This window comes from Lycium barbarum, chromosome 1, assembly GCF_019175385.1.
Source record: "Lycium barbarum isolate Lr01 chromosome 1, ASM1917538v2, whole genome shotgun sequence".
NCBI lineage: Eukaryota > Viridiplantae > Streptophyta > Magnoliopsida > Solanales > Solanaceae > Lycium > Lycium barbarum.
In genome coordinates this window covers 144,482,101-144,554,189 of record NC_083337.1, presented here as the reverse complement: position 1 = coordinate 144,554,189, position 72,089 = coordinate 144,482,101, and the positions used below count along the sequence as shown (strand labels likewise).

Sequence of the window (72,089 nt, the reverse complement as noted above, 5' to 3'; positions counted from 1 at the left end):
GGCACTAGTACTTGCCGAAATTTGGCCAAAGTTGCTTTGACACTCTTTACCTTTGCGGGGGTGGGGTGGGGGGTGGGGTGGGGGTTCCTATTACCCCCTTAAACTATTTAAAGTGTAATAATTACGTCCTTCGATGCTGAGGTAGCATAGAGAGTGTACTCACTCTCTTGGAGGCATATGAGAAATGAAAAATGAGCTAAATTTCTTAATAATATGAACACGTGTCCTTTTTTAATTGGAAAATTTTATAATTAATAATACACATTACTAATTAACATTACATAAAGATGATTTTCAAGAACTTTACAAAAAAAAAAGGCAATGTTCTTCATCTTCTTCATTTTTGGGTCTGAAAATTCAATAAAAACTCATTCAAATCTGCACCAATCAAGCTCAAATTTCAACTACAACTTCACAACAACATTATCACCAAAGTCCAATAATCAATTTGGACAAAAAGCAAGAATTTTGACAAATTCATTTTATTCTTCAAGCTTTTTTAAGGTTTAACAATGGTGGATTCGAAATTCTTTCTCCATTTTCAAATCTCAGCAGTAACTAAGGATCTTGAACAAGTTTAGCACTTTAATCTCAACTTTAAAACTTCAACAACATTTGAATCCGTTGAGCACCTTCAATTCTTGTTCAAGTTCATAAAAAAATAATAACAATAACAATTTTTTAACAATTTTCCTTTTCATTTTTCTAAATATAAAGTGATATTTCCATTATTGGAATTAACAAGTAAGCATAAAAGGAAGAAAATGATTTAAATTTAAGAAAAACAAAAATAAAATTGCGAAATTACACGCGGCAGTGCATGTAAATCACTGCAACCCAAGACTTTGGTTCTCTAGGCCACGTCAACAATTAGTGTTGCGTTCAGTACACTTTAAAATAGTTTTGGGGGGGGGGGGGGGGGGGGGAAGTAATAGGACAGACGCAAAGATAAGGTATGTGGCTGGAGCTTTAGCCAAAGTTCAGGGGGATACTAGTATCTTATCCCATTAAAATATATACGTATATCGACATTAAGATATTAAAACCTATAAAATAAAATGAGCAATGAAAACTTTGTTTGGACGATGTCCACCCATATAGTTTATATTATTATATGAAATTTAAGCATTTATAGAAGATTAATACCCTGCAATTGTTAAAATATTAGAGAAAAGGAACAAAACTAAATTACAATAATAAAATGCTTTAAAACATAAAATCCAATCCATTTGAATTTGAGCACTAAAAAAGATTTTAAAGGTTAAATTATTCAAATATTTAAAAACTATTTCATAAATTCAATAGGAGCCTTATAATTGCGCGAAGCTAGTTAGAAATAGATGAGAAACGGAGACTTTCAATAACAATTGCCTAACTCTCTTAGTTTTCCCTCAACTTCTTTATACTAATTATCTTTCTTTCTTTTTTTTTTTTTTTTGGTAGAATCTTTAAAGTAATTATCAACTGCTCCCTTCATGTTTTCTTCCCCCACTTCGACACAATGAAATCTGCTAATCTCCTCTGATATACTTGCCACATCCTCCGCCAACTCATATTCCACGTCAACTATCAAGTCATTTACCACATCAGTTGTATCATTCACAACATATATTTAATTTCTTGATAAGAAGACTTGTGCTAATTCTGTTTAGCACAGGTTTATATAATTTTAACAGGTTAAATTTTTTCCAAATAATTAATAATAAACATGATATTTAATTAGTAGATATCTTCAAGAAATTTACAAACCAAGATGCAAAATTCAAAGAAAACCTTCCTAATGATGTCCAAGGATCAGGGGCGGATTTATGTTGGTCCGAGGGGTGTCACGTGACACTGTCGTCAATTTTTTTACTAAATATACATATATGAAAAATAAATGGAACAAAAGTAAAAGGTAAAAACAATAATGTGACACTGCTCTAGCACAAACATGTGCGTTGGCTTGTTGATACAGAGCACCATTTTCAAGGTGAGGTCGCGGGTTCAAACCCGCCTAGCCTCATTTTTTTTGCCTATACTATAATTTAAATTCTAAATCAATAAAACAACTAAATATAAATGAAACAAAATGGCAGTGGGTCCTAAAGCCAATAAATATAGTCCTAAAACCAGTAAAATAACTTAGCCGTTTCTTACTCTAATTCTATACCAAATTGGTCACGTAACTTAAAAGCTAAAACCCAAAAAGGACTCATAAGTCATAACCTTAAAAATTCTTTTATCAATTAGAATATAATTGATGGCTGCCCACCTTTCAAATTAGTATATTTTTTCTTCTCATTCTTTATCCCGATTGCTATATCAGGTTAGCACTTTCTTCACCATAATACTTTATTAAGTCCTTGCAATTTTTTCATGAAAATAAATTATTTTCTTTCTAATTTCTACAATGAAATTATTTAGTGTTCATTATATTGATATTTAAATTTACCTATGTTTTATTCCTCTTAAGAGCTATCGACATGAACTTTTTATTTTACGTCTTGCTAATATCAAGATGGTTAAAATTTTAATTTGAGAACAGAGTTTGATTTTATTTTCTGAAGGCATCGATAACACAATATTTAATGCAATTATATATTTTAGTTACTGAACTAATCAATATTATATCCTATTTATGTATAGTACGCGAATCCCGACGAATTTTAGAATTAAAAATGAGAAAAAATCCAGATTGTCAAAGGGAAAATGCTTACAAAATGAAGTTGTTTAAGACTGACTTACGAAATCGAATGGATGATGAGCTTTTGAGTGGTTGTTTGGTGCCTTATATAGAAAAAGAAGTATTTCGTACTATTTCTAATGAGGCTATTATGGATATCTTTCAAAAGATGAAATCTCGTCGAGGAAAATTGTAATAATGTACTTAGAATGAGTTTTATTAATATGATTTGAGTTGTCTTTTTATAATATGTTATCATTATAGTGATTTATTCGGTTGTTCACTCTTTTACACAATGACACTGCTTATGAAAAATTCTGTGTACGCCACTGCCAAGGATTACCGAGTTTGTATGAAGTAGCACATCTAGGAGTGCATGGAGAGGAGATTCTAGAAGAAGCTTTTCACTTTACCACCACTCGTCTCGAGTTCATGGTCCCCAACTTGAGCAATAACTCGCTTGAAGCCTTCAGCCAGCCAATCCGTAAAGCCATGCCATGGTTAGGTGCTAGGAATTGCATATTTATTAAGGAAAACAATGATGCACACAATGATTTGCTTTTGAACACTAAATTGGATTTTAACACATTGCAAAAGCTTCACCAGAGATATCTTAGCGAGCATACAAGGTAAAATATTTTATCACTCTTCTTCATTCAAATTATGAATGCCTTTTAGGGTAATCAAAATGAAATGCAACAATCGGTGTTCTTGTTGAACTGGTGGAAAGATGCATCCGGAGTAAGGATTCATGACTAGGTAATCGGAAGAACTAGAGATGTCTTCCAGCTGGCTTCCACTCTCACCTGCTCGAGTCACATTAAACAATCTCATTCAGAGTGTTACTGTACATACGAACGTTGAGGCTACAGTATAGTTGCATCACTTGTATTGTAGGGTTTGAAAAGTTACGGATTGGCTTATAAAAACTTAGCTGAGGGTAGAAAGGAGGCACCATATTCATCTTCAAACCCTTGTAATCATCGTTTTTTTTTTCTCTCAACAAGGAATACACCCGAAATCCTTAATTTTTATTTTTTTTAGCTTCTAGAATTAGTTAATATTGTCTTTATTGCTTATCTTTGCATCAACCACGATCACCATTACTCCGGGCCGGGCTCATAAAAGAGTTCTCGAGGTTAGATATGTCCCGCTTGTCTTCAAACCCTATAAAAACAAATCTCTAATTGGTTTTCTGAATGAATCAGATTTCACCGAAAAATAGTTTGGCGCTATCTATAGGGATAGACAGCTCTAGTGTCATCTTGACCCAGAGCATAAGATCTTAAAAAACTCTCTTGGGACTGGAGTTGTTATGTTAAAAGAAAACACTTAATCATGTCAAGGGTAAGAAATAGCTCCTTAAGTCTCATAAACCTATAAACGGATGAGGTTTGACAAACCTGGTGGAATTACTGGTGTCTGAACATAACAATGAGTTTGTTTGAGAGCAGAGAAACAGCAGAGAAAGGACGCCATGAAGACAACCTAGTGAAGAACGAAGCGGAGGCATTTCAAGTGCAGATATAATCTCGGGTCCTCAAACAAAGGTACGACTCATATTAAAAGAGTAAAACATAAAATTTAGAAGGTTTCTCAGTTTTGCGAAGGTGGCTGAGGGGCCTATTTCGGGAAACCATAGCATCTCGATTAATGAGGAATTTGAAAAAGTGCCCTTAATGAAAGTTGTAGTACGTGGAGTACCTTTCCTTCCATATAAAGACCAGCCCAAACGGAGATTGGAGCAAGAATTTATGAGCGTCATAAAAATGCTCAGAGCAGCAGGTCTTTCGCTTTAGCCACACAGAGTGCGTGCACGTTGGCCATGCGTCGAGAACTGCTTTCTGACTAAAGTCTGAGTGAGACCCCGTGTTGGGCATGCGATGTAGACCCAGCGCGCATGGATCAGATTTTCGGGTCAAAAGTCAGATTTTGGCATTTTTCTTGTATTTAAGCTTGGGGTCCCTAAACCCCTAATCACGGAAAAAGTCATCCTAAGGCAAGAGAGAACAATTCCTAAGCCTCAAGAACCCTCCAAGGTAAGTTCTATAATGATTCTAGGTTGAATTCAAATCCCCAATACCCTTCTAACTTGATTAAACCCTTCAAATCATTAGATATTCGATTGAGACATCATTGTTGAGAAAAGAAACCCTAGAACTCGAGTCTAAGAGGATTGAACTTCAAAAAGATAATGCTTCTACTCTCTAATCATTTGTAGTTGTGAATTGATGATTAGACTCTAAGTTCTTAGGCCATAATTTGATGGGTTTGATAAAGAGCATTATATACACTATGGTATGGTTTTGGATTGTTGACCTAGGATTGTTGTAATCATATAGTTGATGAAGAATGATGTTAATTACATCTAATTGCAGAATCACCTAAAAGTAATTGAATGGGAATTGGGTAAAGCAAACACCATTAATGAAGGTTGTGGAGCTTTATGGCCACCAAATGTTTGATAAAATGCTTAGGTGACCAAAGCATGGATATTATTGCTAATATGGAATCTGTTTGACTTGTATTGCTATAGATTAAAGTTCAAAGGGTTGACAAACATTGTATTATGCTCAGAAGCAAGAAGTTAAGGTATGTGAGGCTACCTCTCTATGTTTGGGAATGTCAATGATTCTCCCTACGCCATGTTCTTTTACAACGTTACGGAATGTCTAAGAAATATAGTTAAGCTTAGTTCCTTGAATAGTTGCAGAACTTCTATTCTTTAGTTCTATAATTCGTTCATAACTTTCATTCTGTACGTTGTAAGCTCAATGTGTAATCAATATAGACTTGTATTTGATACCCATGAATCTCAATATTTAGCATATTTATAAATAGTTAAAGCTTCATGTCTCATAATAAGTTTATGAATACATGTCTCAATGAGTCATTGCTCAGTATGTCAGTGTTGTACTTTTCGACATGATTCTGGGTTCTTTTATATAAATTGTTTAATGTTGAACACCTATGTTTTAGGCCTAAGGACACAGTTATGTATACATATACTTAGGCCTGCTGCCATAGACTTATGCACTTATATTGGGCCTGATGCCATAGACTTATGCACTTATATTGGGCCTGAGGCCATAGATTATGATTTCAATAATTGGGTGATCTTCTATTCAGAACAGGAAGTATTCTTATCTTTACTTCTTTTGTTTACTTCAGTAATCAGTTACAGCTCAGTTTCAGTTTCAGTATTCCAATTCCTTCTTTTAGTTGTTTTACACAATATTGCAATTCAAATGTACTAACGTCCCTTTTGCACGGAGCCTCCATCTCGTGATACAGGTAGCGATTTACAGGACGATGCATCTAATCACTAGGATCTCCAGTATTCAGCTGATTGGTGAGCCCAGTTCTTTCGGGGCCTTATCATTTATTTATGATCTTTAGACCATTTATAGACAATCATGTATGCCAGGGGCCTTTTCCGGCAACAGTCAGTTTTCAGTACTTCATTAGAGATTTCATAGGCTATATTAGAAATTACACAGAGTCAAAGGCTTTTACGTTAACCTTGTGGGCTATAGTATTTATCTTTAAGACTTGGATAAGTATTCCGCACTATCAATTATTTATTCAGTCAGACTTTAGCAAATCAGCATATGTTAGTTTATTTTTCGCATTCAGTATGTTATAAACTTGCAGGTTGATTCAGTCAGCCAGTTAGTCCGCTCGATCACATATATTCAGGAACCGAGTGTCATGTTACGTCTAGGCCCAGGTTCGGGGTGTAACAACAGAAGAATCAAAGCGACCCCAGACGCATATATTAGAAGAAAAGGGTCGACCTAGACCTCGAACAAGAAAGAAAAAACCTGCACGGAGAAGAGGTCCTCAAAATAGGGCTCTCTGACAAATGACGTGGTCATGGCCATGCTCAAATCATAAAATCAGATGATGCAGCACATGGAGATGGACGTGGCTACCTGTTACACCTCGGAAAAATTTCCGTTCATGCACAGTGAATTGATTGACGAAGGGCATGATGCATACAATGTTTTGATAAGTAAGAAATAATATTTAATGATTCTAAATGAGATTTCAAAGACATTTGAGGTAGGATACGAAAGTTGTTAAGGAAAGCAAGGTATATGTTGTGTGTTGGGCAAGAATTACGAGTATCGAATTAATGATGGCTTAATGACATTTTGGAAGAGAGTTATAATGTCTCTTATATTGGTAATGAAGTGTTAAGTAAGTTTCGAGAAGTATTCATAAGCCAAATATGGGCATAAGCCATCCCAAAAGGGCGATTTAAGGAAACATTTTCGGATGATCTGATTTGGAGGGGCCAAAGCGCCATTATAAGTTTGGAATTTGAAAAAACACTAAGAATGAAAGTTGTAGATAATTGAAAGAGATTTCCAACCATAGGTCGTGGGCCCTCACAGCATATTGGGATCAAAATTTATGGCCATTCTACGACAGACGGTTTGGGCAAAATATCACATTCTGGCGCACTTTGCGGCACAACATGCGGCCAGCAAACACGACATGCGGCCACGCAGTTGCGTAGAAAAGTGTGCCAGTGAAATTTTAGTGGTCCTGCATGGTTTGCGACACAACATGCATTTAGCAAAGCACGCTTTGCGTCCAACAAAGTGTGCCGCATGTTGTGTCGGTCCAGAATTTTCTGGACCATTATATATAGACCCAATTTCGTTCCTAACTCATTATTTCACCATTTTTGGTCCTAGAAACCTCTAGAACACTCTCTACCATTCATCCACAAGAAAATAAAAGGAAATCCATGATCAATAACACCGAATTCATGAAACAAAGTGTATGAAACACAAGTGAAAGTCATCCAAACCAAGAAATCCCATAAGAGGTGAAATAGGGTTTTGGCGCTAGGAGTGCATTTTCATTCCAGGCTTGTTCAACCATCATCCAAGGTAATTTTCATGATCATAGTATGTTGTTTAGGTTAATGGAAGGCTAAGACACTTGAATTGTAGAAAGACATAGAAAATGGGTCATAAATAAGTGAATAGTGTCATAGTTGAATGGTAGTTAGATGGAATCACGAATATGAATTTGTTGTGATCATGAACGCGTTATAAATGACATTTAGACCATGGAATAAGTATTAGATATGCGAAAAACAACGATGAGTCATAATCATAAATGTGGAGAAATTAAGGAGAAGTGGTGGATTATGTGCAATGTATATGAATGATGATTGTTGATTTCAATATTGTGAGAGTTGTTGTGAATGTTTGGGAGCTGAAACAGAATATGGGAAAAGTAGTAAAAACAAAGGAGATGCTGCCCAATTTTCTCTAGAATTGATGACGCGTTTTTATAGTCGATTAACTAATGTTAATACGATCCCCTCGTGAAGGTAACGACGTGACATTGAAGGAGAACAAGTGAACGATAATGTAACTAAACGACAAAGGTATGTAAGGCTATCCCTTTTCTTCAAGGCATGATTCCTATGTTTGGTTCCATACTCGACATCCATGATATCCCTACTCCTAGAAATGCCGGAAGTTTATAGTTTCTGAAGAATCTTACAATTAATTCCAATCCTAGAGATTTTCAAGCCCAAGGTTTTGGATGATCTCATGATGTGACTGAGCGAGCTAGATAATATATCGTATGGCCTCAGCTTAGGTCGGAGTGCGCTATATAATGTATGGCCTTAGCTCAAGTCTGAGTGTGTTATGTGATATATATGGCCTCAGTTTATGTCATGGACCATTCAAAGTAAGACCTAATGATGATGATGACGCCATAGTGTACTCGGAGGCTTACGACCTTACGTCACTCCGATAAAGCGCAACTTTATTTGGGCTCTCATGCATGCTACGCATGTTATATATATATAAATTATATATGTGTACTATGTATATGTATATGTATAGAGGGGATATGGGAAAAGGTGAGGCGCTATAGATGCATAGCCACCTGATCAGCTGGTATCTTAGAACATCATTCCGGACGCGGGACATATATGGGTACATGGATCGGAGCTGACGCCTCGGCAATATGATATGTTCTATTTTCAATATATGACAAAGAAATGTTTTTCAAAGGAAAGCGAAGCATGCATGGCATCCGCCCTAAGAGGTACCCATATGTACAGGTTACTCTTTTACCTTACGATATGCCCGATATTTCCATTCTGTTATTATCCATAGTTGTATCTCCTATTGTATTATCGTTCATGCCTTACATACTCAGTACATTACTCGTACTAACGTCTGTTTTCCTTGGACGCTGTGTTCATGCCCACAGGTAGACAGGGAGGTGCTCCTGATCCAGACTCATAGGAGCTAGCAGCAGATGTGAGGGCACTCCATTGTTCGGAGGTGCCTATGATTGTCCTTTTGGTATGTATGTATATACATGTTTTGGGCATGACGAGATCCTGTCCCGTTCATATGTCTAGCATTCCAGTAGAGGCTCGTAGATACGTAGATATGGGTAGTATGGTCTCACGAAGTTGCTATTGCATATATATTATTATTATTTCGAAAGTCGAAAGGCTTATGTATATAAAGGTAATTATGTTTCAAAATGAAAAATAGTTCTTCTATGATTTGGGTATAGTATTAATGAATGTACGCTTCATGAGTATGACGAGTAATAGAATGAGTGGTGCTCGGTGGTTAGCCCCCGGATACCCGTCATGGCCCCTAGTTGGGTCGTGACACTACCATGGTCAATCATTATAGGGCTAGAAATCTGGCATCTAACCTAAATATAGAAAAGCCCTCGCGACGCCGCAGACTAAGAAAGAGAAAACTGACGGTGTGAAAGAACGACTAGACGCGTTCAACGAGGAGCTCGTCAGGGTTAAAAAGTAAATACATGAGCAGATGAACCAGATACCCGGAGCTCCGTCTATCATGAAGGGCACAAGGGCTAAAAAATATAGGATATCACCATACCCGGAGAGCGTGGCCTTGGCTCTTATTCCGAGAAGGTTCAAATGCCCGACGTACCAAAATATGATGGAACCACATACCCGAAAGAGCACATAACGACCTTTGAAACAGCCATCACTGGGCATGACCTCAAACAGGACGAAATTGAGTCAGTCATGCTAAAAAAATTCCAGCACATGCTCGTTAAAGGAGCACTTTCCTAGAACACTCATTTGCCTGAAAATTCTATTGCTTCCTTTACCTCTCTTGCAATGCTTTTGTCAAAGCTCGCGCAGGGCCCAGAGGGTCGAGAGCATAAAACGTGTTCTCCATAACACAAAGGGGAGACGAACTGGTAAGTGGATTCATAGATAGGTTCCAGAGGAAGAGAATATTGTTACCCGCTATCCCAGAGGATTGGACCGCGGCCGCCTTCGCGGATGCTCTAAACCTAAATAGTTCGGATGCATCCAAAATGTTAAAGAAAAGCTTAAGGGAGTTCCCTGCCAAAACGTGGAGTGAAATAAACCTCATATACACGGCCAAAATGTGAATAGACGAAAATCAGCGGACAATGGAGCTAATAGAGGAGGATAGTTTCCTCGCTAAGAGGCCAGATTCGGGATTTGGCGCAAAAACTATGAACCATAGAAGGCGATCAATCCATACAAAGCTTGCGGATTCCCCAGCCAAAGCATGAACCAGGGTGGTGATGGAAGCAATCTAAGCCTCATCGGGAGGGACCCCCCGCGTTCTGGAGGTACAATGTTAAGGGCCAGGAACCAGTCCCCTAAAGCTGGCAGATCAAAATTTCAACATCGACGCAGTGGAACTCATCGCGGTAATTAGAACAATGTAAGAAGCGAGATTCCTCGATAAGATTCAGACCAATCCGGACAAGAGAAATACGGGGTTATGGTGCCACTTTTATGGCACGCATGAGCATGCTACAGAAGACTGTGCGAACTAGAGGATTGAGGTAGCCCAGCTGTTGTGAGCGAAGGACTTAAAAGAATACATCAGTGACCGGGCGAAGATCACGCTGAACTGAGTTCCCGGACAAAAGCCAGATAAGCTGCCACAACCTATACAAGATGACGCAACCTACTCACACCATCAACATTATTTTCGGAGGCGAGATGGTGAACAAAATTACGTATACGTCACTAAGAAAGGCCAAAATTTCTATCACAATGATTAGCCGTGCCTGGGAGCCTCCTGAGAGGAGTAACATCTCTTTCTCCGATAGTAACTGCTCAGGACTTGCCCCTTCACACAATGACGCCCTAGTAATATCTATTCAAATTGTTAATTCTTTAATTAAACGCATGTTTATTGATTCAGGGAGTTCAGAGAATATAATGCTACTATGAGTCCTGAAGGAAATGGGAGTAGATGAATCGATTATCTCGACAACTAAAATGCTAGCAGGATTCAACATGTCAAGTGAACAGACCCGAGGATAAATTGAGCTACCGGTCACGCTAATAGCACAGAACAGGGCATGATCTTCGATGTCAGGTTCAATGACATGTCTTACAACATAATACTGAGAAGACTGTGGATCCATTCAATACGGGCAAAAACAACGACCCGGGGGATGAATCCGACAAATAGCAACCAAAGATACTGGGACCAGAAGTCAGGGCCAGAGGAAAGGAGGGGTGATACGCAAGCATGGAGACAATGGAAGAAAGTTACCAGGATTAAACCATCCTAAAAGGGTTCGTTATCCCATTAGGATAAAGACCCCGTGGACTCAATAGTAAAAGCATTGAAACGTGTGGAGCTTTTCAAAAAACATCCCAAAAAAGAAGGTACACCTAGGCTCGAGGCTCTCACCCGAGCTCAGGAATAGATTTTTATATTCTTTAAAAGCTAACTCAAATTGCTTTGCTTGGTCTCACATGGATATAACAGAAATTCCTCCAGAAATAGCCATACACCCGCTAAGCTCGGATCCTAATCACCCCCTATAAGACAGCGGAAGCGACCGATCTCCGCCATCCGGGACCAGTTCGTCAAGGAAGAGGTGACGTGGTTGCTCAACATTGGATCGGTCCAGAGAGTGGAGAATCCGGATTGGCTGACAAACGTGGTGTGGTCCCTAAGAATCGTTACTTTCTTATTTTTTTAGCTTCTAGAATCAATTAATATTGTCTTTATTGCTTATTTTGTCATCAACCACGATCACCATTACTCCGGACCGGACTCATAAAAGAGTTCTCGAGGCTGGATACGTCCCACTTGTCTTCAAATCTTGTAAAAATAAATCTCTAACTGGTTTTCTAACTGAATCAGATTTCACCATAAAACACTTGGGATGCAGGTGGTGGATAGATTTGGATTCTGCAAACAAATTTCCTTATGCAAGAGACAGACTAGTGGAGTGTTACTTTTGGATAATGTGTATTTTGAGCCTAAGTACAATCTCACGAGAAAAATGTTGACAAAAGTAATCAACATGACCTCTGTCATTGATGACACCTATGATGCTAGAGAAGAAATTCGAATGGATATCTTTCAATTTCCTTCTTTCAGGATGAAGTATCTCAAAAACAATTTCTTCTTGAAAAGAAAGATGGAGCTAGCATAGGTACCTTTTTTATGGTCCTTGACTGATCATAAGTATAGGAGAGGTGAATACAATTTTTTGTTAGTACTCTTCATCACCTTACCATCCGTAAAAGAATTGCCTTTTGGGTAATTCAACAAATCTGTGGGAGGTAAGGTGAAGTCCCCCTCCTATGTACAAATTATTGATGATACATGGAACTGTGCAGTTCAACTAGAAGAAGAAAAAAAAAACAACTATGACAACTCTGTAGCTTGAGGGATGTGCTCTACGATGAGTCCATGAGGAAAGCGCCCCCACTCCCACCCCCACCCCCACCCCCTTTTTTTTTTCCTCCATCCATGAGGCAAGCTACTTGAGTTACATCGATGCAACTAATATCGCTACATACTCTCAATATTTCAGTTTATGTGATATAGATTCAATCAACACAGAGTTTAAAAAAAATATATAATTTTTAAAATGTTATAGCAATTGTGTAGCTATAAAGCTTGTGAGACATGTGATCTTATAGGACAAAACAACTCAGATGGAACATTTTTGTACTCGATCATACTCATAGGGAAACACCCTTTATTGAGTTTGAGCATTTAATCTTCACTTCCATCGATATTTAGAAGTTAAGAGACGCAGGAGTTATATTAGTTTAAAACAAAAAGGCATATTGTTTAACTTGCTTTTCTTCGCTTATAATATTAGTAAAAATCTTTCTTTTCATCCAATAAAAGTTTAGCACGTTATTTTTATTTTTATTTATTTAGTAAATCACATCATTAGTGGCCAAAAGTGGGCCATAACTCACCATACTTCTATCAATATTCTCTCCATCTTCAATTAACAGTCATTTTAATTCAAATGAAATTGTCCCAAAATTGTTACTTTAAGAATTTAAGATTTAAAGTTTGACAACTATTTTCAATCATATTCTTAATATCAAATAGTATACATAATATTCAAGAGGAAAAATTTATTAGGTATAATTAGTAAACTTTATCTTGTATTTACATAGAAAATTTCATATATAGCGATAGTTTAGCCTCTAATTACAAAACATAGCGATAGTTTGTATATTTAATATATTTTACTAAACGTAGCAACAGTTTATTTCAAAATATAACGGAATACACAGTATTCGAATACGCGAGCATAATATATTGTATTTGTGTACTTAATAAGTGTGTTCGCAGGCATGCAATATTATCTCTGTCTAACTGTAATCGCGTGGATACAAGAACAACTTCTATACATTTACATACATCTGACAGTCATCACCCCAAAAACACCACACATGCAACTTACATGCATACAACATACATTTTACATACATACAAACATATACTTGTATGTCACGGTATGACGCTTGTAGCTTATGAAATAAATTGTATCATCACCACACTCAAAAGAAGCAACCCTCACGGTCTTTATTTTTCTTTCACATATTATTTTCTTACATTTTCCGTGGATTAAGCTTTCAACTCTCTATGCTTTTTCATATCTTTGACAAAAGTAAGTCATTATTTTAACCAATTCACCAAAATAATACGTTTTTAAAAAAAAATACAGAACTAGAATAAATGTATTCCGCAGTAGCGTATTAGACATTATTTTATTCAAAAAAATTAAAGGTTAACGGTGTTAAAGGGTAATTCATTACTGTGAGTAACGTTTTATGGTTTACGTTACTGTGAGTAATGACTCTAAATAATACAAAATCTGATATAGATTGATCTTAGCTCGTAACTCAGAGTTATAGCTTCGAGCTAAAACGTAACTGACAGCAACGTTTTTTACAGAATTCAGGCACGAACAGTCAAATCCTGTAAAGAATATTGATTACCCTTAAAAAACATATTGATTAGCCTTACAAAAAGATACTGATTAGCCTTAAAAAAATTGATTAGGATTAAAAAAGTATTGATTAGCCTTTAAAAAAAAAGTACTAATTAGCTAAAAAAAAGTAGCAATTTTTCAATTTCAAGACAACACCGGCGGGGGAAAACTATATGAGCAGAAGTTGGTTAATTCTCCCTTTCAACATTTTCTTATACATTTTAAAGTGCAAGATGGTTAAGACCCAAAAGAAATTAAAGATACAATGTCCTAAGTTTACAACAAAAACTACTACGAGTAGTAATTAATACTTATATATATCATAGTTTTTTCATATATGAAAATTAAGAAGCAACCATCTTTCATATCTACTGCTTAACGAAAAATACTCCATCTTTTAGAAGCAAAACAACAGCTAAATTTTGTTTTTCAATTCACTTCGCTGGAACTAAATTTGTATGAAGCAAAACAACAACTAAGAATGGTTTCCATCAAGCTGTAGACTAAGAGACCTTAGTGAATCATATATACTCCACAAAATAAAGCACTCAAATCAGCTATGCTAAAATAAAAAACTCAAATCAGTGGAACATTGAAACCAAATTAATTAACCATAAAATGTTACTCATAGTAACGTATTAACCATAAAATGTAACTCACATTAACGAATTATCATTTAACACCGTTAACCATTAAGTTTTTTGCCCATTGAATTTTCCCAGAGTTTAAATGAGAACCTGTTTCCCAACATGTGTCTTCTCAGTGAGCTAGTTCGGTGAGAATGAGGTGAAAAAATCATGTTTTATAACACAAATTTCCCACTGAATATCGGTGGGAAAAACCTCTATTTCTAATAGTGAGATAAGGCATCATATTGGTACTTTGTATAAAGGGTGTGAAAGTTAATACGTAACGCTCAATTTTGGCATGCAGGAAATTAGTACCCAAGAGAAACATGAACTTGAAGAGTTAAAAGAAAAAGTCAGGAAAATGTTAGTGGAAACCCCCGAGAATAGCACACAAAAACTTGTGTTGATAGACACAATCCAGCGATTGGGAGTAGCATATCATTTCGATAATGAAATTGAGACATCAATGCAAAACATCTTTGATGCGTCCCAATTACAGAGTGAAAATCAAGACAACCTTTACGTTGTTGCTCTTCGTTTTCGACTGCTGAGACAACATGGCCATGGTATATCCTCAGGTGAATGTGTTCTATCTTGTACAGCTTCAATCTTTTCCGTTTGTTTTGTTTATCTTTTGGTCGATTATTCCTGCTCTTTTGAACGGTCGTGTCTCTTCACTTATAGTGAGCTCATATTAATTAAATTTGTCACAAAAAAAAAAAAAAAAAAAAACCAACTCTGACCTTGGTATTCACCTCCAGCCAATATTAAAATGCTTAAAGAGTAAAAACTTTTGGCAGCATTTAAAATTGTGTTTCTATAGCTTTTAACAAGTTTTTTTTTATTATTATTATTTTATTTTTTTTGGGTCAAACAATGAACATGATATTTAATCAGACGTCTTCAAGCAATTCACCGACCAAGATGGAAAATTCAAGGAAATACTTACTAATGATGTCCAAGGATTATTGAGTCTGTATGAAGCAGCACATCTGAGAGTGCGCGGGGAGGAGATTCTTGAAGATGCTCTTACCTTTACCACCGTCCATCTCGAGTTCATGGTCCCCAACTTGAGCAACAAATCACTTAAGGTTCAAGTTACTGAGGCGTTAAAGCAGCCCATTCGCAAAACCTTGCCAAGGTTGGGTGCTAAAAAATACATATTTATTTACGAAAACATTACTGATGCACACACCGATTTGCTTTTGAAATTTGCAAAGTTGGATTTTAACGCATTGCAAAAGCTGCACCAGGCAGAGCTTAGCGAGCTTACAAGGTACATTATCTGATCAATCTTCTTCATTCAATAATGAATGCATTTATTTTTAGGTTAATCAAAATGAAATGCAACAACCGATCAATCTATGTTCTTGTGATGTAGGTGGTGGAAAGATTTAGATTTTGCAAACAAATTGCCCTATGCAAGAGATAGATTGGTGGAGTGTTACTTTTGGATAATAGGAGTGTATTTTGAGCCTAAGTATAATCGCGCGAGAAAAATGCTAACAAAAGTAATCAAAATGACCTCCATCATTGATGACACCTATGATGCTTATGCAACTTTTGACGAACTTGTGCCTTTTACCGATGCGATTCAGAGGTAAAATATAAACTTCACCGATCTTATTTCCATCCCTCATTGATCAATAGGAAAATAAACATGTACACTTGAAGGTATAATTAAGTACTTCATGTTGTTACTATGAAATGATATGATATGTACGTACAAGATGGTAAAATTTAATTTGCTAGTGTTGATTTTGATATACAAATAATCCTGATTTTGTAGATGGGACATTAGTGCCCTGGATTCATTGGCGCCATATATGAGACCTGCTTATCAAGCCCTCCTGGACATTTACAATGAATATGAAGAAGTTTTGGCCAAAGAATGTAAATCGGATCGCGTGAACTATGCAAAAAATGAGGTTATCTTGCTTAACTAATCAGTATTAAGTTAGGGGGCTACTTTTCTGATACAACGTCCTCATTACAACAGAAGATTTTTCCTTAGTTATATCTAGTTTACTTGTTTTGCTACTTTTCTAGATGAAAAAGTTGGTGAGAGCCTTTTTTAAGGAAGCCCAATGGTTGGGCGCTCAATATACTCCAACATGTGAAGAGAATATGAAAAATGCACTTGTAAGTTGTGCCTATATGATGCTTTCAACAACTTCCTTAGTCGGTATGGAGGAATTTATAAGCAGAGAGACTTTTGAATGGGTGATAAATGAACCTTTAATCATTCGAGCTTCAGCAGCAATTAGCAGACTGATGGATGATATTGTTGGACATGAAGTAAGTACAACAACAGTATCTCAGTTACTATTTTATTTTTTAGGAAGTAGATACAGAGTAATCTCACTTAATATTTTGAAGGTTCATTGGCCCAAAATAATAGAATAGACATATGTATGCAGAAGGAAAAGAAATATATGAATTGGATTTGCTTCAAATAGTCTTGGAATATGAAAAAGATGAAAATGTGTAAATGTGTAACTATATTGAAGATATTGAAATGTATATATGTTTGATGTAGGAGGAACAACAAAGGGGACATGTTGCTTCAATAATTGAAACCTACATGAAAGAGAGTGGAGCTTCAAAGCAAGAGGCGTACATTAAATTTCGGAAAGAAGTCACGAATGCATGGAAATATATAAACAGAGAATTCCTCCGTCCTACTGCAGTACCAATGTTTGTCCTTGAACGAGCTTTGAATCTCGCACGTGTGATTGACACTCTGTACCAAAAGAAAGATGAATACACAAACTCCAAAGGCAAACTTAAAGACATGATTAACTTGTTGTTTGTTGAATCTATCAAAATATAATGCACCTTCTGAGTGCAAGTTCCCTCTACTTTATCAGGAAAAAGAGATCAGCAGTTGGATTGTCTTTTTACTCATGTTTCTTTTCAATAAAACACAACATGAAGTTGTACAATTTAGTCCCGCTTTTTCAATGTTTACTTTTGTGGTTATATCTATTATGTTCATGCTTGCAACTTTCACCTAAAGGTTAATACTAACATTCTTGTAGTATTTCATTTAACAAACCAAAATCCTTCCAAAAAAAAAAAAAAATCTCAGACAGACCAAAAAGGTGCCTCTGTTAAGTTTCGAGTCTACGAAAACATCCGTTAAAATTTTCAAAGTTAACTATAGATATGTTTGGTATGAAGGAAAATGTTTTACTACGTGGGGTTTTTTCATATTTTATGGTGTTTGGTAAAGCAAATATATGATCTAGGTAAACACTATTGGGGTTGACATGGGGGGTTAGGAGTGGGGGTTGTGGGGTTAGTGGGGCGTGTTGTAGGGTGGGTATAAGACAATTAGTGTAGATGAAATTTATAGAGCTTATTTCCTACTTCCAGGATAAGGTAAGGGTGGGCATGGTATGGTAGATACCGATTACCATACCCAAACCAAAATTTTTTAAACTCCAATTTCGGTATTATGGTATTTCATATGCATTTTAAAAAAGTTTGATATTCGGTATGGTATTCGGTATTCATAAAGAAAATATCGAATATCATACTGAAGTATACAGTTACATATACAATTCATATATCTTAGTATTATAATACTAACAAATATATAAACCAGTATTATTAGTAAACTAATTGTTTAAACATTGGAACATGGACTACGCTATCTTGATTTAAATGTCTTTTTCATGTAGCTGATTTATGAAAGCGGTTTTTTTTAAGCCATCACCACTAGGCTGTGAGCCTACGGTGTGGGGGATTTGGCTTGGACGCCTACCATGTTAATTTATGTAACTTACAATGACTAGAGGGGAACATGGAATCTTGCCTCAAGTCTACAAAAGATATTGCAAAACAATCTAAGGAAAGGATTAGCCTATACAAAGTCCTTTCCCAAAATAACAAGAAAATTAACTAACAAAAAAGTTACATTTCTCATTTCTCCTTCTAAAAGTATGTGTTTGCCATTTGTCAAGTTGAAGCAGCCCCTTTTCCTCTCTAGGAAGATCTTGAAGAGATTGATAGAAGGTCTTGTTTCCACTTGTAGATGCCATCTTAGCCCTATAAGTTAGCTACTTGATTTCCTTCTTTAACATAGTGAGAGATGACATGATTAGCACTTCTGAGCATACTTGAAGTACTGTTGATGATTTGTTTGAGTTTCAAATTGCTAGTGTCTTGTTGAATAAGCATTTTAGTAATCATCATAGAATCAAGTTCTATGTAGAAATTTGTGTGATCGTGCTGAATACACCACTCCACACTATACTTAGTAGCCTCAGCCTCAGTGTGATTACTATTTTTAGCCAGTACTGGAATAGAGAAATCAAAGATGAAATCACAATTATCCTTCCTAACCACACCACCAATTCCTGCTTTACCAGATGTTTTGATGAAACTGTCATCAGCATCTAGTTTGATGATTCCATTTTGAGGTCTAGTCCAGTAGACAAGAGTGCATCTGATAACTAGTTTAAGTCTTTCAATCATGCTGCAAGTATTAGCCTAACTTCCTCCAATGTCAATGTTAGGAAATGAATCTTGAAGTATAGCTTTGATATTCAAAACACATTGTGTGACCATCCTCTAGAGATAGAACTTCTTGTTGTCTCCATTACAAGCGGCCCATGCTTTCCAGATTTCCCAACGAATAGTAATAGAAGCAGCCTACAGCACCATTTTTTGAACCTTGTTTCTTGCTTCTTCTTTTTTTTTTTTTCCACCAACTATTTAGTAAGCCTCTAATAGGTAGATGTTGATGAATAATTCCCAATGGATTTCCAATAGCTCTCCATACATACTCAGCAGCAATACTTTCCACAAAAACATGTCGAAGAGTTTCATTTTTAGGAACAAAACAGTACAAACAGTCTACATTATTCTGAAAATCACTCATGTTCATTCCTTTATAAAGAGGAACTCTACCATAGTAAATTCTCCAACAGATGAAGGACTATTTAAAAGGAATGGATTTATGCCATATATTGCTAATGGTGGCATTAGTTAACCTATGCTTTCTGATAGTTTGCCAACCTGAACCATTGGAGAAGTGTCCATCCATTGTTGCTTTCCAAATGGCATAATCACCTTTGTTGCACTGTACCAACTTAATGGAAATGTTATGCAGAGCCACTTGACTGGGCAAAGTGTTGTACAATTTCTGAACATCTCAAGTGTTGTTAATCATAAAATCTCTGACCTTCTTCTTAGTAGTGTTTCTTGTGATGAAATTTGGACAAAATTGAGCAAGAAGTCCCATCTCAGTCCAGTTATCTCGCCAAAAACTATACTCTCCATTATTGATCTTCCAAGTAATTTGATTTTCACACTTTCCCTAGCCTACAAAAGATGCTTCCAAGCTTGAGAATTACCAATGCACCACTTCTAACCAACAGGATGCACTCTAGGACAATATTTAGCAGTTAAGAAATCAGCCCATATAGACTTTTTGGTTCTGAACTGCCACCATCTTTTCAAAGTAAGGGTATTGCTAATATCTTCCATACGTCTAATCCCAATACCAGATTCATTCTTTGGAAAATAAAGATTTTCCCAAGAAGCCCAATGATATTTATTTTTGTCATTAGCAACACCCCAAAAGAAATTAACAAAATGTTTTTCATTAAGCTCAATAGTACCTTTAGAGGGGTTAATAGCAGATAAAATATAAATGGGCAAGGATTGAATTACGTTTTTGATGAGAACCTTGTCACACCCCAATCTCATCAGGGCATGATGGGCACCCAACCCTTACTTAGAGCTGAGCAAACCCTCTGGTATTAACACAATGAAACTGCACATATAAATGTTTTTGGAAACATTATAAAGTACTTTCAGTCAAACCATAGAAATTTGCGAACGATCCTCAATTAATCAAAACCCAGTAAGTCAAACTAACTACATGGTCGCTTTACTCAACACATGACATCTCAACATACTAACCACATGACACTGTCTGCAAAGTCTCTAAGAGTAAGCACTTGAATCATATAAGTCGGGACAGGGTTCCGACATACCCATACACACATATGATAACCATAATGACTCGGCACTGCTCTAGGAAGAAAATGGAGTTTGCCAATCCCAGCTGATAGCCAACCACCCTAGTTGAATACTTTTACCTGCAAAACAATCTGGGACCGTGTGGCATGTACACAGCGCCCCCAGGCAAAGGGACGTCAGTACGAACAATGTACCGAGTATGTAAGGCATAAGAACATCAAGTACAGATGAATCATGAAAACCAGTCTCAATATTTGAATGCATCTGTGGCTAACATCTGAGAATATCTGTGTAACTCTATATGACTGAAACTGACTCTGTGGCGTATGATAGGCATAGGTTATAATATAACTGATAGTATTGTGGAACGTATAGCCCAATCCATATATAATATAATAGTGCCGAGGAACGTACGGCTCGATCCATATAATATAATAGTGCCGAGGAATGTACGGCCCGATCCGTATATAATATAATAGTGTCGAGGAACGTACGGTCCGATCCATATATAATATAATACATATAAATGCATGTAAAACTCGGAAAAGGATACTCTGAACTCCTCTGGTGACATAAGAAGCTAGTATGAAAAGTCTCTGGGAGTTATGGACATAAAACATAGGAGGCCAAGGATACAAATATCTCTACACTATCTAAGAATAGAGTCTTTGGAACTCGCTTGCTCACTGTGTTCGTTCATATGATAAAGATCATGCCAAAATGAAAGAAAGAGATAGCCCTAACCACAGTCCATCTGCGGGTCACGCTAATCTATCAACAGTATCAATTTACCAATAATCAATCCAATATATATCCTTATAATCAATCCCTTAAACTTATCTCTATTTCTAACGGAATTTCGACAGTATTTCCTTTATAAACTGGACAACCCCAAAAAATCCAATTCAGCTAAATTATCAACAACAACAAGAACCATCTCATATGAACCTCTTTAAACTCAAAGCATCAACTCCCAAGGATATACACCAAAACAGCCCGGTATACGCTTTGTATATGATATCTTCATACACTTTATTCTCCCAAATTCAAGAACACCAACTTATCAACAACATCAACAACAATATCGAAAATTATTTTATATAAATATCCAACTAATTCTATCCATTTAATCATACCAAAACAGCCCCCAAGTCATTTGATATCTAGAACTTATAACCGAACTTTCAAAGTCACTTTCTCTATTCTAACCTGTCAAATCTATCAATGATCCTGGTAAGAACATCATTAACATTTTAAACATACCTTATATGAGCAGCCGCCATGAAACCAACATCCCCCAAGTTCAATTTTTGGCTTAAAACGGCGACGACAACTCGTACTACACTTTATCCTTCACGAGCCTCGCGATTCGGGGCCTCGAACTTGATCGAACCCTTGCTTTATCTCTCTAAACTCCCCTCACTATATCTCTACCAAGTTCTTGACTTTTTGGTATGAAATGAGGATGATAAGGGATAAAACATCCCTTAAATAGAAAGGGAAATGGGCCTGACCGGACTTGGAGTCGGGTTGGTTTGAGCCCACTGCCCAGCTTGACCTTTCTGTCTTAAAACGTCCATAACTTTTTATACCTATGTTGTGTGAAGACCCACGACCTATGGTTGGAAAGGTAATCCAATTATCTAAAAATTTCATTTTTGGAGTTTTTCCAAATTCCCAAATAATAATGGGGTTATGGCCTCCCGAAGTCAGATCACCCGAAAACGTAACTTAAAAACATCTTTTTGGAGAGCTTCCACTTGGATTTGGCTCAAGGGTCCTTCTTGAGTTGTGTTTAACTTCAAGTATATTGTCCATATAAATTTGCATATCTCCTTTATACAAATCCCATCATGTGGGCCCCACCTCAGCTTACGGTTATGAGGGCTATAACTTTTAACATATCATTCCAATCATACTGTACGAATTCCAAATATCATACCCATGCTATCCTCATGCTAATACAGTAGAATTTCATCCTTTATACTTGTAATATTTGCTCCTCCTTGAGTTCACATTAAGCCGTCTACAACCTTAGTAACGCGAAATTTTCTGGGGTGTAACAAACATGTCTGCCCCCACAAGAGAGCATATTGCCTTGCCACCCACTCAATCTTTTAATGATCTTAGCAGTCATGTTATCAAAGTAAGATAACCTCTTTCTATCAATGTAAATGAGGCACCCAAGGTAAATAACAGGGAAACTTTTATCCAAGAAATCAGTTTTATTCCTAATTCTGTTAATCCTATATGCACAAGTTTTAGGGCCAACAGGGAAAAAACTTTTATCCTTATTCACCTCTGACCAAAGGATATTTCACAGTTCCTAATTTGTTTTATAACCAGCTTAATGGACTTTGAACTGCCAATGCTGAAGATAACAATAGCATCAGCATAGGCTAGATGTGCGATCTGAGGATCATTTTTATGCATTGAGAAAGGGATAAAGTTTTGATCCTGCAGCAAGTTATTAAGGGTCCTAGAAAGCACTTCAGCAGCAATAATGAAAAGAGAAGGTGATACAGGATTACCTTGCTTAACACCTTGAGAAGAATTGAAAAACCATTTCTAGTTCCATTGATGATAATAGAATACCATACATTAGAGATTCTTCTCCAGATAAGGGCAGTTCATTCATTACTAAAACCAAATCTGTTTAAAACGTTTTTTAGAAAAGACCATGATAATCTATCATAAGCTTTAGCCATATCCAATTTTAAAACAACATTTCCTCCTTTATTGTCCTTAGAAATACCATGGACTATCTTTTGAGTGAGCATCACATTATCTGTTATTGATCTACCAGAGACAAATCCACTTTGATTTTCAGAAATTAATTTTGACAGTAATGGATTAAGTCTACCGGCAAGGATCTTTGAAATAATGTTATTAGTGAAGTTACTCAAGCTTATTCAGCAAAAGTAGTTGGGGATTCAATATTGGGAATCAAAGTAAGGAAAGTATAAGAAACTTAGTCAAAGATTTGCCAGTAAAGAAGTCGCGAACAAAAGCAATGATATCATTTTTAATAATAAGCCAACAGGTTTGGAAAAACATACCGCTGTAAACATCTGGAAATACTTATCTATCCTTGCTCATATTGAATATAGCTTGTTGAATTTCCTCCTCATCTGGTAATTTAGTTAACATATAGTTGTCTTCATCAGTGATTTTGCTCGGAATTCAATCCAAAATTCTGCTATTTCTTTCAGGCAGTTCAAGATTGAACTGTTTCATGGAGAACTTAATATTAGCTTTGGCAACATTGTCATCACCTTGAACCCATCTCCCTCTATAATTTTTTATCCTTTGTATTTGCATTCTTCTTCTCCTACTTCTTAGAACACTATGAAAGTATTTAGTGTTCTTGTCCCCATCTAAGCTTAGTTTTTTGCCTGAGTAAAGAATCCTGCATGTTGAGCCATCTTGTATGTTCCGCATATCCCCTATTGAGATCCTCCCTTCCTTGTTCTGTGTTGTGCATGATATTCAGTTCTCCCAATATTTCTATCTTGGCTTCTCAGTCCTGAAATTGCTCATGAATATTCCCAATCTGATCTCTAGACCATTTACTGAGAACTTTGCTTAGTTTCTTCATCTTACATTGTAATCTCCACATAGGGTTGCCTCCTACCTCTTCATTCCAAGAAGTTTGGACAGTCTCCATGAAGTTATCTTGATCAACCCAAAAATTCAGGAACTTGAAATATTTGGTGTGACTTTGTTGGTCATTTTTAGATTTAAGCAAAAGTGGTCTATGATCAGAACCTAATCTAGACAGATGCTTGACACTGTTGTTCTGATATTGGAGGGTCCAATCATCATTTATCAAGACTCTATTTAGTCTCATCCATATCCGTTTGCAAGGTCTCTAGTAGTTACACCAAGTGTATTTAGGTCTTGTAAAACCTAAGTCACTCAAACCACAAGACTCATACAATTGATAAAGGCCATACTCTTACTCATTATATGAGGTACACTACCAAGTTTTTCATCAGGATCCATGATGAAATTAAAGTTACCTCCCATGCACCATGGTCAATTAATGAGACTATACATATTCATGATGCTATCCCATAGATCTTCCCTTTCTTCTTGTGTACATTTGGCATACACTGCAGTCGCAAAGGTTCCATTATCATTGGGACTATCTTTCATCTTAAGAGTAATTTGCTAATCAGTATTAGCAGCAATAGTGGTGTTGTCAAGACCTTTCCAGAAGCACCATATTTGACCATTGGTATTGGCTAAACAATGGTGAAAACCAAAATATCGTTTATAACCATCTATCTTGTTCATATCCATAAAGGGCTCATATAGAGCTACAAAAATCACTTTATTGATGTTGTCAAGAATTTTGAGTCTGAGAATGATTTTTTTGTCCATATTCCCCTAGTATTCCAAAAAAATGGCACTGATCATGGAATAGATAAGAGTGGGGCACTTTGTCTTTGTTTTCCATTTCCTTTAGATTTGGGATTAGACTTTTGTCTTGTGGATTTTCTTTTCTTCTTATTCCTACTCCTTCCTCTAGAATCAGTGGAAACTAAGCTTCCTTGACTCAGTTTAAAGTCTGGATTATCTTTCCTGCTAGTTCTGGATTCCTCGGAGACAGTTCTCAAACTAGCAGTATGTTTTTGTAATTTTCTTCCTCTGTGATGCTGATTGTTATTGTTCCCATTCAAAGTTCTTGGTTCTTCTCTTATCATTCATATCCACCTTGGTTTGACTGATATTCTCTGTATCATTCTGTTCTCTTAAATCAGGTTCACACTTGAGATCCACGAAAAGTTGAATGCCTTTATGATTTTTTATATAAGAAGGTAGACTAAAAGAACTAGCAGCAGCAGTGGAAATGATTTATCCTTCTTCCACCTCATCATTCTTCTCCTTCTTAGTATCCATCTGAACTTCTCCATCAACATGAGTTTCATTGATAATCTGAATCTCCACAATATCACTTATATGAGTTTGATCTGTGGATATCTCAGCAGCTTCTTCTTTATTATCAATTTCCCTCTTGTCTTTATTTTTGCTTCTAGAAATCTAGATTTGAGCATTATTCTTACTAATATCAATGTTGTCTTATCCTGCTTAGGCAAATCAATGAAGAAACTAGGTTTCTTGGTTTTCTTATTTCTTTTTCTAGCCTCCAACAAGGATATAGTTTTGAAAATGACCTTGTTTTTCTTTCTTGGCATCTTTTTGGATTTTCCTTTCCTATTCTTCTTTCCCTTTGTCTTCGCATTTGACTCCTGATGTTTTCATGATCCACATCCTTATGACTTTCATGATCCACATCGTTATGACTTTCATCGTTGTTTTTATTCTTCATTTGTTTGTTTTCCCCTTCAGTAATATCTTTGTCTACCGCCACATTTTTTTTAATGTCCTTTCCTTCCCTGCGAGTAATAGTATCATTGCTTTTCTCATCAATAGGACCCCTGAAGTATCTCCTCTATCTTTCTCTTCACTAATCATCCCAACAGTAGCAATCTTATTGTTAACAGTCATAGCATTAGCTAGTCTGTTATTAAACCTTTCCGAGACCTTACATTCATCAACATTATGACCCAATTATTTAGGAATGCCCTCATATTCAAGTTTTTGGTAAAAACTTTTCGATGGTGAATCCTCATACTCCAAACCAATCTATATTTATTCAAGTCTAGTTTTCAAAAGATCAATTTCTACTCTGATTTTAGCCATACTTGGCCTAGTTCTACTGACAGTAGCAGCATCAAGAATTAATGGAGTTCTAACATTTTCTGTCAACTGTTTAAGATCATTCCAAGTGTGGAGATGGAATGGCAGACCTGGAAGAAGAACCCAAACTGGTGCAAAAGGAATATCCTCCTCTGGCTTGAAATCCGGTGACCACTTTTGGAGCCACATTTGCAATCCATCGATCTCAATAACTCTTTTGTACCAAACAGTCTTGGAATCCTTCTCATTTGTAAATTTTATGACCGCATTAAAGTTGTCAAAGACTCCAATTGTGGCAGTTCCTTTCACAGTAACCATTTCTTTGAATTGAGACCTAATTTTATCAATTTGAGGCCTTGCTTTCAAAAACAGACACACCAAAGTGTATCAGCATTCCTCCGCCATTTTTCCATAGCAATCCAACGCCTTGAAGATAATGGCAGGAACACCGTTGTGCGTTGTTTTTTTACCCATGATTTGTTCCCTAGTTTGTCGTATTGAGGTTGTTGCTTGATAGTTGTCGGGGCAGAGATAGTGTTCACATAAGAGGCTTTTTTCTGTAATTCCACCGATGGGTATGTGGCTCCCCACCGGAAGAAGCTGTTCCTTCATCAGACGATTTGGAGCGTGACCCTCACTCTCCAAAGAAGCCGTTAATGAAGTTGTTAAAAGTGGCCGATGAGGAGAGAGAGACATATTTGGATTAGTGCATAGATGCAATAAAATAACATGGGGTTGAACAAAGGCGATTGCTTTTACTTTTTTTTTTTTTTTAATAGCTTTACCTGTGTAAGGTACAATATAGTTGATACGTTTCTTGAGCAGTCGAAGTCATAATTTTTTATGATATGAGTATATGTAAGTCGAATAAACTATGATACTAATTTATCGTATCGCAAAATATCAAAATTGAACTTAAAAATACTGAACCATCCCTAATTAATTTGGTAGGTAATGGTATAGTAATTTTAGAAACCGAAAATTAAATTATGATACCGAAGTATCAAATACCGTACCATGCCCACCCTAGTGCTAGGGAAGTTATTTCCTCATTTTTTAAGGAATTTGTTTTATTATAGAAAATGTTTTCACAAATTTTGGTCAACTAAACGTGAAAATTTTGGAAAACTTTTTTTTTTTTTTTGGGGGGAACCAAACACACACTATATATATATATATATATATATATATATCGGCTTAGTTTTTCTGTATTTTGGGTAGAGCTATTATATTTAACAGGCATTACTATAATTTCCAAATAAAGCAGTAGCTTTTAAACTGAAGAGTGATTCTTTTAGTGTTCATCTTTTAACTTCTTTGTGTCACTTCTCTTTCCTACTCTCAAAATTAGCCATTAGCTTCCCAAAGAAGGGTGAAGTTGTAGAAGTTTCTCTAAACCCTCAGAGGAAACATTATTCACCCTTTTTGCGTATAATATACGACGTGGTGGACAAACAAAATAAAAAACAGAGAGCAAATTTTATTAATTAAATAGAACTTCTTCTCTTGTACATGCAGTTCCATGCCACAGCAGTTTCCATATTTTAATATGATGTTTGACAGAGAACTAGCAGTTGGCTGCACAACTAACGTGGTTACCATATATTTTACTCATTTTAGTTCCTACCCAAAAAAAAGTAGAAAGTGTATATATCAAATACAGCTAGTTTTGATGTTGCACGGATCTTTCAAAATGTAGCCGCATATGTGAAATCTTCCAAAAATGCACAATTTTGAAGGATCTGATAGATATTTTTGAAGGATCCGAGCAATACAAATAAATCATTTTCCATAAGAACCAAGGGAAATTGAAAACTTCTATTTGTGGCCTTAACCCATTTTTCACTCTTGTCTACTTATTTTTTGGTTTAATTCATTCAGTATTCAAAATGGACTTCTTGACTAATCCGAATTTGTACTGCCATAACAACTAAATAAGAGCTCTCTTTTTTTTCGTTGCCGAAATCTCTAATTAAAGGTAATCTCTAATTAAAGGTGAAGAAATCTCATTGATTCTACATCAGCGTTAGTGATCCCACACACCCTCACACACACACACTCTCTCCATAAAAGGAATAAATGCATTTTAGTTGTAGCTTATTTATTCAGCATTACTGCGTAAAGTCTCTACTCTTTGTGTTTTAGCTTACTTCTTCAGCATCCCTCCGTAAAGTCCCTACTCCTTTGATCATGTGTGACTCGGATTTCCAAAACCTTGTAAAGAGACAATAAATTAAGAAAGAATAATCACAAAGGTGTATCTGGACTAGGCCCCAGAAGATTTATGGGTATGTTTTGTTCATATCTCTGTATCCTTCTTTAAACTTTTCTTTCTTTTTGTTTCCTTAGGTTTAATCAGTCATTTGGTGTCCCAATAGGTTTGTATAATTATTATTATTGGTTTTGTGGATTTCCCTGTTAGTTTTAATTTTGTAGAAATTCAGTGAGGTGTTTGTTTATCCAGCTACTTTGTTCTGATCAGGTACTGGAATACAAGTCTTGGTAGATTAAGTTGATGACATAATGCAGCTATATCATCATCCATTTTCCTTGGATAGTCAGAAGGTAAGACTTACTTTGGAGGAGAAGGGTATTGATTACACATCTTATCATATGAACCCTTTAACTGGCAAGAACATGGATGCATTTTTCTTCAGGATGAATCCAAGTGGCAAAATTCCAGTTTTACAGAATGGTTCTCACATCATATATGATACTATTGAGATAATTCAGTAAGCCATCTTCCACCTCACCCTTGGTTATGTTGATATTTTTTTGGTAAAGATCCTTGGTTATGTTGATATTTTGATTCACAACTTCGTTATATAGTAACTGCAGAGCTCAATCTATCTTAGTTTCTTTTGTTGGAACATTTTCCATGTTACATTTTGCACGACACTTTTTCCTTTTTAATTTGTTCAAAAAAGAACGGCACCTTGTACATAAAACCCTTTAACATGCTTTCTTGTACAACAACAACAACCCAGTGAAATCCCACATCTTGAGGTCTGAGGAGGGTAGAATGTACGCAGACCTTACTCCTACCAAGGTAGGATGCTTTCTTGTATTTGGCGAAAATCTTTTTTTCTTCTTAAAACTCCTTGCTCAGTCAAACACACCAATAGTAAGTATGTCTTGTTGCTTTCGAAGTTTCCTTTTCTTGCTTTTTGCAGAGGAATTACACTAACCTGTTCCACAATGCACAGGTATATCCAACGAATTGTCGAAACAGTATCTTCTGGCGGCAACGGTACAACACTTAGCAGCAATGTCATCGAATGGATGCATAAGATACAAGAATGGGACTCAAAGTACTTTACCCTTTGCCACATCCCTGTGAAGTATCGCTTATATGTATCTAAATTCTTGAGACGTGTAATAATTGCTCGAATGGCAGAATCTCCCAAATTAGCAAGTGACTATCATCGCAAATTAAAAGAAGCATATGATACAGATGAAAAGTTGAAGAATGTTGAAGTTCTAGGACAGAATAAGGATCATCTTGAAAAGCTTCTTGATGAGGTAGAAGTTGAGCTTGGTGAAACATCATATTTAGCTGGAGAGGAGTTCAATCTAGCTGATGTGATGCTTATTCCAGTTCTAGCTAGACTCGAATTATTGAAGTTGGAAGATGAGTACATAAACAGTCGACCAAATTTAGCAGATTATTGGGCTGTTGTGCGGCAGAGACCTAGTTATAAGAAGGTGATTGGAAGGTACTTTGATGGATGGAGAAGGCGAAAAAGACTACTGAAAACTTGGTGCTTCATCTGTATGAGAAGCTTGCTTCGAAAATATTGATAATTTTTACGTGAAGACTGAACAGGAAAGCTCTTGCATGATGATCACCAATGCTTACGGTCTAGTGGTACCAGTGAAAATCTTCTACACAATAAGTGTGGGTTCGAGTCTCACTGCCCTCCTTTCCCTCCCCTCATGTAATAGAAAAGAAACAAAAAGAAATTACCTTGCCTGATGTAAGGGTCATTTTCTCTCTGCCCTTCCTCTTCCCCTTCCCTCGTGTTTTCATAGATGTTTAGTTGGTTCGTAGAAAATAGTTTCCAGAGAACAAGCTACCAACTACAAGTCAAACTAAACCAAACTGAAACGGTCAAATGTAGTTATATTTTAATGGTTTGATTCAGCTTGGAATGTACTCAAACCGTGTTTTCCCAGTTTGATCTAGTTTCATCCCAAACTACACCAATAGGAACTGTTCAAGGTAAAGAGTATATATTTGCAGCACAAGTAAAGAAATTCATGAGTTCACACCAGCACAAGTTCATCAAGTCCGTTACCTCGAAAATGGAAAAACAAAAAAGATATCTGCTATACGCAGATTAACATAACCCAAATGCCCCTGGCAGAATAAATTTATGTCCATGCATACACTAATTGCAGAAGCAACAACCAAGTCATCAAATGAGTTACAAGCAAGTGCACGAGGAATTCAAGCGTGCACGCAGAGCACCCCGATTGACACCATCCAAACGCCAGCAAGATATTATATTTTATCAGACAATTCTTTTAATGATCAATTAATAACCAAAGGAATTGAGCAGTTTACCTCTTTGAGGCATTGAAAGGTCACTATCAATGTATGACATCAAATAAATGAATAACTTTGGTCCTAAACCTAAAAATTGTAAAAAAATCAAATTTACAAAACTAAAAGGTGCTTTTCCTTTTCTGTGGGCGACAGAGAATTGCAAGTACAAAAGGAGAAGCACTGAAGAAATATTAGAAGCTGCTGAGAACTTTGCCTATATAAGATAAATCTAATACCTGTGGAAAGTATTCTGTCGTAGAGCATGCCCAAAATTCTGCATTCCAAGGTTATGCTCCACCCAACTATCCGTACTCCTAAACTCATTTTCCCTGCTTGCTACACCTGCAATCAAGTTATTTCCTGTGTATTCCCAGCCGCTTCTTATCCGAAGCCAGGGAGGTATTAATTTTGATTTATCAAACTTTTGCTTCCTAAAGTTTTTCCTTCCCAAGTTATGAGAGTAACTAGCTCTTTCAGAACCAGGTCGGTTTCCGTTGCCATCCTGAGGCTGGTCTGCTCCAGATACACTTGGAGAATTTTGAGCCAGGTGACCAGGATGACAAGTACCCCAATCTTCTCCAGCATTTTGAGGCAGCTCACTAATTACCCCAGGATTAGCAGCAGCAGGCACAAAATCTCTTTTATCACGGGGATATGGAGGTAAAGGAGGAAAAGGCTGGAAAGGTATTCCTGGGGCAACAGTCCAAGCATCAAATCTTCCTTTCTGAGGAGAGCCAAATTGCTGCACCTCGGAAAATGGAATTCCATAAGAGACAGGCAGCCGTGAAATGAACCGCTGCTGCAAGTACCCCATAACGACTGGATGTGGATGTTCTCCACATCTAGATTCTTCGGGACTATAAATAGCTGTTGAAGAAGCATCAGATGAAACCCTGCAAGCCTTAACAGGGACTGAAAATCCAGGAGGAAATTCATAGCCAGGAGGAACGTCCTCATGTAGGACCTGCCTTTGGTTATCACCTACATTGCTCTCATTTCTTGGATCTGACTTTGCTTCAGCCTCATGATCCCATCGACTTTTACGCTTACGTTTCCTTGGACTACAGGCTGCCCCAATATCAGAACATGAAGCAGCGGAGCCATCAAGCACACCAGCATCTGCTTGAACTGATGCAACGGTTGAATGGCAGGTATACTCAGCTCCTTCCGAAGGTTTACAACCCAAATCACACCCTTGATTTTGTGATACTAGACACCTATTGTACTGTGAACCAGAATGCGTGTTGATTCGGCAATCATCTCTACCAATGCAGCTTCTTTTCCAAAGAGGCCTGTGTATCCACCTATCTCTAAAGTTCCTCGCGATTTGATGGACCTGACATGCAGTAAACCACATATATCTTGTCACCTAATCGCTCTGAATAAAGAAAATTTTGAAACAAAGTAATTAACTGGAAAAAGATCCCTCCAATCACAAAAAAGATCCCTCCAATCACTCTATGGTATAACTTGAAACATAAATCAACAACAAAAATAACAAGCATGTAAACAATCTGCTTTGTAAAAGGGAATTAGAAGCATACACAGAAGGTCGAGAACAAGCAGTAACAGAATAGCATTATCTTGCACGCAAACTTTAGCAGTGTATGCTAATTGCTAAACTAATAGCTAAGATCAGCATAAATAGCACCTCCATTAATGAGCTGTGATCTTTTCGGGTATGTTCCATCCTCTTTTAACTAAAGCTCCCTCTTTCCTCTTTCCTCTTTCCTTCCCATCTTGCAAGGGTTATTGAGATGCTAGTCTTTTACTTATCCATCATCTCTAAATGTAGTTGATTTGAGATTGAAAAATCAGTAGCCTAAATCATGTATGGCAAGGACAAAACAGGGTCAAAGACAACATGAAATAATCTTGTCCCAGTCTAAGGCATCAGAGATCGGTCACCCTTGTAGCAACAAGGTCAGCCCAAGGTTATGATGGTTCCCCAGAATTTTGTATCTGTAACAGTTTAGGCTTTCTCTAAAAGTTGGGACTTGCAGACAAGTGGTGACATTTGTTCTATTTGCCTTTTATGTTCACTTCATTTTGGATATATTAGCTCTCTGGCAAGTAATGGTTATGAATCAGTTGAGACTTAAAGTGACCAGTCTTCCTCCAGCACCCATACAACCTCAAGCAACAAGCACAAACACAACCGCAAGATAACTTATGAAGCATTTCAATTTCATACCAATATGAAATCTCGACTATATGTATGAATCAATTCAATGCATATATTTTGCTGGAACAAAGAAAAGGAAAAGAATGTGATTCTAGAGCCACTTGATGGAAACAAGAGACTTTGCATAGTAACCAGAAAGCAGTACCTGTTTGTCTTCGTGCTCTGTCAATCCAAAAATTGAGTTCCTAATGCTGCAAAGAGACAAAAACAAGACTTTCAGAAGTAATTTTAACTGGATTATCACTTGAAAAGGCATGTACAAAGGTGATTTTTAGAGAATTATAACAAGTGTAGGAAAGATTTGACAGGCGACACATAAAGACGGAAGATGGAAGACACAATCTTAAGTGGATAGCATATCAAGTGATGTCATTGCCATAATGGTCAGAAAATACGTGGCATTGCTGTCATCAACTTCAGCAACAATACGTGTAATATATTGGTCAAGGGAAAAATAATGAACTTAGCATGCATGCAGGAAAATCCTTCCTACAGACTCTTCCAAAAATCATACAATGTACTCCCTCTGTCCGACTTTATGAGAATATGTTTGACTCGGCATTGAGTTTAAGAAAGAAAGACTTTTGGAATTTGGCAGGTTAACACATGCTATAGACATTTATGTGGCTATAAAAATTGTTTCTAGATATAGAAAGGTGTCATTCTTGTTCGAACAGCATAAAAAGGAAAGTGTCATATAAAATGGGACAGAGGGACTAGTAGTCAGGAACATCATAAAAGTTCATTGCGAATAAAACATAGGTAACATACTCATCATATAACGTATTCCTCATACATGGAGACAAGATGAAATTCTAGTAGCTCTTCCCAGATTTAGAATTTAAACAAAATCAAGATTCAACTCCAACAATTTGGAACTTCCAATACAGTGGCATATTAATATTGTAGTTGTGAAACCTTTGTTTCTGCTACCATTTTTCTTTCTCTTAAATAATTAATGTAAAACAGTTCCACTTGTAGTTGTTCTGTAGTGTCTAATTTAGCCCTCTGCGTTTTTTGGTACACCGTAATTCATATTTGGGTTTCACACTTGAATTGCTTTTTAGATTCTTATCAATGCAGAAGGAAAAAAAGGAAATTCTACCCAAATATCATATGCAGGCATGAAATCAGAACAAACGTTAGAAATATTCTATATAAGTAACATGTAATAACATCTGCTAACCTCTCAACTCCAGCTCTAGATGCGTCTCCATTAATGTGCTCGGGGGAAAGGATGTCTCTTACAGCTAGATACTCTAAAACCTGTTAAAGTGAGTTGACATATTGTGAAACCAAAAGCTTGGTATGATAGCAATGACAAATAACAGATCTGCTAGGCATATCATGAGAACCCTCAGGCCTCAGCGTTAAAGGTTTAGCTAAGAGAAGATCTCATGTAAGACAAATAGGTACAACAAAAAAGGAGGTGATCTAAGAAGCCACTAATACATTGCCCAATAACATACTGACGTACTTCTCACTGAAATTTTATGCTACAGCATCTTAATGACAAGAAAGACAATCTTCTTACCCATTTAGCCCACCACCCAATTTGCTGCTTTTGTTAAAATGCTCGTGTTAGTTAAAGACAAGATCTTGAAAGGAAAAAATGATACCTCACCAATCCTAACGAGACTTTGTGAAGAACTTGAATCTCCAATGCCAGTAAGGACGAAGAGAAGATTACTAATTGATGTAGAGATGTGACATTGGGTTTTATGCTTGTCTTACTAGTGTTGGGAACTACTTCACATGGTTTTTATCTGTCTAACTGTTCAATGATTTGAATATATTGTTTCAAATGTTACAGAGAGTATATCCGGTATTTCATGTTTATTTGTAATTTATATTATCGCACTCGCTCAGTGACATTATAATGTCAGACTTCAGGCATATTGGCCATGCCACTTACTTGGCTTTGATTTTTGAACTTAAAACTCACACCAAAATTGATCAACGGCACCACCAAATGCCTTCTTTTATTTTTATTTTTTTAAGTAGCAACTAAACTTCAGTGATCATTGCATTTCTATGTTAGCTAGTTGGACCTTCCATAAGCTGCTAGCTTTTTGATATATGTTTATCCGCACATGTTCGAATGACATCTTAAGTAGCTGCGTAGTGAATAAATAATTTGTCAGTGAATAAAACTTCCAGCTCAAGCATGTTCAGAGAACGAGCTGGTGTTAAAACTCATATTTTCTAATTTTCCCATATAGCCTCTCAAATTCTGGTACTTCCAAGCTAACTACTCAATCAGTAGAGCTGAAGTATAGGACTACAGAATACTACATTACCTTAAGCAACTTTCTGAGAATTGGTATCTTATTGAACTCCCTCCTGTATCGCTTCATTATGTTGTGTAACATCTGTAAACCTAACAAGCAAAACAAAAACAGATCAAACAATCAGTATATTTCAAAATAGAAAAACCTAAAGCATGCAGTAAGCACCAATTTAGTACCATTTTTGTTTATAATATCCATCAAAACTGTGCGTGACTTTGTTTTCAAAATTGCATCAAGGATCATAGAAAGGTCCCGGTTGCTGCAAACAAATAAGTGCATAAATTAACAATTATGTAAATAAGAAGTAGCAACAGCTAAGAATGCAACTCTTAGCACTAAAAGAGTTAAAAAGGAGAGTCATTTGTTACCTCTGGATGGCTTCACCATTACAGCCATCCCCTGAAGCAGCAGTTAAGAGGAGGAGCTTCAAGTAGCACCTGGACGCATCCTGCTCCAAGAAACGAGGAAAATAATTGAAAGAAAATTGTAGAATGTAGTGGATTCGGCATGCACGCATTTACACATATGGAAGAAGTTTAAAAACAGGAATGTGTCAGAATATTACAGTAGGACGATGAAAATCTAGGTGTAGAGGTTTACTAAGTCAAGGCTGAGTTAAGAAACCGGAAATGCTTCAGAAGATCAAAATAGGACCGTGAAAATCTAAATGGAGAGGTTACTATGTCGAGACTACATTAGGTGGCCAACAATGATAATCCCTTATGACCGCCCACTATATGGATGCCTTCCAGCCCTCCCTTTCACCAACTTTCTGGCCTATTCCCTCTCGATGAATTAACACCAAAATGCAGCAGAAGAAAGGAGCATTCCCACAAACCAGCACAATGATTAACTACGGATCACCCAGCAAGAAAAAATAAAGAAATACAGATTATATCATATGGCTTTTAACTGCTCACCTTGCGTTTGCTGATTCCACCATCATGACCCAACAAAGCATTAAGTTTCTCTTCAACTGCAAATTCAGGTTAAAAAAAAAAAAAGATAAAACGCAATAATACTCCACAATCAGCAGATCCAACAAAATGATAACAATGACATACCTGCTTCAAAATGGCCTTGTAAGGAGCCATCTGGTGGAGGTTTCTTGTATTTAGGTTGTGAAACTTGCAACTTGCTATCCGCATCAGGCAGTGGTCTGGAATTCACAGCGTTATTCCTCTGTTTCCCCTTCTTCGCTAAAGATGAATCATGCGAAGTTTTCACAAACAGACATGATTTCAAGGAATCATGTGTCTCTTGCCCCTTGCTGGATTTTGACTTCCTCAAAGACTTGCTAACCACTGCATCAGGAGAAGTTATCTCCAGTTCCTGTGCGGAAGAGAGAGAGTATTTTGCAGCTTTGCTAGCTACAGAGCAGCCTTTTCTCACTCCAGACACGGTTTCACATGTATCTTTCAATATCAAGGAAGTCTCAACAGGTTGAGCAGAAGAATGAGAGAGACATTCTGAGGCTTTCAGTGCTGCACATGTTTCTGCCTTTAAAGCTGATGCCGGAGATACATCAGGGAAGTTTTTGTTTTCCTCTCTAACATTCAAGCTAACAATAGCAATAGAGTTACCCAAATTAACTTTTTCTTGACCCGCGAAACTGTTGATATTTATTTGACAGGAAGTCTCCTGATTTCCAGCAATAAATTCACTCAATGTGTTTTTCTTTTTAGGTGGTTTCCCTTGGATCTTAATTTTAGCACCATTAATAGTACTTGTAGCACATATGTTGTTGTCTTCTTTATGATCCATGTTAGCATCCTCGCGCAGCACGACAGTTTCTGGATACTCATCATCTGAATCATCCTGAACAATCACTTCTGCATTCAGCGGGTCACCACCTATATAGCCCCGACAATGAGGTGAGCCACATACACACTTTTTTACTGCAGCCCCAAAGACTCTCACATAATTGTAGTCAAATGTCACCTCTTCGCCCTGATAATAGGATCCAAAGCATATACTAGTTGGCAACATAATAGAAACAAAACAAAAGAGCTAGTATTAAGACGGAAATTACTCCAAGATACTAGTTGGCAACATAATAGAAACAAAACAAAAGAGCTAGTATTAAGACGGAAATTACTCCAAGATACTAGTTGGCAACATAATAGAAACAAAACAATAGAGCTAGTATTAAGATGGAAATTACTCCAAGATAGGATTCAAACAGGTATAGTAACCATGCCTACTTAGGAAACAACTGAAGAAGCAAAAGAGTCCAGATAATCAGTGGGAGAACCATATGTCTTAAGTGTTGTTCTTTTTTTTTTTTTTTTTTTTTTTTGTTGACAAGGGAACCTGCAGCTGCTACCCTTTGGGTGCACACATGGTAAACCCCGCTCCTGTGCAATAACCCGCACTAGGCAAGGCCCGTGCGACAAGCTCGGCCCAGAAGGCAAATCTCCTACTGTCGTAGGCAGGGGGTTTCAAACCCGAGACCTCCATTATGGAAGCCCTATGCTCAACCAACTGAGCCACCCTTACGGGTGTCTTAAGTTCCTCTACTGATGAAGACACCTCCATCCCTCGAGCTTGTATATCTACAACACCCCCCCCCCCCGACCCCCTCAAAAGAAAGAACAGAAATAGAAAGAAACCTAAATGCAATATAACAAATATGTCTCCAACAGCTGATTATGTTAACATTGAAAATGTTATTCGTTGGTGCAACAAAAACACCCGTCACAATTTTGTTTACAGCTTATTAGGTGTTGAAGTGCTCAGACTACTTGTATAGTTTTTGGCTATACATAAAACTAGCTCACACTAAGGGCTATAGAGAACACATTTTCTTTTTGCTATTTGCAGAGCATTTCTTTTCTTCTTCTTCTTCTTCTTTTCTTTTCTTTTTTTTTTTTTTTTTTTTTTTTTTTTTTTTTTTTTTTTTGTTGAAACTGGTAAATTAAATGTATATTGTTAAATATGCAGAGCATTTAGGATCCTATGACTGGTCAAAACCAAGTTTGACTAAATAGGAAAACCCACTTTACCTTCTTTATGTCCCTTAAAGCAAAGAGTCCTATGCAGACCTCTCCATTCACCATCCACTGTTCGGCAAATGAAAGAAAGTTGTGTCACAACATTAATACTATTGAAACATGCACTTAATACTTCAATGTAAACAAGTTGAGAGAACTATGTTTGAGACTACATCAAGCATTTTCTGTTGAAGCTCCTTCGCTTTCTCTGTTTCAATTTCTTTTTGTAGAAGGACTTTCCATTCCAAAAAAATAATCTTCTTTTTCTTCTTAATCTCAGACAAAAAGCAAAAATACTATCGTCTACTTCTTATTAAGAAAAAGAATGGTGGTTCAGAACAATGGAACTGGGATCCTACCTTTCATCGGATGATGAAGATCAAACACCTCATGTTATTACCCATGAAATTGATACATGACAATCAAGCTGCAATGCACATTGCTTCGGATCCAGTATTTCATGAAAGGGAGAAGCATATAGCAGTAGATTGTCATTTTATTCAACAAATTATCGAATCGAGGTTGCATCGTGACAGGTTTTGGTCAACTCAAATGATCAGGTTGCAGGTAATTCTTATAGAATAACTTAGTGGCTTCAGAATTGAATATATTTATAGCAAATTAGGAGCATAAAATAAGTACGCTCCAACTTGGGGGAGAGTGTTAAGAATTAGAAAATTATTAATATGGCAAGAACCCATTCCTTGCAAATATAGGAAAGGTTCAGGAGGGCTTTTTAGGAATTACTTTCCTTTCCTTTTTAGGATTACTTGCATAATTTCCTTACTTTATTTGGGATTACTTGTAAACACTATATAAACCCGACATGTTTGAGGGAATAATCAAGCAATTCATTCTTAAATCTCTTTTTCTTTCACAAAATTAAATGCACAATTATAGTTGCAAAGCACATTCACCTTTTCTGTACGACAATTAGGGTTACAACTATGATTGATGAAACGGCCCAAATTCCCCTTAGCACATGCATCAATTACCTGAAACATCAGGCATAAAAAGATCATTACACGTTAAGGTGAGAGAAAACAGAAAGATTAAAGAGTCCATAATATACACTGAGTCATTACAAATTTGGACATATTGCCTGTAGAATGAATGGTTTAAAATAGATATACATACCAAAATTTATCTCCTTCACATTATAAATCCGTCAATAGATACACATACCAAAAATTTGTCTCCTTCACATTATAAATCCGTCTATACATAAACACATAACAGCGTCAATATCTGTTAGATATATCAAGGTAAACTGTAATACCTCACTGCCGTTGAGTGTCATAAAATAAAAATGCTTATGACACTTCGAAGCATACTCCTTTTGCCGTGCCTCATAAGCATGCATATCCAGCACCTAAGAAATTTTGAAATTTAAAGCTATAATGTTTCAGCAGTGCAAAGCAAATCAGGCATAGATATATATCATACATATGAAGAGGAAACCTCTAGAAATCAAATGAGAAATTTCTAGACAATCTTTTGATGAAAAATAAAACAAGGATCAATGACTTTTTTTTTTAATTTGAAACAGTTAACATTACAAGGATCAATGACTTTAGTGGTAAGATGCCGTGAATTTGGGTCAAACTACACCAAGTTAGTAATTCTCTTCTACTTTTCCTTTCACTTTTAACAAACTACTATTTAATCACCTCAAAAACCAGGTCTAGCTGGTCCCAGCAAGTGATAAAGTTGCACATTCACAAGATGAAGGTGTTGCATCAAGAGCAAGTAACAAATAGACAATCGCACTTTTGGACTGAAAGAAACGCATCAACGGTAGGGGTTTCACTTCTTCCTAGAAGAAGGTCCAAGGAATTGAAAAGAATCTTAAGAGAGATTCATAGTTGGAAGCAAGCCCTCGTTGTGATCAAAGCAGGATAAGAGAGATGGAATTTATAAGACAGCGAAAAATGGTAGGAGACATTCCTTCTTCAAGGAAATACTAGACAACCAAGAAGTACCAGAGTGCCAATAAATTGTCATGGCAGAGACTCGGAGGGAATTAATGGCTTAGATGATTTCTGAATGAGATATCCCAGAAAGGGCCCTTCACCTCTAACGGTCTAAACCATGATGTTGGAAGTTCAAGTAACCAAGGAGCAAAGTAGGTAAAGCCACTATGTACCTCCTGGGAAGGGCGCTTAGGAAGTGAGGGGTACCATATCAAATAAAATAAATTTCTGAATTAGGTATCCTGCAACCAAGTTTGATGAGGAAAACAGTATAGTGAGCAACTGCAAAATGCAAATAAATATTTGGGATTGATGTAAATTAATTGTATATAAAAGCAGGAAGGTCAAAGAATCAGAGGACTGGAGGCCACCAATAGAAGTCCAAGAAGTTCTTCTGGCATTCACACTATTAGTGGAACAGGAAAATGTCAAACTCAAATATGGATTGTGAAATCCAGCAGAAGAACTATGAGGATCTTTCTAGGTTGTAGACAGATGGCCTAAACAAGATGTGAAATATGTCCCAACCAGCCCTCACAGATAGATCGGATAGATCGGATGAGTTAGACAGACAGGAAAATAGCCAGAAACAGTTGAAGACTCAGCCTCTAAAACACTCCTTCAATCATATGTTAATGGAGTTCAATGCAAGGAAGTTCAGAGAACTCTCAGGTTAGAATGATGCAACAATGTTTACAGTTGAATCAAGCAGGTAATAAAGCCAAAAATGTTAAAGCAAATAGATGAATAATTGAGTAGGTAAGCCCCTTGGTTACATTATCCTTTCTCTATTCAAACACAGTAGTGCGGCAGAGTTTGATAATGTTTAAAATCAGAATTCACAAAAAGCCATAATATCTGAAGGGATGAAGGCAGCAGTGCCTAAGGTTGTCCGTCTAACTGGAAAAACAGCAAAAGAAAAAGAATAATACAAAGATGACTATAGGGAAGGGTGTGCAAAAAGATTGGAGAATGATGATTCTCAGTTCTCAAGGAGCTAAAAAAAATTGGGAGCAGCATAGGAGTAGGATTAGAGAATTATTGTGACATTAATCAATAACAGCTGTGAAAGAACATGCTTGGGCCCAAAGATGTGCTGACAAAAAAAAAAGAGAAAGCAATTTAGCTTGAAACACTGAATGGTAGCTCCTTAAGGAGAGGGGATTTGGGGGAGGGAAGTGTCGAGGATATCGTCATGATTAAATAAAGCAAGAGGCAGGGGCCTAATATGACAATCAACAGACATTAGCAGGGACATAGTGATAAAGAGAAATCTAAACAAAAAAGAAGAAGCGCCCAAAGCCATAACTTGAACCAAAAGGATTGAATTTTGGGGTGACTTGTGATACTAGAAAGTCCAAGGCTACAGTTTTGAACTAAGTTAAAGGAAATGAAATCGTGTAAAAGGGGGCAAAGGTGTTTTGCTTTCTGGCGAAAAATAAGGGTGCTCAATGTTTTGCCAACAGGTTTTCCACCTCAAGTTAGTAATTTTCCAAAACACAATTTAGTTACTAATAGCATGGTCATCTCATGACTTCCGCAATCTGTTGTACCCACCAAGGGGTGGGGTTGGGATAAATATAGTAAAATTTTGTTATTTTTTAGGTGAACATAAGAAAAACTATCTGTGGTTCCAAGTATTTTTCTTCCATTTCCGGTAACTCCCACAATTGTGGGGGATATCGTCATGATTAAATAAAGCAAGAGTCAGGGGCCTAATATGACAATCCACAGACATTAGCAGGCACATAGTGATAAAGAGAAATCTAAACAAAAAAGAAGAAGCCCAATTGCCCAAAGCCATAACTTGAACATAAAAGTATTGAAATTTGGGGCAACTTATGATACTAGAGAGTCCAAGACTACAGTTTTGAACTAAGTTAAAGGAAATGAAATCGTGTAAAAGGGGGCAAAGGTGTTTTGTTTTCTGACAAAAATAAGGGTGTTGTTTGACTTGTTTCCCACAGAAACGGATTATGAAGTCAATTTGATGCCAACAGGCTTTCCACCTTAAGTTGGTGATTTTCCAAAACACAATTTAGTTACTAATAGCACGTCATCTCTTAACTTCCGCAATCAGTTTTATTGGGAAGGGGTACCCACCAAGGGGTGGGTTGCGATAAACGTAGTATATTTTGGTAATTTTTAGGTGAACATAGGAAACACTATCTGTGGTTCCAAGTATCGTGTCCATTTCCGGTAACTCCCACAATTGTCTCCAAAATTCTGTAGAGAAGATATCTCACCTCCCCGACATATTCAATAAGGAACTGCCCTTCAGATACATTTTCAAGCAGCTGCAGACCATAACCCTTCTTTCCATATTTAAAGCACTTCAATTTAGCATAATTGCGTTTCTGGAACTGCAAGCAGTATATGATAGAGATGATACAACCTGCATAATAGAAGCAATATACCAAAAAAAAAAAAAAAAAGGAACTTTGCAAGTTGAAGAACCTGTTGATTTGAACAGAATTCTCCACAAGGACAAGTCCCTCTAGCGCACTCTATATTGAGCATCCGGTTCAGGCATCCATCTCCACAGCCCAGTCGACCATCTGAAGGCGGCTCACAATGACAGACCATGATCTAATAGGGAAGGATAACAGAATGTAGTAGAAGTTACGGAAAGGAAGTAACTTAGTTTCTGTCACCGCAAGCACATTAGAAATCATAAGTTGATTGCAGATGAACATGCAAATACTTTCTTTTAAAGGTAGATTAAAGATGAACATGCAAATACTCAAAGAAGCAGCTGTTCACAAAGAAATAAGTAGGGACAGTGGAAGGTGTGAGTTCCAGACGAGATGTTAGCCCACACATAGCGCCAGCCATCGCCATGGTGTGCATCATATAATTTAATTTCGTGCGAAACAAGATTAATAAAGCCCCATAGCATGTTAGTCTTGTAAACATTGCAGATCATTCTATGAATGAATTGCTGCTCTAGAAGTTACTGAAGAATCTCCTCTTTTTTTTTTTTGAGAATGGTAACAGCGCTGAAGAATCTCTTCAAAACCCAACTTCTATCAATTAGAGGAACCACTTACTCATACACAGCATTTCTTCAAACGGGAGTACCTGAATGTCTCATTGTAGCCAATAATACACCAACACCCACACAAAGACAACGTCAAGGAAGAGCAAAGGGAAAAGAAGCATCGATTAGAGGCCAGGTATACCAGAGGTCATGTATTTTAGGAAGTTTCAGTTGACAACAACAACAACAAAAACTCAGGACTTAAATAACAGAAACACATGAGATTGGCCAAGTTATGTAATACGAGTACGTTCATTTAACCATCAGAACATATCTCAAGAAATACATAATATCAAGCCTAGATCCCTCCCCAAACAAAAAATTACAAGTCCAGAAAGTTAACAGCAAGTAATGTGCATAACTAAGTCTGTAGTAGCATAATCGCTGAAACGTCACTTTCCTTATCGCAAAATCGAATAAAAAATTACCATCCAAGAAGTAAGATGCTCATATTTGCAAAATGGTCACCTACAACCCCAAAAAGGTGATTTTATTTATAAATCAACCCTTTCTGATGAAATTTATTCTTTTAAGGCTGTTGCCTTCTAACAAGAATAAGTCAGAACTCACAAGTTAGATTTCGATAAACAAAAAAAAATTAGGTAATCAAACTTTTAGAGTTTTCTTTTTTCTGATGATTTTAAAATTCAGAGGCAAACTTTGTCTAAAAACACTGCAATTCTGACGCGTTTATGGTCCTCTTCTTTTAATTCTTCAAATATACACCAGTGTATATGAGGCAATAATGCAGACTTGATCAGGCATCTACCTCATCAATAGGTTGATTTTTGCGGTTGCGATGCAGAAACAAGTTTGATTTGATCCGAGTCCAAGATGATTGATGGGCCACTGCAACAAACACAAAAAGGAAGATAATTGGATTAGTGCAAGTTTACTCCAAGATTATGTCCCAAAGAGCGCAATTTCTTAAGTACAATCACTAGATACCAAGTGGATTCTTCTGCCCTGATTCATTTGAACTCCAGCCTGTACGAGAAACATCTTCCTCACCATCTGATATTTCCAGCTCAGCATTAATTTCTGAATTTGACATCTCTTGGGGAAACGAGCAATCAGCAAAAGCTCTATCCAGATTATCCTTACAAGTCCTTCAAAATTGGTAAGAGAACTGTAAGTCATTAACTCTTGAAATCCAAACAAAAGAACATTATGCTTTGACAACCACAAGTGTTTCCATTACTGAAACCTCAAATATTAAATCGAGATTATCATTTCCCCCACCCACCCCCCACCCCATCTGAAAAATTCTTTATTACCCTGACTTATGAAGCTAACAGTCATCTGATGCTTAGTTTTAATAGATCCACTTAATTTTGCAGAAGCACTATCAAAGCATCACGTCAGTGTTCCTACACCAAACAGCCAGCAGTGCAGAAGAATTCTGGATGCACTCAAATTAGAACTTTTGATAAGTCAATAAACAAGAGGCATGAGAATTTCTCCTTATTAATAAAATTACTTACCTTATCAAAAAGAATAAGTCCATGAACAAGAAAAAGGAAATTAGAGAAAACCCAATAAACACAATAAGTTGCCTATTTGGGCAAAACCAGTTTAATAAGTAATGCCACCTCAGGATTCTGTTTTCAGCAATATAGCATGTCACCACTTACAATGATCTCTACAAGCTAAACTTTACATGTGTGGCAACTTCTCTCAGTAATAGTTTTGTTCAACTTATGTTCGACGGTGTTAAGCTAAATGAGTTAAGTGATGAATTATATTTTTGACAACCACAACAACATACCTAGTGTAATTCCACAGGTCGGGTCTGGGGAGTGTAGAGTGTCTACAGACCTCACCCCTACCTCGTAGAGCTACAGATACTTTTGACAACCAAACTTAAAAGTATATTTATATGTATTTAAATAAGTAATTAGAATGCAAATTTTTAAACTCAAAAGAATTTACCATGCAAATTAAAAGGTGCTCTAAAAACAATTTTTTTTGTCAATTACGATAATTAACATCCTCAATATACAAAAAGGAAAATGAATAGATACAACAAAAGAATTTCTCATGATATTCTTGGTGTCTTACAAGAAAAAAATGAAAGAATATTTATATTGTTAAATAATGGGTTAATCGGGGCGTGCTGGCTAACCCATTGTTTAGCCCATCTTGATCCAACCCATTTCAGCCCAAGTAACTTTTGGGCAGGGTTGGGCAATGATCCATTTATTAATTCAGCCCATTTTAACCGGCCCAAATTCAGCCCAACCCGCCCATTTTCCACCCCTACAGCTCTGTAAGGGTGCTTTTACAGAGAAAAGAGCAAAATACAAGAAGGCTCCTACAGCTTTAAGCAAGAAACGAGAAGCACACACTTCTTCTAAAAAAAACCACGATTTACAGAAAATTCAAAAGTTACCTAACATATAGGAGATAAAGTGCTTATAACAATAAAAATCTAATTAACTTTCAATCTGAGCATGCTTAGTTTTAGAGCATATAGAATCACCATAGCATCTAATCACAGAAGGCTAACTTTTATGGTGACTTACAGTATCTACGGAATGCAAATTCCAAGAAGGCGTTTGTCTTACTAGTTTTTGAATTACAGAAGGAAAATATAACGCATGCATACACACATAAACACACATATGTAAGCGCACACACGAACATGCAGAGATACATAATGGGGAAGTGTGATCTAGCCATAGTCACCAAGAAAAACTAACTGGAAACAGAAGCGTATACTATTGGCACATCTGTAATCCAGAGGTTGGATGAGCATATCACATACCATCTGCAATTTGTTTCTTCAATTTGATCAGCACGGAAGGAAGGTATACGCCTCCATTTGAGGCAATCATCACACTGCACCCAAGCATTTCTTGCTGGCAAGAGACGCTCATCTACCCCGCTCCGCAGAATATCCCAGTTTGAAATGCCTCCATCTAAAATTTTCTTTTCAGAACCAACTTGTCCAAGCCCAGATGGTATTCCATTTTCTACAACATTACTCAATATAGTCACTGAATACTACAATGTACCAAGGTTAACTGACATAAATTGAACTTAAAAGGCTCAACTTATTATTATTTGAATCATCTGACAATACCTGTCCCTGAGTGCTGTCTCACTTCACCTAAAGACTTAACAAGGTCACTTTTGTGTTCCGCTTCATGTATAATGTCTTCCTTTTCTTCCTTCTGAAGAAAAACAATGTCTTCCTTTTCCTTGTTCCCCTTCTTTTTACTAACTCTTCCTTTTGACAAATTTGGGACTTCTGGCCTGCTATTTCCTGATACCTTTGGTCTCTCCCCTTCAGAAATTTTTCGCTCATCAAGAGAGGATGCTAGTTTCTCCGATAACCCTGACTCTGGAGACTCGGTGCCAAGACTAGAACAACGATTTCCCTCCAAATCACTTTCAAGATTTGAAGAAATACATGAGATTCCCAAGTTTGATACTCCTGAACAATGCAGCAGTTCTCCTGAATATATCCCAGTGCTGAACATGTTGCCCATTCCATTTCCAGTTGTAGTTAAAACAGAAGTATCAGAACAAGACGAACCATCCCTCTGTTTGTCTCCCTGCATGAGATTCCCGTATACTTGTGAATTGCTCATACTTTCTGGAGTAAGCAAATCTTTCACACCACAATTGGAAACCTTTGGGAGACTATCTTTTTTCCTTCCTTTTTTACTGCTCTCTTCATGCATCCTCAGAATTGAACCATCCACAGGAACAGCACATGACTCAGAAAAAGTCAAATCATGAAAGTCTTCTGGAACATCGATTGGAGTATCAGGAATTAGGTTGATGACTTCTGAATCAGGTGAAGTTCCAGGATCCGAAAACCTGTTACCGATCGATCTTCCCTCCTGGAGAGGTGACTCAACATGACAAACTAAAGTCTTAGCAGCTGGATCTTGAACTGCGTTTTTTCCTGGTTGGCACACTTCTGATAAGGAAACATAGTCATTATCCAAATTTCCATTGCAACCACGGACCTGCATACTTAGCGCCTCCTCTCCTAACCTACCATCAATTTTGCTGGCAATTTTTGACATTTTTTCCAATTCTTCTCCAGCAGTACAGCTTTTGATAGTATCATTATCAATAAGAGGAACAACATCCATCAGGCAGCGTGAACCAAATTTAACCTTCAGGGAGATTGGGCCGGTCGGAATGGAGTTATTACCCTTTGATTTCCGTGACTTTCGACCAATCTTATTCTTACCATGTTTCTCATTTCCCCTACCACCCCCCTTTGATGCTATTCTTAAATTTTTCTGCTTTCCCGAAGCTATCTCAAGCCTGACATTACGTTCAAAAGATTGCACCGTATTTTCTAGCAAACCCCAGACCGAAGAACGAGCTTGTTTACTGAAATAGCTTCTTCTCTTTCTTGTAATCTGCAAAGAACTAAGATCTATGGATGCTTTTTTAATGGCTATTCTCCTGCCATTTCTTGCAGGTACTATAGCCAGATTCTGGCTTAACTTGCTGTTGCGCCCACTCCTTCTCCGCGGGGCAATGCATGCATTGCCAGGACATTCACTTTCAGAAGCATTATCAGTTTTTACAGTATCTTTGCCTTTATCGTCCTCCTGTGACAACCTAGTTATGATAATTGAGTCAAAAGCATTCACAAGAACATCAGTTCCTGAAACACCAAGTGTGACCACTCTCTGAGACACATCAGCAGATCTTATCTCAAAGGGTTGAGGTGATTGCAAAGAGACGGATAAGTTTTCAGTTGTGCAATTGGGATCCATAACATATGAACTCTGTCCAAAATCGCAGACATCGTCTGCTATTGATATCTGGGAAAGCATATCAACAGTTTAACAGCAATGTTCAAAGAAAGCATAGGTCTCAGTGACAATTCCTCCTTGTAGCAGCAGAAGATGTCAAGAACTAACTGTCACGTAAAGGCATGCTTGCCTCAGAAATTCACTGCAGTGATCTGTAAGAGCAAATGATAGTTATATTAATTAGAAAAGCATTCATAATCTTCATCAAAAACAAGTCTTGAAGCAAACATACACACAAAGAGGATGGGAACTGGAATTAGAGAGAAATTCCCCACCCATTCATCAGGGGGGAAATGCTATAACATGGACAAGAAACCCGCCACCATAAACAACGGAGATGTCACAAAACATAGCTATGACATCAAGGGTATAATCAAGTTACCAGCTATGAGAAGGAAGTGGGCATTATTTCGCTTTCTTTCTTTCTTAAATGGCAGTAGGTAATCGGTTCAAGAAAATAGTAAAGCAGATAACCTACTGCCTTTTTTTATAACAGTGGTGTTCGGGCTAGCTTGCGCGCACCTCGATTGTCCCACCAGGTACTTGCAACCTCCTACTAGCACAGGTACCGTGTTACTCTTCCCACCAAGGCTTAGGCAGGTGGGAAGAGATCAGCTAGTGTTTTCTTTGCCTCCGCTAGGATTTGACCCTGAGAACCTCATGGTTCTCCTCCCACTTCATTGACCACTAGGCCACAACATTGGGGACAAGTCAATCACCTACTACTACATTCATTTTTGCAACAGAGTTATGGGCTCTAGTCTATTCAATGTTTAATATGTCATGTCTGCCACCTTGCAGTGGTGAATGTCATGGCAAGTTGGAAGACAAGCAGTTGGAGGTCAGAAAGAGAAGACTTGTGGAAGATTTATCATCTTTGTAGTTTTTGATTGATTAGGAGAAAGAAAGAAGAGAATCTTTTAGGGTATAAAAACCCCGTTGTGGAAAATTAATTGCTTTCTTTTCTCCATTTATACTTTTGGTCCAGAAAGTATGTTACCATATCATATAGATGACAAAATCTCGTGGCATTTGATGTAACACCATACTTTGTACTGCGTCGCTTGACCCAATATTATCAAATCTGCTAAAATTCCTCCGGCCCAAAAAGAATATCACATTTCTATAATTAGAAACAATTTAACTAATCAAATTTCCCGTTTTACCCCTAATGAAATAATTTATAGCCACATAAATGTCTAAGGTTTGTTTTAGACCACAAATTTCAAAAAAACTTCCTTTTTTTTCTTAAACTTTGTGCCGGGTCAAACACTGCCACATAAATTGGGGCGGAAGAAATAATTAAAGCAATGTAGCCTAACTCTTTCCAAAACCCACCAAACCTAAAATTACGGCTGAAACGTCTTGCACAAGCACATATATATACAACTTTAATTTTATTTTTATTTTTTTGTTGTTGTAAACTTATTTTGTGCCTAGCAATGGATGAAGCTGGAGTTTAAGACTATGGGAGACCAGGGTTAAAATCCTGGAAGTGTCAAATAAGCTAGGTGATTTCTTCCAATCTGCCCAAGCCTTGGTGGCAGAGTAGAGCCTGTTTGGATGGGCTTATAACTTATGACTCTTTTATTTATTGGCCTAAAACGCAAGTGCTTAAAATCACTTTTTTATCTTACACAAACACTACAAAAAAGTGCTTAAAATAAGACAATCCAAACAGGCTCTTATTCACTACCTATATGGATGATCACCGGGGCCATTAAAGATTATCACTTGCTGCATTGAGGGGGGGGGGGGGGGGGGGGGGGGGGGGAAACAAAAAATAAAAAAAAAACTTAGTTTTCAAAGTAACGCCGTGCCGTTTAAAAGGAAACCCTAAGCAGCAGCAGTTCATTAAAATCCCTAAAAACAAAGGTCCAACACCAATGCACATACATATATAATATATCCACCTAGTTGCCGAAATAAAAAAAAATACAATTGAATTAGAGAAAAGAGAAGAATAACAATGATACCTGATGGAAATTGAAGAAACTTGAGGAATAGTAAGCAACCAATTTCATATATAGAGAGAGAAATTGGATATTTATTAGAGAGAGAGAGAAGAGCAGGAATCACTTCACAGCAAACGGTTTTTAAGAGTTCTTTTTTGGCGAAAGAGAAAGGGCTAACTCATTTCTCCTTTTCTTTTTCTTTTTCTTTTTTTCTTTTGTTTTTATCCAGACTAATATTAGTGAGCAGTAGTAATTATTGGGCTCTAAATAATTAATTAATATTTTCTGGAAGACGAGGTCAACCTTATTAATTTTCTGTCTTAATTCCATCATTGGTTTATTTAGTCTTTTTTAGCATCAAATTTACATAATTAAAAATTAACTAAAGACTGCTACTATAGTATATTCTTATAATCAAGAAAATATATGAAATAGGGATATTGTTATAGTATAATACACTTGTGAGATTATACTGAATATGTTATTATTGTATTCCTAAAATATCATAAGTTATTTAACTTTCAAAATATCACTCGTGCATACACAAATAGCTAGTAAAAAACTTTAGCATAAATACAATAAAAAATATTACTCTTTTTAGTCCTTTTTATCTATCATATTGAAACACCTATTAACAAAATTATATGACAGCTTTAATCAAAAAAAAATAGAGTCCGTTTGGCTTAGCTTATAAGTTATTTTCAGCTTTTTTGAGTATTTAGTTGGTTAGCTGATAAGTCATTTTGTGCTTAAAATAAGTCCAAAAAAATAAGTTGTAATAACCCAACTTATTTTTTTGATTTATAAGTTGTTTTTTGCTTGTAAGTTGCTTTTTTTAAGCTAAGCCAAATTGACCCATATTCGATAAAATTGTTCCTTTAAATGAGTAGCTAATAATTTTATGTCTCCTCAAATAGCAAGGGGAAAACTAAAATTCAAAAAATAAATACTAATGCTTTGTTGATATTTTTGATTGACAAATATCTTGAATTGAATTCCTTTTTATTGAAGTGAGATAAAATGGACGTAAGAGAGTTAGTACATTGGCTTGCTTTTTGTACTTTCTTTAACAGATGGGGTCCATGGGTGGTTGAATGGACACGCGGCATATAGGGGTGTTTCAGACATTTTGGTGGCCTTCTCCATTTTTTGTATTTTAGTCTTTAAAGCCTCTTTTGTTTTGACTGATTGCCTGACGAGGTTTTGACTTTACATATTTGGTAATTGTTTGCTTTTTCCTCTTAATGATGAAATGTGCGTTAGCTTTTACCCAAATTAAGTCCTTGTTTGGTTAACAAATTTATGAGATCATTCTTATTTTATTTTTATTTTTTTTACATAAAATTGATTTATAATATCATTATTTTATTAATAAATAAAACTTTTGAATAATCTATTTTTTTTGTTATTCAATCTTTTTACTTAAATTATGTAGGAAATCCTGAATTTATGGTTTTAAATTCAGTTAAAAATTTGAATTTATATAAAAAAATCTTGTTCAAATTATTTGATAATTAACTATAATTTCTTTTATAATATATTTTCTAATATTTAAGACTTTAAAATCAAATAAAGTATTACTCATTATGTGAACTATGTAGAAAATTGTAATATATATTTGAAATTTTAAAATCAATTAAAATTTAATAATCTGAAATACTTCATTTCCTTATGAACTAATTTTAAAGTTTGTTATTATTTGTTTTTTTTTTTTTGTCATAGAAATAACAATAATTTTTCTAAGATAATTTCACAGAAGACCTCAGAAAATCACATAAGGCATCTGAAGACTTATACGGAATATGATTTATTCATTTATTAAGCTATTTAAATGTGATTAACATTCATTATTTTTATCAAATGACTTATATTTACTTATTTCATAAAAACTCAAACATTGTTTGATAATGTAGTAATATTTTTGAATTGTATACTCATTAATATACTCCTTTCGGATCAAAAAGAGTGTCCACTTATCCTTTATATTTTTGTTCAAAAAAAGTGTTAATTTATCAAATCAAGAAAGAATTAACTTTATTTTTTCAGATTTGCCCTTATTAAGTATTAAATGACCAAATTCCAATACCTATTTAATTAGAGATAATTTAGTTAAATTACCTATTTTTATCTGGGAGTTAGTATTTTCTTAAAGGGTATGCAAATGGTATGCAAATGGCTAAATAGAAATTTTTTTATTACTTTAAAGACTAAGTGAGGCTATTTTGGGAAGCTTTCCCAAAGTTCAAAGAACCCTATTTGCTTGGCTTTCAGAAAACGTGGCTTTAGTTTCGAAAAGTGTGTCCGCAAAAGATTCCCAAACCCAAAATCCAGATTTTGAAGCCGTTTGAAAAAAACTCTTTTGTAAACAAAAACACATATTCCTCTTCAAATTAAATTAAAAGACTGCTCCAGAAAATTCAAAAGACATTTATTTTTTTTCAAAAATTTAAACTAAACCCAAACAATTTTATTTCAAATATTTTTATATGAAAATTATTTGTGGCTTTTACAATGTTTATTGAGTTGTCAAATTTTAATGAATAGTTGTTATATTATTATGGAGAGAATACGTTTCTTTAAGAGGAATATATCACTGAACAGCGGATGGACTACTTCTATCTTAACCAGAGATCTCCGGTTCGAGTCCTATGTGTGGAAAAATTCTTAGTAAGGAGCGCTTCCCCCGAATGGGGCCCTATGCGACACGAATCTAGACATAGTCGGGCTCCAATGCGAATACCTGACACCGTTTGAGAAACCAAAAAAAAAAAATGACACTGAATCTATTGATTGGCACAATCTTATTGAGATTGATCATATTACGACAGTGTGTCTTATTTGTCCCTTAAAAATCTTCGTTTCTCCTTCCTTCCTCTCCCTTTGTTTACTTTTGTTGCTCTTAAACTTCAAAAAATTTATACTCTAATTTTAATTTTGTATAATGATCTATCAATTGCTTTTATGTAATGATTTTCAAATAATTTCATACAGACACACAGAGAGATTAGTATTATCAATATAAAAGTTGAATCACCATTTGAACTACGATCGAAATTACAATACAAACACAAATTATTAACATGCAAAAAATTGTATCTTTGTAATACTAACCTCTCTTGCAATCTGAATATATCTACATTCGCCTCTCTTATTTGAGTTTTGTTTTTTTTGCAAGAAGTTCTTTAATTTACTGTCACCGGAAAGTTCGGTAAATCCGGCCAATTTTTCCTTTTAAATTATTTTTGTTGTACTCAACATTTTATACGCAGCATTTTACACTCAGCTTATTTTCAAACTCGTCTGTATTATTACAAAGAAACAAATGATGTAGCAACGTAATCAAGAAATGCCTTAATTACATACACTAATATTAATGTAGTACGAAGTAAGCAGTTACATTTAAGTTGAAACCATGGGAGGAGCCCTTCAATATTCAGCGCGATAAACATTTCGTAATTGGCATATTAAAAGATGTTTCCCTCTATAGTCTATATCACTTCACAACGCTAGAAATTAGAATAACTAGTTTTCTAGTACAAAACCCTAGATATATTATTTACAACCCTCGCCTACTTTTCAGAATCCATCTAGACCCCTAAGAAAAAACAATAATGTACTGTAGTAAATTAGTAATAATATAATGACCAAACGCCATTTACACATAGCATTAACAGTGCACAAACATTGCATTTTGATTATTAAATTAAAACCATACGAAGAGCCCATAAATAGTCAGTACAACCATTAGGTAATTCCCAGATGAAAAGTTTCCTTGCAACAATTAAAGTCATATGAGTAGTCTTTCTAGCACAAACCCAAAATTATTAAGGGTCTTTCATTTAAAGGGCAGATAGAGGTGGAATTAATATAACGTTACATTCGTTCATGTAGATTTGGCTGCATTGGCTGAACTCGTAGAGCAAATGGCATCTGGTACTCGTAATCTCTATCTCTTTGATGATACACTTCCTCTTGCATCACTCTCGTATTTCCTTCCATGGCTGCCATCTCCTTTTGGTGCTGTTCACATAGTAATATAGTCATTTATTATCCAAAGAGGTACAATTTGAAGAGAGAAAATACAGCTAGGCAAAGAGCAATGTTTAGTTTGTCACTATGAATGAATAGAAATTGTATTCTTTTCTGATATTAATGTTTTTTTGGGGCGCAATTGTCACTTAACTAAAATGAAAAGGCAACAATTTGACACTTTAAAGTTCTAAGCGCATAAGTGTGAAAATTGAAGACTTTCAATTCTATATACGCCATAGGTTCTCATATGTTTCTTTTTCCAAAGGCTAGCTAATTTTGAATTTCTTCACATACATTGCCATATGGTGAAAAAGAGTTCTCACAATTATTTGACAAAGAGAGAATACATGCCAAATATTATGAAAGTGATACATATTAACCTTTTAAAAAAAAAAAAAAAACTTTGTCTCCAATGATCATTTATGTGCACAAAGTAACAATACTGATTTCGCATCCCAAACTTTGTACATGATCATTGAGATGGGATAAAATTACTCTTGATTAGTTTCTCATGTATTTACATGTTCATGTGGCAATTTAAGCTATGTTCTTATATATGATGGCTGTGACTTACCAAAGCATATTGAAGTTGCTTATGTTCCTCCTCCAGAATTTGATCCTAAACAAAGATATTAGTAACTAATATCAGCCCCAAAGTCCAAATGCAACTTATGATTTCATTCACATATGTATAAGCAGGTATTGTTATTTTCACACTTACATTTTTCCTAACCATCCTCAAGATCTCAGACTGTCAAAACAGTAAGCAATTAAAAAACAAGAAAAAAAAAAGGATATCAAAGTCTGCTTTTGATAATCGGAATTACAAAGTAAGACATGTTTTTAAAAAAAAAAAAAAATAGGGAAAATTAAGTTACCTGCTTGGCACTGATACTTGAAAGCCCATTTTGTAAGCCTTCTTCCATAACCATAAGCTCTTTGTAGTTCAGCGAATTGATATCTTCTCCTTTAAGATGCCTAGATACATACTTGTACATAATTAGCAAGGGTACTGGGTAATACATGGAGTAAAAGAATAATAAACTTTTTAGGAGAAACTTAAAAGAGTGAAATTTACCTGAGCTTAACCTGCATATTGTCATTCTCTTTCTTGATTCTATCAATTTCATTGCTCAAGTTCTGTAAGTATTACAGCATTTATTTATGAAGTACAAGAGTATTGTGACTGAATGCAAATAATATTCAAGATTCAGCAAGAGGTGACAAATAAATATATGCAATGGTGCCATTTGAACTTGTTTCAGAGTTTTTTTTATAACCGAGAAATTCATATAAGGTTGACCAACTGCAGATTTCGAAATTTCAGGATAATAAAACCACCACTCTATAATTCTCCACTTAAATATCATACTTAGATCACACGCCGCAAAGCTCATATTTGTTTTATAAGTTCTTTAAAAAAAAAAACTTGTTTTGACGATTCTGTTGTACCCTTTCATCAAGTAGTGAAAGTGTAATAGGAATCGCGGAATTTGCAAGGTATAAAAGAAATTGCTAGTCTTTTACAATTATATTTACCAAACAATTGCATGAAAGAGAAAGAAAATGAAGAGAAAGAGAGCTAGAGAGAGAGGTTTTGTGTTATTTTTCCAGATCTGTTGATAGATGTAACATCTCACGCAGGGATTTGTGTTCTTTAATTTATTTATCCTTAAAGAAGCATTCATGATATTCAGTAGAGACAGGGAATTGAGACAACTAGTAGAGAGAGAGAGAGAGATCTAGTGAAAAAGAGAGATCTAGAGAGCTACACATCCTATTTGTAGATCTGCTCCTAGATTTCATGTTTCAAGTCACTTGACATAATTTTAGGAAAAACCCATCTCTTCTTCCACAGGAAAAAAGCTAGAATCAGGAAAAAACATGTACACAAGGGACTTTCCAATTTCTCCACACACACACATACACATATATAGAGTGGAACTTATACCTCATGCTTAGCATCCCATAGCCTCCTCCCAGAAGTCTTTTGGTAACCATCCAGTATATCACTCATCCTTAATATCAGCAAAAAAAAAATTAATTTCAACAAAGAATCATAAAAAATAGGTTTTCAACCGAAAATTTTAATTAACTAACATGACTTACGTAGTAGAAGGGCTACAATATTCATGCATCTTTCCAGAACTACCAAAGATGATAAGGGAGACTTTGGCATCACAAAGAACAGTGATTTCTTTAGCTTTCTTGATTATCCCATTTCTTCTCTTTGAGTAAGTCACTTGCCTGTTGCTTGAGTTCTCTATTCTCTTTATCTCTATTTTTCCTCTCCCCATAATAACACAACAAAATTCTCACTTCTCTTCTTCTTGAAGTTAGTTGTATAATGAACAGGTTAGAATAAAGAGGAAGAAGATAATATAGGAAGAGAGATGAAATTTTAATGGCATTTTCTATAAGAGGTTAGGCCGACCAGAAACTTTCTATGTTATCAGCAAAGTAGGTTTTTTATGGGCATTTGACAATGCCAAGCCACTGATCAATATCCTGTCCTTTGATCCTAGCTTTACTGGCTTGTTAATGAAACATATAAAATCAACCTCTTAAGTCTTAGCCTCTGTTACACTTTTTTATCCTCAGGTCTCTCCTTTCCATTTTCTATTAAAACAAGTTTTAATAATTACTATACAACCATTATTTATTATCCCTATTAGAGCTTATATTAAAAGGAATTTTTATATAATGAAGTCATATAAATTAAGGTACTTACATGTAATGCTCTAGTATAATACTAGGACGACGATTTTTGTTATTGTTACTATTAAAATTGCTGCTTGTCAATATAGATAAATGGAGATTTCCTAATTTTAGGATTAGGAACAAAAAGACCAAGGACATCAAATACTCTTGATGTTGTTCCTCATGTATGCCTAACCTTATATTCTTGGAAGCTTAACTATGATCAAGAGAGTCATACTCTCATCCTTTGTATTATGGTCATAATTCTTGTGAACTTTTTAATGCTAGGCCTTGGTTAGCAAGGATTGAAGCAAAGGGCATGTCCTTTGCCTTAGATAGTGTATATGAGGCTAGGCACTTCATAATTCAGAGTGCATGTATTCTCCTTTTGATTATTACTAATATACAAGGTAGGGGTCCGGTCTAACCCCACTCTGAAGGTGGCTTTAAAAAAATGTTGCTTCTCACCTGCCAAAATCGGAAAATAAAACAGTAATAATTTTGTTGATTCTCTACTTTTGTTCTTGTTAGTTCTGTTCTTAGGCATAAAAGATGATGGCTGTTGAAAATTGGAATGGTTACACAAGTAGCATTTTGAAAACTATACAGTGACGGTATGCTTGCACGAATGTATTCGAGACTTTAGTTTAGAGAATTTTCAAATAATTCTTATTTTGATTCTCTTGTTTATGATTGTAAGACACTAATGAAAGGTTATCGATTAGTGTTTGTTTCTCTAGTTAAAAAAATCAGCAAATCAAGTTGCTCATGTTTTAGCTAGGGCAGTTGTTTCTATGTCTGGTTCGATGGAATGGTGGTGTGTCCCGCCATCTTTTATTTCGGATATACTTGCTTTTGATTTGAATAATAATTAAGAAGCCACCTCTAAAAAATATGAAAGCAATTTTGATTTTTTTTAGAGGCCCCTATTTTAGATATAGTCAGAGTTTATAAAGTATTTAATGTTTGTTCCATAATCAACCGAAGAATAATCCATGGTTTGTGGAATTAATTGATTGGACAACCTGACACCCATATTTCGACACGCGAGTCGGAAGTTGAAATGAGCGAGTTTGAAGTTCAAACATACAGGTGAGTTGGATGAGTTCGAGACTGTCAAGCATAACTTGAAACCCAAATGTGTGAACCTGACTTAATATTGCATTTGCAGTTAGAACTTTATTAGAAATTTTGATTTGAAGTTAGGCCATCACTTATCCCTAACTTCAAATCTATATGTCTGAAGTTTGAAATATCAAGCCTATATATATCTCAAGTAGGTACGACGCTAAGTTTGCATAGCCATTGAATTGAGTCTAAGGCCTCATTTGTTTTTATTAAGATTAAGATGCTTAAATCTGAATACACATCTGAATTTTAAGATGTAGATATTTGAATCGGAATATACATTTGAATATAAAGATGATGTATTAAGATCTGAATACTAAATAATTAAACTATTTATTTTTTCAACATCTCAATTGTAAAACCTGTCTTTATTTAAAATTAATAAATATTAAATTTAACAAAATACTAACTTAATCTAATACTATATCAAAAAATATTTTTCAAAAATTATATGGTGATGGTGGTGGTGATAGCTAGCGGTGGTGGTTGTGGGTGCCGATTGAGGATGATGTTGGCTAATGGTGGTGCTGTGGCTCTGTAGTAGCTAGTGGTGATGGTGATTGACAATACTGATTGATGGTGGTATTTAGTGGCGGTGACTGATAGTTGTGGTGGACGGTAATAGCTAATTGTGGTGGTCGGTGAATGAAAGTGGTGACTAGAGATATATAGTGTGACTGATTGTGATGATTGTCGGGAGTGATTGGTGGTTATTGTGGTAATAATGGTTGATGGTGATGATCGTAAATGGTGAATAGTGGTCTTGACGGTTGCTTGTAGTGATTGACAGTGGTAGTGGTTGTGACTGAGGATGATAGTTGTGGGTAGTGGGCGGTGATAGTTGATAATGATGAGCGAAGATGATTATTGGCAATGACGGGTAGTGGTAAATAGATGAAATTAGTGAACTCACATCTTTTGTAGAAATCCTTAAATAGAAGACATATTAATTATCTTATTTATTGAGACCCATTAAGTGGTTGTAGTATGCATTAAGAAACAAAATAATATATATATATATATATATATATATATATATATATATATATAATACTATTTTTTTTTACCATTTCTCGATTTGTGTGTCATCCTTGCATCCACAGGGACCATGCTAATTAATCTTCTCTGTATCGTTCTAATTTTATCAGATGTCCCCGAAGAAACTAAAGAAACACACTAAATGACTAAGGTCCGAATAATTAAGATTCAGATGTAGAAAACAATCAAACTTAATGAACGAAATCTAAATGGTTGAGATTATTACTTTTACTAGTGAATGAATCCGCGCTTCGCACGGTATAAATAAGACAAATCAAGAAAATAAAAAGAATGAACTTTATGGAATGTGATTATAAGGAATTAATACGCATTTTATTTGCACTCTTTTAATTAAATAGAGCTTTCTACTCCAAAGAATTTTAACAGAAATATAATTTTCTTGCAATTTACATAATTAATTCTTCTTCGGAAAGATTACAATATTTGAAAATGAAGATAATATCTACAAATTAGTGAAGTGGGAGCTACAAATTTAACTTTATATAACATAAAATAAAAAAATCTTACACCGGCATTACATTTAGTTGTAATATTTTAGAAGGTGAGAATAAAAGCACAAGAAGTAATAATTATCGTCTATATATCTGTGTCCAATCCCCAACCGTCTTAATAATCATTGAATGATTATCATAGTTCAAAGGCGCAACAAATATATAAAATCAGCAAAGTACATAAAAAAGAACTATAAATATATACTTATCAAAAGAAAATAGAACTATAAAGTATAAAACGGTAGTACAGTCACAACAATAGAACAAAAAATAATGAACGTGCATTTGAATCAACTACATATGTTTTATACTTATTATATCATATAGCAAAAATCATCATAAAAGGACGTGATGAGATGATTCTTCCACATTCAGTTAAATGTTTTGGATTTAAACTTTGAGAATTAATGAAAAATTCTTGATGGGAAGTGTTTACTTTTTCTTGGATATATACATATGAGACCCAATCGAAGTTGAACGTCATACTGGATTGTTCCCCGTGATCCCATCATTTAATTTTCATCACCGACCTCTTTACTATATAGTTTCTCTACTTAAGTACATAAAACGATAAGTGTATTAAAATTTCCGATCAGAGAAAATTCTTCAAGTGTTCAACCATTAAAAATTACCAAAAACATAAAACAGGAAGAAACATGAGAAATTTAAACTACCTTCTTGTTATAATTCAATTAAATTAGAGTATGAAAAAAGAACCCAAACAATTAGAATCCCTCCCACCCACCCCCCCACCCCCCCAAAAAAAAAAATGAATTAGAGAATAAATTCTTAGGAATATGAAAATACCTGGCCCATTGTCATAAATTTCGCAAATATTACAACTCATAAAGAAAATGATGAGCTCCAAAAGGATGTCGGGATCACATTTCTGGACTTGATCAAACATGGAATATAAATAAATAAATAAATAAATTATCAACATAGACGTTAGTCAGATCCAAATATCACAATAAATTACGATAAACAAAAACGAAAATGAAAAAGCAAAATCGGCATTTTAGTTAATTGACCTCTCATGTTCTGTAATAAAGCAAGCTTATTCTTTGCATATATGTTAGAACTCACATGAGAATCAACTATGAAATTGATCATATACATTATTTCATTGAAAAAAATATATGTAAACATTATGAGTAGAAGACGAACCTGAAAATGATTAATGATGCCAACTGTTGTCACTGCACCCTTTTACACATTATTGTCAGCCAAAAAAAAAAGTGGAGAAAGGCGGGTTTTATGAAATTAGATTTTCTTAACAGCAGTCAAATTATAAGCAGACAACTTTGCTATCCTCAAGACATTTTGAACAAATCACATGGATAAATAATTTAATCACCACTACCTCAAAAGGAAAAACAAAAATAATCTTCCCAGAAAATATGCAAAGCCTCAAATTGAGGCCCTCAATATTGTGCAAGTGAGAATTTAAATAACAAAGAAATGAATGGAATATTACCAGTTCAAAAGCATCTAGATGAAGAAAAAGGAGGGGCAAGAGGCAGAGCTTAGCGCATTTCTGTTGGAGAAACCCACATTCGTAGATATATGATTTTACGTTCTACCTTGTTTTCATTGCATAAATTATCACTCTATTAATGACTGACTTTTGGCTTTCTCAACTGAAAATGAAATGAGTAATTAAGAAAATGTAATTAAGAAAGGACTTTTAGGCTTTCTAATATAGCATATAAATAGGAGGGAAAAAAAGAAAAATGTCAAAAAAAGGAGAAACAAGATAAATAGGATTCTTGGCCAAAAAGAGATCTCACATCATCTTTTTATTGCCTAGATTTATATTATATATAGATTAAGTGGCCCTAGTGTTAGACATCATATGTGTTCTTAACAAATTAAATTTAACTCCTCCTAATAGAGACACTTTAAAATTCATTTTACATTTTGAACTTATTTTTTCTCCTCTTCCTATCGCTAACGGTACTAATAAAGACCAAAAAGATCCTTTTTCGTATCAGAAAATTTACTTCTTACTTCTAGGTAGGGGTGGACATTCGGTTTTTCGGTTCGGTTTTATCAAATTTCGGTTTGGCTAGTTCGGGTTCGGTTTTTTGAAGGTGGACACCGAACACCGAACCAAACTAGTTCGGTTTGGTTCTTTCGGTTTCGGTTTTTTAAAGTGCGCTTCGGTTTCGGTTTTTTCAATTCGGTTTTTTTGATATAATATTAGAAGCGATTCCATTGACACTAATTCATATTCTCAAAAGCAATAAAACATAAAACTGATAAATTGAAATCAAAATAAACAAAAAAGGATATACAAGAACAGAAAAGTATAATCATGATATAGGATTACTAGGTGTTATATACATACCGTAAGAATAATTAAGAAAACACATAAAGGACATACATTAATCCTAAAGACACATCCTAGTTACCTTTCTTTGTTAAGGATATTTGATTTTCTCAATTAAAGTGGAAAATTAGGGATATAAATGCAAAAGAGGACTTATTACAATTGGTTTTTTTTTTGCTTTAAACTTAATGTGCCTGGACTATTTTAATTTTTTTTGGGTAATGTATTAAATTTCGGTGCGCGTTCGGTTTTTCGGTTCGGTTTTATCAAACTCGGTTCGGCTATTTCGGTTTCGATTTTTTTACGGTGAACACCAAACACCGAACCAAACTAGTTCGGTTCGGTTCGATTTGTTGAAGTTTCGATTCGATTCGATTCGGTTTTCGATTTTCGGTATTTATACCACCCTACTTCTAGGCATAATAGTAAACATAGTAATATTACATAACTAGGGTTGTAATCTCCTTTGAACGTGTAGAGCGTCTTGTCTTATCAAATGGACAAAGCGTAAAGATGCAGAATGTAAGTTGGAACTATTGGACAACTTTCGTACAAATTTGAATATTTCCTAGACCTTGCAGGGGTCTTGTCTAGGTATTGAGTGATCAAACCTTGAATAAATGAAATTAATCAAATCTTAACCATCAAATCAAATGTTTTGTCTAGTGATCGACTACTGCTGTGGGTCTGAAAGGGTCAAAGGGAGAATATTGGAAATTACCTTAAAGTAGTGACCCGAAAAACTTCTTAAAATGTGACTATCCATCAAATGAAGGAAACTTCTCAGTCAAAAATGCTCCAAAAATCAAACAAAAGACCAAGGATAATATTCGTAGACCTAGGTTTAGGTTTTGATTGATGTCCCAACATTTTAATTGGTTTTTGGCAAAGGGCCAGAGACTCAATCATTTGCCCGGTGGACAATTTTAAGTGTGGTGGTCAAAAAAGTAGTCTGGACAAAGAATTACTTCAACTTCTTGGAAAATCAAATATTGCGTGGAGATTTTATTTCATTTGCTTTTTGTACTAATCAATAAAATTTCATGCAAGGCTTCTCTCTGAATTGAAGCAGCATAGGAAAATGTAGCACTTTTTATTTTTTATTTTTTGTCAAGAGGATCATTGAGTTAATTAGGTAATATACTTTTTTTTTCTTAGCAATGTCTTCGGCCGTTAATTAAATATTGCAATTGGGAATTATTTGTCAACGAAGGAGGAAATCAAAAGAGGCTGCCTATGTTTAGGAATGTGAAAGGTGAAAAGTAAAAGAAGAAATATAACAGAATGTTTATAATATGTGATGAAAATAAATTGTTAGAAAAATTAACATAATTCCAAAAGTTGTGGTCAAAGTTAGTAGACAGAAAAGTTAGTCTCAAATTTATCTTGTTTGGCTCTATCTTATTTAACTTCCTAGAACATATTTGACCATTTGGTTCACTAGTTGACACTTTTTGGCCATTAATTAGGATTTTACACAACTAAACGAAATATAGCTATAACACTCATAACATTTTGAATTGAAACCCTCAATCAAAAAATAGAATTCTAGAACCTATATAGTATAGATGTCTTGTTGGGATTCAACAAAAGGGAAGTAGGAATTTGTGAAACAAGTAGTATTGTTTCTAACAAACAAACATTTATAGATGTTGTATCACATTCATTACTTAGGAAGATTTTACCGTAAAAAATTGTGGTGGATTGGTAAGTACCGTTCATTCTTAATTAGAAGTTTCATAATTGAGTCTTAAAATGGAATTGCATTTGATAGAGAGCGCTCTTCACCCAAAGTGAATTCATTTCATGCGAATCCAAATTAATTGAGTTCAAAACGAATACCATATCATGGGTGGGTGGAACAAGGAGAGTCTGAAAAGGCTGATTTGAAGAAGTTAGACATATAGCCTCGCTTTTAGATCCTTCTTCTTTGACTTACTAATCAAGTAAGAAAAATGAGCCTTCTTGCTTTATGCTGGGATTAACATGAAACTCTGAATTGTTACATGCAATTTTTGATGGAATAGAAGTGTTCGTATTCCAAACAAAAAAAGACTCAACGAACGACCCTAATCTAGTGGCTTAACGAGCCTCTAAACTAATTGTTCTCGCAAAACTTTCACGAGTCTAACATGTTTTGACACTATCATTTAATATATATACTTTTTTTTGCATATATACAACTTCAGACATTAGGCTTGACAACCGAACTTCATATAGTGTCTAAAGTTATATATGAGTGAAAATTCATGCATTTCTGTAATTCGATATGTAATTCACATCATAACTCTTTATAGGTTGTTAAAAATGTTTGATTAAAGTTATGCTTTCTGCAAGCTCCACTATAAGAAGGGAAAATTTCATAAATGACTACTATTTGGGGTTTTTTTTTTCCGCATAGCTACAGTTTAGCTATTTACTTTTCGTGGCAAATATATAGCTAAGCGCTTGTTTCATGTTGTATTCGCTATTAAGTTTCACTGTATTCATGAATACAGTCATTAAAATTTGCAAAATTTTGTATTCAATTTAAATGTATTCAAATCAACCGTATTCATTATAATTGCTTTTACAGTATATTCACTTTATTATATTTAATCGATTATATACAAAACACGGAATTTTGCACTAAAAAAGTTAACAAATACACTCAAAAAATTGAATACAAAGAAATAAAATTGACTCTGTTCATTTGTATACACTTCAAAAATTAATGTATTCATTCGTATACAAGAAATAAAATTAACGAATACACTCAAAAACAGAATACAAGAAAATAAAAATACACAAAACACTGAATTGTACGCCAAAAAATTAATGAATACACTGAATTGTATGCTAAAAATTTAATGAATACACTAAAAAAAATGATTTTCCAGATTCGGCACCGGAATCTGACCGGAAAACTCACCGCCGGCCAGATTCCGACAAAGCAAAATCTGACCAGAACTAAGTAGATCCGGCCAAGATCTAACCGGATCTGACCGTGAAAACTCAAAAGCCACCGCGTCAACAACCTTCATCCACTTCCACCCATTTTGTCGGGCAGATCTGAGCCACCACTTTTGTTCTTGTTTTTTATTAATCTCTTAATGGGTTCTCAAGAGCATTGCGTTGAGCAGGTATGCCTAAGCCTTTTTGGACAAGCAAAAGAGCACTGGAGTCAGGTGAGTAAAGGTTGAGTCTTGCATGAACAAGAAGGATCAGAGTGAAAAAAGACAAAATAGAACCAAACGTTAGAGAGAGGAGGAGAGAGTAAATCGGAAGAGATTGAGAGACAATGAGAGAGAAAATGAGTTGATTAGGAGAAAAATATGAATACAAGCCTTATGTTGAGGTTGGTTTTTAATTTTAACCGTGTTTAAATGTTTTAGTTATGTACAGTAATTGATATACACCTTTTAGTCATGGAATGTAATTAATTTAAAGTATAACTACTAGATATAAATAAGGCCTAATGTTATCTACACCATGTAGATTTCCCCTATAAGAAAGTATAGAAATGACAGCAAAAAATTTAATATATGGCAACAACTTTGTTTTATTGTTGTCAAATGAACCTTTTTGTTGCCAAAGAATTTAATTTTGTTCCCATAGTATTGATTATCATTGCAAAAAGTACTTTTGGCAACAACAAAAAAAAGTTGTTGCACGTTGTTGCAACAACAGCCGATGGGAAAAGTCTATGCAATAATTTTTTTTTGTTGCCAAAAATATATTTTGCAACAATAATCAATCTATGGCAACAAAAAAAAAATTGTTGTCAAATATTTTTTTTCTTGTAGTGCTCGTTTGACACTTTAAATTCGTCGTATAGTTAATGGTTGGACGTCAGTCATTGTCTAAACTTTATCATATATGACTGAAGTTCATTCATTTTTTGCCTGTCTTAAGCCATATTGCTTGAACTTCAATTATATGTGCATGAACTTCATACAAAAATGACTGAAGTAAGGCAAAAATGACTGAACTTCAGTCACATATGGCTGAAGTTCAAGTAAAAACTTGCCGAAGTCAGGCAAACATGACTGAACTTCAGCTATATGTGGCTGAAGCTCAAGCAAAATTGATTAAAGTCCAATCATTTTGCAGGAACTTCAGGCAAAAATTAAACGACTGAACTACAACCATATATGACTGAAGTACTTTAAGAAAAAATGGCTGAAGTGAGGGACAAATGACTGAATTTCAGTCACATGTGCCTGAACTTCAACCATAATGAAACATCAAACATTGTGTTTGTAATTAGACTGTTTCAAAACTAATTCCCGACATCGTATATCCGAAGTTGTTTGAAACGGTACACCTGCAAAAGAAATTTAAAACTAAGCACGAGATAAATGCAAGCGACAAAATCGGGAATCCGTGGCCTTCTCCTATTTTTCTCTAAACATCAAGCCGAACAGCAAAGCCCAACTTTAAATGGAGAAATTTGATATTGGACATGTCGTTAAGGCCCATAAATTCTGCTAGCTTATGTGAAGTAAAGCGCAAGATACATATTCATGAGGTCATTGACATCCTAGTCCATTTGGTTTAAACAATTATTTTTCAGATATGCTTTTCAAAGACCAGTATGCATTTTGGTTAAAGAAGAGAGTTTAATTTCGAAAATAAAAAGAAATACTACTTTTTTTAATCCAAAACATTTTCTGAAGAACTAATCCAAAGACGCACTATAACAAGATTTGGCCCATAGATTATAAACATGAATAATCTACCACATAACGTAATTTAAATTTAGCATCTCGATCATACTTTTCACAATAACTAGTCTCTATAAACGTGCAGTTGCACGTTATTTCCAGTCAATCTTAATCATAGTAAAAGATACTCATATTAGATAGCATGATTTGTAATTATATATATATATATATATATATATATATATATATATTTATGTTATGAGTTACAAAAATATTACTAATCACATAAGATTATATCGATTTAATACTTCTTTGAAATTGATGTTCTCGTTATTTATCTTTTTCTTCTTTTTCCCCGTATAGAAAACATCTTACGACTAAATAATTCAGTATTAAAGACTAAGTGAGCATAAAACGGACAAGTGGTAACCACCTTCCAGTGATTAATTAAAATTAGATAATTTACTTGTTTGTGACCTTATTTTGTAATGTTTCATAATTTTTGTAAGTTCCTTATAAGTGAAAAAAATATTATGCGACTTTTTAAAGTTTCAAACAACAAAAGCTTATCCAATATAGAACTATTTAATTTGAAGAATAATTTAAAATATAAAGTCGCTGCTTAAGCTTCTCTTTTTATTGATATCTTCCTTATTATCTAATTTTTCTTAACATTGCTCCAAGAAAAAACGAAATTCGAACTGTTTGTTTAAGGTAGTCTTAATATTAACATGTATACACGAATGAAGATAGTCCATCATTTAGTAGCATCATCATTATAAAGAAAATGATGTCCATTTATAAAGTATTCATCTTATTTCATATGATACCTATTTTCTCACGAATAGGAGATTCAAATTTCACGCCCGATGGTATAGTTAAATCTTGGTACACAACTTACGTACTCTCAATTTAAAATAATAGTTTTAATAGATATATATTATTTATATCATGATTAAACTTTCTACATATGCTTATTATAAATAAATATCTTCATCATAAGTGTTTTTTGAAAAAATACTTTTAAAGAGTTGCAGTTTTTGTTTGGCTAATCAATTTTTAAAAATACTTTTATCAATATTAGATCTACGATTTATGCTTGGCTGAGAATCCAAAAATGCTTTTTGAGAAAAGCTACTTCTTAAGCTTCTGTTACTCTCCAAAATACTTTTTTTCTTTCTAAAAGCTTGGCAAAATACCTTAACTCTCTAAAATAAGCATTTAAAAAAAATTGGCTTCTAAACTTGATCAAATTAATAATTACTAATTATTTCTGGACATTGTGTGAACTTACTTAACGACCCATTCCGGCCTCAACTTACGGCCGACTTTGTAATTTAGACTTTCAAGTTGAAATTATCAGTCTTTCTAACAAAAAAAAAAAAAAAAAAAAAAAAAAAAAAATATATATATATATATATATATATATATATATATATATATATATATATATATATATACTTCAATTTGATTCTCTAAATGCTATCCATTATTTGATTAAATATTTATCAATATAACTTATAATTTTATTCAATTGCTATAGTCTAGAGAAAAAAGAAGTCCTTTAATTCTTCTCGCATTTGTCCTCAAATTTCATAAAGTTCCCTTATTGTTATTACAAATTTTTAAGCCTCGACAAATGTGAAAACTCAATTATAAAAAGTGGCCAAGACACAAACAAATGGCAAAGGCTAAACGAAGAATAATAAAAGAATACATGGGTCAATTAGTGAGTTAAGTTTCCAGTTATAGTAGGATTAAGTTTCCAGTTATAGTAGGATTAAGTATGTCCCAAAGAATACTCCTAACATTTTTCTTTTTAGGTTTAAAGTATGTTAAAAAGGAAAAAAAATTAAAGCTCATGAAGGGTATAAAAGTCGTTTAATATTTGAAAGATATTTTAGTCAATTAACATTAATATTCATGTTTTTAAAATAATATAGATAGATGAAGCAATTATCAAGTGTGAGTACTTCTATGAGTAATAAATTCTCAAGGAGATTATGCCTGGCAACCGGTTCCAACCGGTAACCGATTTAACCGGTTCCGGTTTACCGGTTTGAAACTCCAAGTCAGCAATACAGAATAGTGCTTTTCGTATACATATATATGTATAACTTAATATACTTATATACTATATATACATAATATATATACTATATATATTTATATACTATATACTATATATACTTAATATATACTTACTATATATATTTATATACTATATATATATATATATATATATATACTATATATATTTATATACTATATATACTATATATACTTACTATATATATATTTATATACTATATATACTTACTATATATATATATATTTATATACTATATATACTATATATACTTACTATATATATTTATATACTATATATATATATATATACTATATATATTTATATACTATATATACAATATATACTTACTATATATATTTATATACTATATATATATATATATACTATATATATTTATATACTATATATACAATATATACTTATATACTATATACTATATATACTTAATATATATACTATATATATTTATATACTATATATACTATATATACTTAATATATATACTATATATATTTATATACTATATATACTTATATACTATATACTATATACTATATATACTTATATACTATATACTATATATACTTAATATATATACTATATATACTTATATACTTATATACTATATATACTTATATATGTTTAAGTATACTATTTATATATATATATATATATATATATATATATATATATATATATTATAAGTATATTCTTAGTATATTTTAGGTATATTCCTAACTTAATAAAAGTAAAAATATGAACACAAGTAAATAGAAGAAAGCTCAATGAGCCATATATTTTATTCATTCTTGGATAACATTTATTTGCAAGTTGTATTTTTTTTTTAACTTGCAAATAATACATGAGTTGTACAAAAATAGTAGAATAATAAAATCACCAATTTTGAACCATTTCGTTAATTTCCCCCACATCATATTGGGTCATGGAAATATCTTCAAAGTCTTCCATTTGGTCCGGTCCACTAGCTATCAAATCTTCAATTTCTTCCTCTTCGCCTTCCTCCGCTTGTAAGTTTTGGTTGCGTCGCTCCGATCTAATCCAATCGCGAATGCACACTAGTACTTGCAAGCTAAAGCCGGATAATGAATGTCTATGGTCTCCAATTTGATGTCTTCCTTGGCTAAATGCGTTCTCCGAAGCCACGGTTGATACTTGAGCCGTAAGGATATCTCGAGTCATTCTTGAAAGTACCGGATAGCTTGCCTTGTACTTCTTCCACCATGCTAAGACGTCCAAATCATCTTGTTGGTTGATATCCACATTTGGCTGCATCAAATAAAAGTTATATTCATCAAAGTTTGCAGTAGAAGAAGAAGTTTGCTGTGAATGTAAAATTTTTAAACCCGACAAGCCCTTTTTGCTACTGTGAGAAGTAGTAGGGCGTGGAGCAACGGGTGTAGCACGTTCTTCCAAACTAGAATAATGAGTAAAAACTCTTCTAAACTGATCATCAATAGCGAGATCGGCTTCAGCTAAAAATAGTTGAACTCCCTCTTCAATTTCTAAAAATGTATAAATTTGACTAATCAAATTTTTAGTAAAAGACAGTTTAAACAAGGATTTAAAAGGGAACCCAATATAAATAAAGTTGGGATGAGAAAAAAATACTTCTTAAATTTGATTGTCATTTCAAAAATAGCCACTTGATAATCGGGTTCATATTTATACTCTTGTAAAACTCTAGCTATTTCCGCTAAGTAGGCTAAAATTCTGGTTACCGTGGGATAGAATTGTCTAGAAAAAGCAAGAGTTGCATTATAAAAAATTTCTAAGAGGTCAACACATTCTTTAACATCTTCCCAATGCGCATAATTTAACCAATCATCACTATCAGTATTATATTTGTTGTGAACTTGTTGTATGAGAATCCTATACTCATATGCTTGTTGTAGCATAATGTAAGTGTAGTTCCACCTAGTCTCAATTTCTACTTGAATTTTTTTAGGTCTAAGGTTATTTTCCACACAAGCATTCTTAAAATCTCTAATTCTTCCCCTATTAGCATTACAAAAAATAAACGCAACCGCATCTCTAACTTTTTGAACAGAATCATCAAAATGCGCAAGACCATCTTTAACAATTAAATTTAAAATGTGACAACTACATCTTACATGAAAAATATTTCTTAGCGGAGGGTTTAGTTCTCTTTTTATAAGACCTATCGCCTTTGTATTATTAGAAGCATTATCTAAAGCAATACAAAGTGTTTTTCTATAAATGTTAAAAAATCTCATAATAGTAGACATTGAATCGGCTAAAATTTTTCCATCGTGACGACCTTTTCCTTCGTCATATAAAAAAGCTATAATTCTTTTTTGCATAACCCAGTTGTCATCAACCCAATGACATGTAATAGCAAAAAAAATCTAAATGATTAATACTAAGACCCAAATCAGCGGTAAGACAAACATTACAATTTAAAGAATTAAATACATGGCGCAAATAAAATATATATTTTTTAAACAAATCTATAACATCGGCTCTACAAGTACTTCTAGGAATACCCTCAAATAACGGATTATAACAACGTTGAATGTAAGTAACAAACCCCAAACCCGAGGGAAAGGAAAATGGTAAACAATCATAAGCTACCATTTTAGCTATTTCTACGTGTTCTTTTTTCTTGTCATACTTAAAATTTCTACCGGTTCGTGGGTCCATCGTCATTTGAATCCCCCCCACATTTGAACCTGTTTGCTCTCTCCAAATATCCATATGTTTGGTTCTCATATGAGCATTTAGTGTACCCGTTCCACCATCCTTACCAGTTCCTTGCTTAAAACTAAATACTTGTCTACATATGTTACATGTAGCTGATTGGTTTTTCCTATTCTTAGTCATAAATTTCCAAACTTTAGCTGTTGGCTTACGAGTGCTAGGCGGTTTGTCTTGTATATGTGATTGTGCAGGACATGTATCTCCTATGGGATTTTCGGGGGGTTGTGTTTCATCATCATCATCTAAGTCTTCATCAAAAGTGTCGGTAAAATGTTGTTGCATTGCCTCATGACCTAAAAGTGGATTATTTCCACCAACATCAATACCTAAATTAGGTGTTTCTTCCACAAATGTTTCCTCATTAAGCGCACCCCTAACAATACGACTACTACTACCGGCACCACGTCTTAATCTCTTTGACATTATTAAATAGAATTAATTTAAATCACAATCAAATAAATCACAAGAAAATAAATTACAATAAATTAAATTGCTAGAATTAAATTGCGAAAAATAAAGATAGAGTTGGAACGAAGGTACCAAATTGCCGGATTAATTTCCAACAACGTGAAGGTGGCTAGAATTGCAAATCCACCAAAGCTACTTCGGATTGTTGCAAAATCACCAACTCCACCAACAATATTATAATTGCAAAATTAATAATTGAAAGTTGAAACTATAATAAGACTTTGTGGCTAATTATTGCAAAGTAACTATAATTGAGAGATTGAGATTTGAGAGAAAGATGAAGAAGAGAAATTGATGTGAATTAAAATGAAAATGAAGAAGGATTTATATAGGGGTGGGGATGGAT

General features: G+C 34.9%; 4 protein-coding genes, 1 long non-coding RNA gene and 1 pseudogene across 8 annotated transcripts; 2 read left to right on the top strand and 4 right to left on the bottom strand.

The window, feature by feature from the left end:
- The first annotated feature begins 14,845 nt into the window (after positions 1-14,845).
- On the top strand, positions 14,846-17,532 carry LOC132641672 (sesquiterpene synthase 9-like). The gene is made up of 6 exons (XM_060358736.1): positions 14,846-15,161; positions 15,481-15,859; positions 15,965-16,183; positions 16,373-16,511; positions 16,633-16,881; positions 17,123-17,532. Exons 1-6 carry the CDS (start codon positions 14,882-14,884, stop codon positions 17,414-17,416), a joined length of 1,560 nt encoding a protein of 519 aa, XP_060214719.1. The 5' UTR covers positions 14,846-14,881; the 3' UTR covers positions 17,417-17,532.
- A 2,894-nt stretch (positions 17,533-20,426) lies between these two features.
- LOC132641669 (uncharacterized) lies at positions 20,427-27,406 on the bottom strand. Its single transcript, XR_009582924.1, has 2 exons — positions 23,637-27,406; positions 20,427-20,708 (listed from the first exon to the last, which is right to left on the bottom strand). It is a non-coding gene; the product is annotated as an uncharacterized LOC132641669 (long non-coding RNA).
- A 778-nt stretch (positions 27,407-28,184) lies between these two features.
- LOC132641642 (glutathione S-transferase TCHQD-like) lies at positions 28,185-30,259 on the top strand. 4 transcript variants are annotated; one of them, XM_060358714.1, is made up of 4 exons: positions 28,272-28,571; positions 28,766-28,848; positions 28,941-29,015; positions 29,490-30,259. In XM_060358714.1, exons 3-4 carry the CDS (start codon positions 28,942-28,944, stop codon positions 30,082-30,084), a joined length of 669 nt encoding a protein of 222 aa, XP_060214697.1. In that variant the 5' UTR covers positions 28,272-28,571; positions 28,766-28,848; position 28,941; the 3' UTR covers positions 30,085-30,259. The 4 variants fall into 4 exon arrangements, with proteins under 4 accessions (XP_060214689.1, XP_060214683.1, XP_060214697.1 ...); XM_060358719.1 differs by lacking the exon at positions 28,272-28,571 and adding an exon at positions 28,645-28,661; XM_060358706.1 differs by having other exon boundaries at positions 28,185-28,661; positions 28,766-29,015.
- A 528-nt stretch (positions 30,260-30,787) lies between these two features.
- Positions 30,788-50,234, bottom strand: LOC132641634 (histone-lysine N-methyltransferase ASHH2-like). Its single transcript, XM_060358687.1, has 18 exons — positions 50,078-50,234; positions 46,400-48,253; positions 46,082-46,289; positions 44,263-44,423; positions 44,084-44,163; positions 42,732-42,863; positions 42,521-42,637; positions 39,581-39,673; positions 39,219-39,296; positions 38,314-38,370; positions 36,373-37,258; positions 36,229-36,284; positions 35,677-35,756; positions 35,485-35,567; positions 35,318-35,397; positions 34,204-34,283; positions 33,163-33,208; positions 30,788-32,168 (listed from the first exon to the last, which is right to left on the bottom strand). The coding sequence occupies exons 2-18, from the start codon at positions 48,120-48,122 to the stop codon at positions 31,062-31,064; spliced, it is 5,067 nt and encodes a 1,688-aa protein (XP_060214670.1). The 5' UTR covers positions 48,123-48,253; positions 50,078-50,234; the 3' UTR covers positions 30,788-31,061.
- A 3,471-nt stretch (positions 50,235-53,705) lies between these two features.
- On the bottom strand, positions 53,706-56,623 carry LOC132612158 (floral homeotic protein PMADS 2). The gene is made up of 7 exons (XM_060326505.1): positions 56,198-56,623; positions 56,040-56,106; positions 55,167-55,228; positions 54,967-55,066; positions 54,810-54,839; positions 54,663-54,707; positions 53,706-54,076 (listed from the first exon to the last, which is right to left on the bottom strand). Exons 1-7 carry the CDS (start codon positions 56,383-56,385, stop codon positions 53,930-53,932), a joined length of 639 nt encoding a protein of 212 aa, XP_060182488.1. The 5' UTR covers positions 56,386-56,623; the 3' UTR covers positions 53,706-53,929.
- Positions 56,624-58,971: 2,348 nt separating this feature from the next.
- On the bottom strand, positions 58,972-59,080 carry LOC132618550 (U6 spliceosomal RNA; annotated as a pseudogene).
- Positions 59,081-72,089: the final 13,009 nt, after the last annotated feature.

Excerpts from the sequence above, each read along its gene's own strand:
- LOC132641672 (XM_060358736.1), top strand. The coding sequence starts at position 14,882 with ATGCAGGAAATTAGTACCCAAGAGAAACATGAACTTGAAGAGTTAAAA. Across the intron at positions 16,184-16,372 it reads TTTACCGATGCGATTCAGAG|ATGGGACATTAGTGCCCTGG; the intron begins GTAAAATATAAA and ends CTGATTTTGTAG. Across the intron at positions 16,512-16,632 it reads TGAACTATGCAAAAAATGAG|ATGAAAAAGTTGGTGAGAGC; the intron begins GTTATCTTGCTT and ends CTACTTTTCTAG.
- LOC132641642 (XM_060358706.1), top strand. The coding sequence starts at position 28,807 with ATGCAGCTATATCATCATCCATTTTCCTTGGATAGTCAGAAGGTAAGA. Across the intron at positions 29,016-29,489 it reads GATACTATTGAGATAATTCA|GTATATCCAACGAATTGTCG; the intron begins GTAAGCCATCTT and ends CACAATGCACAG.
- LOC132641634 (XM_060358687.1), bottom strand. The coding sequence starts at position 48,122 with ATGCTTTCCCAGATATCAATAGCAGACGATGTCTGCGATTTTGGACAG. Across the intron at positions 39,674-42,520 it reads TTATTGAATATGTCGGGGAG|GTGCTGGATATGCATGCTTA; the intron begins GTGAGATATCTT and ends AAAATTTCTTAG. Across the intron at positions 33,209-34,203 it reads TCTAGAGCTGGAGTTGAGAG|CATTAGGAACTCAATTTTTG; the intron begins GTTAGCAGATGT and ends GTCTCTTTGCAG.
- LOC132612158 (XM_060326505.1), bottom strand. The coding sequence starts at position 56,385 with ATGGGGAGAGGAAAAATAGAGATAAAGAGAATAGAGAACTCAAGCAAC. Across the intron at positions 54,708-54,809 it reads TGAGGATGGTTAGGAAAAAT|GATCAAATTCTGGAGGAGGA; the intron begins GTAAGTGTGAAA and ends ATCTTTGTTTAG. Across the intron at positions 54,077-54,662 it reads AGCAACTTCAATATGCTTTG|CACCAAAAGGAGATGGCAGC; the intron begins GTAAGTCACAGC and ends CTATGTGAACAG.